Genomic DNA, 65139 nt, shown 5'->3' with positions numbered 1-65139 from the left:
TCGGTCTTTTCTGCTGCTTGGCACTATTTACGGTTTCTAGACTCCAAGTAACCACCAATTCCAAGCTACGACTATAATTTCGAATACTTGAGGCCCATTATGTGTCTTCTGGATAGCAGCCTGCTTGACACTTGTAAGCAGCAATATCAGTAATGCCCTAGTAGATGATCAATGAAGTCCAAATTAAATTGATAGATTTTTTTCTTCGTCAGCTCTTTCCAAGGAAGCAATGGTGCTTACAAAGCATAAGTTTTGATTAGGAGAGTTGAAGAGGAGTTATGTCCCTTCTATAAGTGAGCCATCTTCTTATGTGCTGGTTTGTCAGGGTGCATAGCCCAAGAATTGGTCTCTTATTCGTCCTCAGTGAATACAACTATCAGTCTTAGGTAAGGATATCGTTCATAAATAAACCAAATTGTGCAGAAATCAGTCGAATGACAGATACATGGCTATGTAAATCAGGACACGATTAGGCCTACTACTTTTTCGATACGAATGTAATTCTGTGCATGATAAAATCTTTTTTCGTTGACATTCGGTCATTTTTGGTATAGGCCTACAGGTCCATGTTTGTTAGGAAAATAATGAAAATAATCTAAATTCTGGGCAGGTATGAGTTTTACTGATGAAAGGTAACAATTCTTGGCAAAATGACATAGTATAAGGTGTCATCTAACAAATAAATTTTATATTTACATGAACACTTTTACATAAAATTTTTGTTTTATTTACATGAAACCCTGACTGAGGTAAACTGGCAAGATGCCTTATTTACCGGGTTGGTGTGACCATTTGCCAGCTATCACACTGTCGTCGATGTTCTGGTTTACTCTCTATGTTGTACGTCTTTAATTATATTGTATTCCTGCATGAACCATGATTCTGCTGGTATTTAGCATGTATTCTATGCTAAATGTGATGACAACACAGAATTTTGAGTATTTCTAGATAAATGACGTCTGATGAATTGCAGTTAACATCACAGCATTTTTAACCTAATCCCGCTTAAGCCATGGTGCTAGGCGGCGTGTATATTGCTACTATTTTTGCATTTCATTTACACGAACAGCTAGATTAAACCGTGACTAAGATAAACAAGAGGCTGTATTTCACGGGTTGCGTATGACCGTTTGCCAGCTAACCGACTGTCATCGCTGTTCTGGTTTTTACTTTCTTTGCTGTACGCCTTTGGTTATATTTAAAATAACAGCATTTGTTTTTACTCCTGCTAGGGGCGTGTAAGTTGCTCGTTTTTAAGCATTTAATTGAATTTTAGAATGAAACCCTACCTGAAGGTACTTGGAGAGAGGGATGGGTTTCACCGGTTATACGTGATCTTGTTCTTCTTACACCATGCATAAAACGTAGGATCTTACTCTAAGACAATGTAAATATGTCCTAAATTGTTATTTCACAACTGAGATCTGCCGTAATTCTTCACCTTTTCATCCGCTCCTGAAACCAATATCTTGAAACATTCTGCGAAAACCACAGGGTGGTGGGGGGGGGGGGGGGGGATGGGGTAGAGAAATAAGTTGCAGGATTCATGATTTATTTATTTGCTTGGTATTTTACCCCGTACTCAGATTTATAAAGGTTACATCTTCAATGACATAGACAAAAAATTTTTTAGCAGCATTTTCACAATATTGTATGCATTAATTCCACTGAAAACAGTGCTTTAGTGGTTGAAAAGTTGTAGAGGAAGATGTACAATACGTAATATAATCAGTTGTATGTTTTGAGTTTCAAGAGTTACACCACTTTTGACTGAGAGACAATATCTAGCTCTTTACTGTCAGCTTCATGAATTCCACCCTCGGAGTTTTTCCTGCAAACGTGACAAAAATTCGGAAAATAATAATTGTTAATGTTATATTGTATGTTTCTACGGGCAAAGGTTTGTAATTTATTTATTTATTTGGTTGGTGTTTTACGCCGTACTCAAGAATATAGCTCTACATGATGAAGATAGTGTCAACTGCTAAAAACAATATCCAAAGTCAAATTTCCATTGACTACTTTCATTAATAACATTAACTAATGCAACCTATGACCATTTGACGCTGCCGTCACCTCTCTGGTTACCACTATTTAAGCATTCACAAGAACAGTTAAAATAAACCATAACTGAAGTAAACTGACAGGATCTATGCATCGAAACAGAGATTCTTTTACCAGCCGTCATCCAAGACGGACGTCCCAGGTCAATAATCGCAAGGCCAATTCTCCAAAAGACGTTTAACACAAACTACAAAAGATTAAGAAAGTAAACGAAAATATGACGGAATCATGCCAAGATAAGCAGTCAACAGTTTTCAATGATGCTGCAAAGACGCAAGATGTATTATGGGCGAATGAGTGAAATCAGTATTCAAACCGTGTATCATGCTAGTATATAAGTTGTCGATCATGATTTATGTAACACAGCGGCGCCTAGTTCACCGTTTACGTGTGACCATTTGCCAACTATCACATTGTCGTCTCTGTTCTGTTTTACTCTCTATGCTGCAATTATGTTTTGGTGATAGTGCGTGTATCACAGAATGGGTACTGAGACACATTTGTGACCACTGTGCCCTGCTTCCGCGTGAATTCGATGTATCTCTACACTCGTTATGTTCTGGTGGTCATCTTGTTTAATACAATTTATATTCATACCCATGTAAGGGCATATATAATATATCATATGAATGTTCTTTCATTCATAACAATTTAGTAATATCATGGCGTAGAAAAGGAGGAATCATCGATAACGGAAAATCAAGACGTCTGATTCATTGGATAAGATAATCACAGGAATCATAATATATTTGAAACTTGAAATGTTTGAACACATGATGTAAATCTCTCCCAAAACACCCTGTTAAACATGAATATACATGAATTACATCGTCAGCATTCAGTGGAGGCGTATAAGTTTCAGCATGTTAAAAAGATACTAAAAATCTGCTACCATAATGTGATTGAGCCTGTTCAATATGGCCGAAGACGTTCACCGTAGAACCTCAGTTTTTTTTTTTTAGCATTTTCGTCACTGTAAAAATGAAAATATCCGGAAAACTATATTTGGAATCTGCACGAAATGGCCTTCAGATGATGCCTTCTTTATTTACGGGTCATCTTCTCCTATAACTAGAATAATATACCTTCGCCTATATCATAAACTACCAGACATCTAAATCGTGCTGAAGTCGTTTTTGAATCACCTTTGCTATCTGCATTCTCTGACTCATTTTAAGCTTCCTTCTCCTAGATACAGAACTTTTTGACTTTCAGTTTTATATATTTGTTAACTTTGCAAACCTGTTAAACCTTAAATATGCATAATTATCTTCCAAAATAGAGACATTACTGAATGAATTGTCATATTTATATATATACCTCTCAAAATTAATGAAGTAACATGAAATGATAATCCGATTCGTTTCCAGGACAAGTGTCCAAGCATCATCACAGAGCACAAACAAACACGGACAGGGTCATGTAAAAGGTAAGCAGTCGTTAGTTCTCTATAATGTTGTCTGAAATGTATTCTAGGCACGAAAACTGAGTCAAAATCGTAGTCAAAACTACTTGCCTCCTAAAATCATGGTGTTCATTTATTACATATAAAGTGGCTGCTCATGCATAACCAGTTAACATAACGACAGTTTAAGGTCATTTCATATACGTGATCAGACATTAAAATCACAGAACTTCTTTCATTTTTATTCGGGGACGCTAAGGTAGGCATCAGGTCAGTACTAGTATAACAAGGATCACAGTATAACGTGCATTACTATTCTAGCCAAATGTGCAAAGGACTTGATCTTAATACTGTCTTTATCGATTAAGAAGGCATTCAGTGAAGCATACGTCAACTTCACGGCCCGTATACAGTATACACGTATGTACAACCTTATTGCTTTTAACCCTTCAATATACGCCCTTTACGCTAGTACGCGAGAAAACAGGAAAGGAAAAACCCGTTTAAATAACTTCTCCGCCTTAACTTGATCATCCAGGTGAAAAGAAGATAATGATGGTGTTGAATCGACACAAAGTCGGGCATAAATAGCAGATGTGGGAATTTGTCATTTTGCTTGCAATGAATTCACCATATATAAACTTGTAGTCATACTTTTAAAAAATCGTCAGTTCCCAAAAACTTTTGATCTTATTGGTAAACATGTATTCTTGAATTATTGTTTTCGCAATGCACGTTCCCTCTATCCCGCATGAGTCGTCAAAATGCCAGCCGCAAATGTGTTAAAGGGCACAAAACAAATTTGTCTTGGTTAATTCATGCACCAAGTTTTATTTTACAATACCCACGCGTTTGGGAAAAAGTCGTAAAATCGCCAAAGTCTGAAACAGATCAAAAACGCTCATAAGTTTTTTGTTAAATGGACGACTCGAAGCCCAAACTAAATCTGTAAGTTGTCCTGTCTAAGACTAAGTGACAGACGAGGTTAAACTTACAGTCCCTTATAGTACCGATTGGGGACTACTAACAGAAAACAAGAGTAAAAGGTAGGATATGCAAACACAACTTTGGAAGGTATACTTCTACAAAAAGATAAAATATTTCGGGACAGAATACTAAACAATTCAAAGACACTGACAGAAGAAATAAATTTTAAAAGTCCAATGCAGTATAATCATGTATCCTACCATAGGAATTCTCAATTCTCTACACAATAATACTATATAAGGATTTAATCCCGCTCCTAAGTAAAATAATTGTTTTGGTGTTTCAAGAGAAAGGCCAACAGTTCATAAATGATAGAGGGCATTTTTTATTTCGAAACCCTATTCAGGTTACCATTCTTGGGGTGTCACACCGTTTATAGAATTGTATGAATTTTTATTAATAACATCTACGTAGAATTCAGCAACGCGATATATCAGCAGCATATAAGTATCCCCATGAAAATTAAATGATCTCCCCGATTAGTAATCCCTCGAAAAAGACATTCGTATGCAAGCCGTAAAATTCTAATTATTCACATACGAATACAGATTTGCAAAATTTGAATACTTCATGAAGCGTGTTTTTCACAGTCACCCAACATTATGTACACGATAAATCCCTATAAATACGAAGTACTGAAGGAGATATATATGAGTTCACTGGAATTAAATCTTGGGGTATTTTTTTTCTGAATTTTTATAAAACCTTGTTGACTGACACGAGTAAGTCTATATACATATAGACATTAGTTGTTCAGATTCATTGCCTTCTTTCATATTATTATTTCGAACCCATATTTATGTTTAAAGACGAACACCTACATAGGCAGTTCTGGATTTCAAACGGATTCTGGAATTATCTGTTGATTGTAAGGGACGGTAAAAGTGAGGGTTCGAATTTGCTGGACACAGCCTGACGCCGACTTTACCGTGCACATATCCGACTTCTGTGTTTTCATGCAAGTCTGCTGTCCAACGATGGACAGCCTTGATAGGGTAAGTAAGCTAGTAGTAATAATCAGACTGCCAATATTACTATGGTATAAATAGCATAGATGATATAAAAGATATACACAAAGTTTCAGGGAAATTGGAACAATGAGCAAAAACTGTGTACATGAAAATCTGTGAGATGCATGAACAAAATCCGTGTACATGAAAATCTGTTATTGCACTAAGTACCTGTAATTATGAAAATAATTATCTGATTGTAAATTGACTTAAGCATGCAGAGGTTTAGATGACAGGGAAGATGTATGGTAAGTTTCTTCAAAATTGGCGGAGTATTTTTGGAGGGGATGCATGGACAAAATCTTATGTGCAAACATACAAACATTCAGACTGACAAACAGGGTGATTCCAATATACTCCCCTAATTTCGTTGAAGGTTTATAACACTCGGCTACCTAAGCATGCGAAGAAACCATGTTAACTTGGCCACGGTGGAAATAATTCTTTCTTTTGTTTGATGAATATAGACAGAGGCAATCAGTGTACAGGTAGTTTAAAGGTTGTATGTCTCCCTGCAAACATAAGATATGTTTCAAATACTGACCATGTGATTATCGTGTTTTATATTTTGTAAAGTTTTCTTCGTTGCTTCCAAAAACCTCAACTGTCTACTGCAGTGAAACAGAAATAGATCACAACGGAGAGGTAAAGGACAATGGCCCACAACACATTGCGGCGGAGGTGAAAACGAACCCCTCCGCTCAACTGCTTCTTTATAACATAACAGATAACCCTCCTTTACTCCTGACCGCAGTCTGTGCTGTACAGGTGAGTCTCCATTTGTCAGCTATCAGACTGTCCTCGCAGCTCCGGTTTAACAATGAGTGCTCAACGTCTTTAATTATATCTCGAAGCTGTAATAAAACATTGTGCAAATGCGCACAACATGCTATCTTTGTTTATCTCTGTTAATGTAGTAAAATTACTGGATGTAGAATTGTGCGATAAAATAGAGCGGGAAAATATTTTTACATATTTAAACAGCATTTTGGTCATTTTAGTCATTTTATATGAACGGTCAGAATAAAACTCTAACTGAGGTAAATCGACAGGAGGCCGTATTTTACAGGTTACATCACACCATTTATCAGCTATCACACCCTCGTTCACCCTGTGTTTTTCTCTCTGTGCTGTCCATCTTAATTATATTCTGTAAGATCCGTGTCGTCTCATTTTCTTTCCCATAAACTAATTATGAAAGAATATAATGCAAATTTATTTGCGCCCATCTTTCATCTTGTTTTAATACATCTCCATCATCTCATCGGAAAATGTTTTGTCCAAGGCATGCATACAGGTTGTGTCCCTGAGTTTGACTTTAGCCATTCTGGTGAGCGAAGCCGTTTGTGGGACCCCTCATTTGACAGCTAAACTCATGAGTTCCAGCATGTTTCTTGCGGGATTTACCACATTTCTACAGACATCAGTGGGTGTAAGGTGTGTGTTTGGAATTGAACACAACATACGAGTAGATTGTTAAAATGACGCGGACCTGTGATTGTGTTTACGTTAGCTCATGTGACTCCCAGACGCGTTCCCTATATTGTTTCCCCGGCCCGTGCGTTGACCTGTATGATTTTACTAGTCCATCAAACTATCCCATCAATAAATCATCCGGTGCGTTAAAAATGGGACATTTTTCATTCAATACCACTCTATATATATGTATATATAGTTTTGCACACAAATATAAATATTCAATTGTTTAAAGTGTATGGCAGATTTTATAGACATCCGCCATACAACGCGGAAATAGCTCTATATGTCACGAGAACATGTCAGACAAATGAGATTCTTCTCTGCAGATATACATTTTCCTTCATTTGTGGGCAGGCTTCCTGTTTTCCAAGGGCCGACGTTTCACTGGATCGTCCGCGTACTTGCCAGGGCCGAACTCTCAGATTCGTCATGCCCTCAAGACGGCTTTGAGAACAACACATTAGCGAATCCAGGGGGAATAACTCAGAGCAACTCAACCATCATTAACTACGACTGGCAATTCGAACTTTCCGAGGTCGGTGAATTAAAATGGCAAATAAATCTATCTTGAGGTTAACAACAAGCAAAAGGCGACATATTTCACTGTAATCATCGATATCGATATTACATTGTTTTTTACCTCTTATATAAATGAAACTTTATTAAAATGGCCAACACACACTTTAGCGTAAAACTTCTAAGGTGTGATATTGGCATCGAGATCAGTCAAGAATTCCCAGTCAGTGTGTGCCTCCTTTAGTGCCATCATTAGCTAGGTCTATCTACAGATAATAGAACAATAATAGATAATAGATAATCCTTAGAAATTTATCACTTGTAGGGTCTGAAGTATCACCCCCGGCCTCACCCGGATCTACACGCCTTTAGGCAAATGCTACGAAGTTCAGTAGATAAGAAAACATTTTTGGTGGCGAGAGTCGTTAATTATCACTGATTTTCGAATGTTTTGTAGTTGGGTCAGTATCTACACGTCAATTAAATCCATCAATTTCATATGCAACTCGTGAACCTTACAGGGGCATTGCAAAACCCATTTGCAAAACAACCTAAAAGACCAATTTCCAAAGCTATGTGAAATCTTTGCGTCGAAACAGACATTCGTATACCAGCCGTCAACCAATAAGGACGTTAAAGATCAATAATCGCAAGGCGAATTCCCAAAACAACGTGAAACAGAAACCACCAAAGAACTTAAAAGGATGGAATCATGCAGAAAGAAGTAGTCAACAGTTTCCAATGACGTTGGAATGACACAAGGCATATTCTGGGCGAATGAGTGAAATCAGTATTCAAATCGTTTACCACTCTAGAATATAACCTGTCGACAACAAAATAGGTATCTCAGTGGCGCTGCGATTGCAACTATGCATAAAAGCATACTACTGATGTAATAAAATCACGAATGCTTACACTTCCCCTTTCCTCGGGTGAAGGGGAATTAGTCACAACTATGATATAGCTTCCTGATCACATGCTATAATTAGAACATATATCTTACCACAATTATTTTCAGTGAGTCCGCCAAGTACGTGTAATTAATACAGCTGGGCGATTACTCTAGGTACCTGGCAGCTAACACTTAAGCTGACATGCCTACCGATAGATATTAATTAAAAGCGAGTGACCTGTCACTCACTGCTCATTGTAGGCCTACATGTATACTGTCACACTTAAAGTTATGCTTTACACTTAAAAAAAATCAAGACGTATACTCTTCTTCGTACATAATAGCACACAAACAGTTATTAAATCAACACATACTCCTTACAGAGCATCTGCTGCATTTTACGTTCGCTTTACATCACTACCACCACTTGACAAGCTTGACCTCGAAGCTAGTGGGAATTTTCCATTGGCTCAGTTGGTTGCACTGGATTTCAGCTGTGTAGAAATGAGCACAAAACTCGGGTGTGGCCCACAGAGCAAACCATTACACTGGTGTTGTGACCAAACAGGTTCCACCTATCACTCTATCAGTGATTTACTATCAGCCATAGTAAATGTGACTCGAAACAGACAGGAGTAATTCCACAGCATCGACGTCTAATAATTTGCAACTAGCATCGCTTTATTTTTTTATGCCTAATTCTGTTTAACCCATGTTAATAGGGATCGTGTAGGTTTTACTTATTAAGCATATACATGAACAGTTAAAACAAAATAGAGGTAAATTAGAGGTAAATTGACAATAGGCCAGATATCACCGGCAGTATGTGTGACAAGTATCACATTGTCGTCGCGGCTCTGGAGTTTACTTTCTATGTGCTGTATTTTTTAAAATATTATATCATGTCAGGGAAATTTAAGCGTGGACGAATGTATACTGGGTGCAACTTTCCTGTAATTATATTATTACTAGCTAGGTGAAATTTCCTCAATTGATAAAGTGATGGATTTCGGATGTCAAAATCCGAGTTCAAATCTCGGCGTCAACCACAGAGTAAATGTATCTACCATCACAGTTGATGCGATTTGTAGTACCAACTTGTAGCAATCGACTTGTAGTGTTCGACAAAAATCACATGTAATACGCTCGCATGCGACATGTCTCGGATATCGCTTTTTTCGTTCAGTTAAGGTCTGGCGATTTTGTTGGCACGTTTGTTATGATGAGTTGTTTACTGTAATTTACTGTAATGTGTAAATTCATAGTACTCGTTGACAGAGATAGTAAGCCAAAAATTGCTCGGTTTCAGTGAGCGGTACACTATTCTGCTTTTTTCGGCACAAGCACGGTTGTTGACCAGCTTTGATAGCTAACACAAAGTGTAACTTATAGTGGAAAAATTGAAGCGATTTAAATGGCCAGCGCATAGATAGATCTTTTTCTAATTCTTTCGAACAGCTCACAATTCTCGGTTGTATGCTAGAAGTCCGTACTACAAATCGCACAGTGAGAACGGGCCTTCAGAACAATCTTCCGACTCGACTCTGCCGTGTCGTCTAAGTGTTTTCATAGGTAACATGTAGCTCGTTTAAAGGCAATCTCTCAGTCAAGGGCGGCGGTTGTTGCAGTTTCATATTTTCCAGCGTCCATCTCCCATTGTGCCCATGTTCCATCTGTATAAACATGCGACGAAAATAAGTACACTCAGACTGACTGCAAGAAAAAAACCCATTTTCGTAAAAACATGCATAGGATATAGTCGTCTCTGCTGCAGTCATACTTTCTGTGTTGTACTCTTTTATAATTAATGTTAAATTCTTGACTTTTAGTTTACAGCAGTAACTTCCTGAAAAGTTTGAATCTCATTTGAAACCGCAATAAAACAATCAGTGTAATTTATAAACAAATTTATAATGATAACAATTATTATTATTATTACTTTTTAGTTCTTAGGTTATTTGTGTTAAACGTCGTTTTAAGAATTGGCATTGCGATTATTGACCTGGAACGTCTATTTTACTAACACAGGATCATAGCTGACACAGATCAGCCAATCATGGAAGTCCAAAGAACAGACCAAAATAATCTTTCAGAATAAGAATGACACCATTTGTTTTAACGTTTGGTTTTCAACAGTGGATAACTCAATTAATACAATGGAAAGAACGCTTACAAAGGATATCTTGCCAAGACTTTTGAAACAAGTCGGGCCGTAAACATACAAGTACATGAGGATTGCGTAATGCACTCTATACATAATTTACATATACATACACGAATGTGTTACAACATTGTTTTATGATGTGTATGCGTATGTCCTAATATCTTCCTTTATAAAAGAAAGCAAAAGTGATATTTAAAAGTAAAGAACGAAGAAAGAGTCTTTGAAAATAAAGTTCACTGCCATGATTTTACAACCTAAGTGTTAATGTTATCTGTCCATGACGTGAATCATTGTACTGTAGAATTCACTTAATATCAAACAAAATCGTTCAGAATAACATTTAAGCAGTCGCTTCCAATAGGGCGAAATATTCTTCGCACATAGTCCTTCAAATGGGCAGGTGGCCTAAATGTTCAACCACCTCGAGTTGTTACGAATTGTTTTTCCCAGACCGGTTTTGCTGGCAGGAGCTTTGGTGGAAAAGCGGTGGATCCAGTTCAGCTGGAAAATCAGGTAAATCTTGCAGTCTAAGGGGATGGAAATTACGCCGTGGAAGGAAGATGGGATCTGTTTCTTCTCAGGATCTTACCGTTGTTGAGTTGGATCTGATAAGAGCGGACATTGACTTTCTTCAACACAGTTCCTTTCTTCCACTTTTTGTCAGAGGACGAGAACGTCCCTATTCGAACTAATTCGCCATCTTTAAGCGGCACAACATACTTGACATGAGAACTGAAGAGACGTTTTTGCTTTTCCGTCTGCTTTCTTTACTGTTTTAAGACAGAAGAAGGTATGCACGGAACTAACAGAGGACATGTAATTGGCAGTGGTGTTTTAGTCCATCGATTAAACATTCGTTACACAGAAGTAGTGGAACCCTCAATGGTGTATTCCTGACTTCCAGTAATGCTAAGAAAGTATCGGCATTGGAGAATATCGCTTTCTTGATAATTCGCTTTGCGATTTTCACAGTGACTTCGGCCTTACCATTTCAACGGGTGAAGAGGTGATGTGTGAAAAACATACTGGTCTGCAAAAGTTGCAAAGTCTTTGATGTTGAATGGTGGACATTGTCAGACATAGGCAAATCAGGGATATCATGGCGAGCAAGGTGTGCTTTCAGTTTGAGGATGACTTCCTTTGATGTTTCTGTTGACAGAATGTAGCCTGTCAACTTCAAAAAAGTCGCTGCAATAGTCGGTGACTGCTAGGAAATCTTCTGACGGTGATCATACCCGTAGCAAACTTGGCCCATTGTCGGATAGGCCAGTCATGTGGCATGAGTCTATTTTTGTTGCTTGGCTTGGCAGGTACAACATGTTTTTCATTTGAAGAGAAAGTCACGAATTTCACTTTTCATGGTGGCCAATTAACACATTCCCTGCTCGACGGCGGCTGGATTCAATTCTGGTATGAGTACTGTGAAGACGTTCTCGGAGGGACTTCGGAATCACGGAACCTTGACCACGAAAGATGATTCCATTGTGAACAGACATTTCATCTCACATGTGGAAGTAGGTAAGTGCAGTTGATAGAACTTCTTCCTTGCGCAGTGGCCAACCTTGTAGAATCAGTTGTTTGAAGGCTTGGAGGCTTGCATCTTTCTGTGTTGCTGATTGAATTTCCTTCAACCGAGCTTCAGATATAGGTAGATAGTCTGTCATTTTTTCATGACTGATTTCTTCCTCAGCCACAAATATTTCATCACGGTCAATATGTCCTCGGCTCCTGTAGTTTGGAGGCATGCCCGAGACAGGATACCGTCCAGGTACATTTCTAAACCCTTTTATAGGTGATGGTGAGGTCATACTTCTGAAGTGCCAAAACAATACGTTGAAGCCTTTTGGGACCTGCAGTCAGTGCTTTCTTCCAGAGGTTTGTGGTCACTCTCAGCTGTAACTGGGCGAATGTAGGTGTATTAGTGACATTTGGAGCAGTAAAAGGCAATGGCGAGAAGCTTTTTCTCAATTTGAGCCTAGTGTCTCTCCGCATGAGTCAGGGCACGGCTTGCATAAGCAATGGGTTGTCCCTTCTGAAGAAGTGTTGCTCCAAATCCAGTGTCAGAGGTGTCGCACTGTACTGTAACTTCCTCGTTACTGTTGAAGTAGCGAAGAAGAGGAGTCAGCATGACAGCAGCTTTGATGTCCTGGAAGGCCTTGTTCGTGCGTTCAACACCACCCTGTTTCCTTTTTGGTCAGTTGGCACAGAGGTTCGCACCTGGACAGGTAGTTGACAAGACCAGCCACTCCTTGCACACTCTGGACATCGGTGGGCACAGGCATCTACGCAATGGCGTCACTCTTCTTGAGGTAAGTAAATGTCCAATGCAGGGCACTTCTTCAGTCTTCAGCTCAAGTTTATCAGCATTGTGATTAATGTTCTTTTCCTTCTTTTCATCGTGGTAGGCAACAGCGTCCTCTATAGAGTCGCCTTCACCAGTAGTAAGTATGTCGTCAACAAAAAAGGAAAGTCCCAGGTAAGCTGTGAAGCGCTTCGTCCAGCCATCGTTGGAAGATTTCAGGGGATGGTGAAATTCCAAAAGAAAGTCTTAGCCAGCGGTAACGACCAAAGATAGTCCCGAAGGTGATAAAGTAGCTTGACTCTGTGCCTAGAGGAACATGCTAAAAGCCATGACGCACATCGCATTTTGAGAAAATTTTAGCATTAGAAAGTTCCGATGGTAGGTCTTCCATTACTGGTAAAGAACAGTGGCTACGTTTCAAGGCTTTGTCCAGTGGTTATGGGGCGATGCAGATTGTCAGTGGTCCATTGGTTTTTTTTAGCAATCACAAGACTTGAAACCCAGTCAGTAGGCTTGTCAAGAGAAGTGATGTTGCTTTGCTCTTCAAGTAGAGAAAGTTAAGGCTTGACAGATTTTCGAAGGGCAACACGCAACAGAGGGGTTGTCTACTGGAAAGCGCAGATTTATCAATTTCCAAGTGCTCCTCGCCTTCTAGAAGTCCATCTCCATCAGAAAAGACATAAGTGAAAGTTGAAAGAATAGTCCTTTGTCAGGGGTTTTGAGAGTAAGCCCACAACAGTTGAAGACGGGGTAGTGAACGAAAAGGCAATTTTCAGTAGTTGCATTTGTTAAGCAGCTCGCACGCCAAGAAGAGATGTTATAATTTGTTCAACAACAAAGTGCACTTTGTACTTCTTATTGTTCTTTGGATTTCTCAGTCTTAGTTTGGTTTTCCCTAAGGCTTCAAGGTTTGTTTTGTTGTTCATAGACAATTTGACTGGTACATTGAAAATTGATGCTTCTGTGGGAAGATGTGCACGTGAACGTACCACGAGAGGCTATTTGAAACTTAATTTTCTCAGATCCAAGGAGAAGAGTAGCAAAGACGTTGTCTTTCAGAGAGTTCACACTTTCCACGGTAAGAATACCCCCAGAGTGTGCATCATAATCATCTGGTGTGTCAACAGTGTGTACAGATTGCTTCTTTTTGTCTCTGGTAGTTTTTTTTCGACAGACACTTAGAGGCAAAGTGAGAGATTTGGCCACATTTTGAACATTCTTTTCCATAGGCTGGACATTTTGTCCTGTTCTGTTTATGTTTTCTCCCACACAACTTACAATTAAATTTGAAGGAAGGTGGAGTCGAAGTTGGTTTTGACATATGAATCTATGTGAAATGGTGTACAGCGTTAAAAGTTATAAACATTGCGTCCGTTGGCATAGCCCAGATCGTCATATTGCTATCACTGAACCTGCAGTTTGGTGTAAGCTGCACAGATAAAAATGCTAATTTTGATTACTTCAGCAGGGCCTAAGCAGTAGGGCCAAAATGAAAAATAAAACTGAAAGGTTTCAATTTGCAAACAGCTATATTAAGCTCATCGAAGAAGCTTCGAAGCCTGCAAAATGCTCCATATTTTTACAAATAACCAAATCTTTTGCAGCATTCAATTAGCATGTACTACAAAAGTCAAGGAAAGAAATCTGTTTCTGAAGGATTTGCTGTACATGTCAATTAACTTTTTGAAATCGGCCAACTTCACCTCTGCTGACGGCAAGTAATCTTGATTCCGACCGTCATGATGGAAACAAATACTACAAACTTCACTCTGCACAGTAATACTGGAACCTTGTAGTCTGCACTATAATGTGAGATATTCTGATTGATTAAGACAGGTGTGCTCCTGATGTATATGCCTTGCAGAATGCCACTCACCTGATAAAAAGTGATATATTCTTTTATAATAGGTATATAGACGTGTAGGCGTATCTTACCTCTCTTGACAAATGGACGGGTTAAATGTGCTGTCTACAGGTACATCAAAGCAACATAGATGGCAGACTAACAAACACTGTAGACAGAAAATCATTCGGTTGTCCGAGTTACACAAGGGATCATATTACCCCCGCTTTACCCTGAATAATATCATTTCTTTGTATTCTCACTATATAGATTAATTGTTCGCTTACTTAGGATTTGTTGTTAAACCACGATATAGGCCCCTCTGTGTTCATTAGCTAAACCTGTCATTAACGCATGGGCCTATATAGGGCCTATCCAAGTTATAGAGCTACGCCTGTATGTCAGGATGTCGCTGTGTGGGCCTATTTATATAGAATGCATTCAGTGTTCAATACCAATCTTTTCGAAATATCGATTCTTCCTCTCAGTGACTTTACCATTTTACATGTGCAGATATCCCGGGTTCTGATGGTAGTCTCGACGCTTCATTGCGTGATTGGTTCTCTGGGGCTTGGTGGCATTATAACCCGTGTGATTGGGCCACTGACGGTGGCCCCAGCCGTAACAGTCATGATCCTCCAACTCTCCAACAAACTGCTAAATTTCACCCTTATTCACCTCGGGATTTCAGCTTTGTGCGTATAATAGGTCGTACTGTATACTGTCTGTCCCATATAATTTAAAATTTTGAAATATGGAGAGTATCACTATGAATAAATTTCTGAATGATATAAACCGAAGACGTCGGATTTCACCAATTATATGCTGACTACCACACCGTCGCCACTATTCTCTGGTTTTACTTCCAATGCTCCAGTCACTTTTGTAATGAACTTAACTGCAGCATGACTCTCCCAAATGCATGCTTAGAATATTTGAAGTGATCTGACTGACAAATCGCACCGTGAGAACGGGGCTTAAGTCATGAGACAATTCTCATTCAGTAGATGGCTTATAGGTGCTACATGCATTATATGTTTTTACATTATGTTCACTATAACGCCTGAAGTGTAATTTGGTTGCGTATTGCTATATTTTAACTTGTCTATTAGTGACATCAAATCAGGGACCTGATCATTTCTCGTAGTTAAGAAGCGTTACTGACGAAGTTCACAATGCCCTTAAGGTTCAGCTTCCCTATATGGGTATTCGGGTGCCTGTATACGGACATCTCTTCAAAATGTACTTAAATATAAATATTTATCTTATTTCTCATATTCAGTAACTCTAAGGAACATGAATCTTAAAATTCAGATCTGTTTGTCTGAAGTTCTTCCGATTACTGTGCCGTTAAGACCTTTTTTGCTTCGTTTGCAGCACTATTTGCTTAATGGTTGTTTGCACTACGTACATGACAAACGTTCTCTTACCTGTGCCAAGCCGGAGACCAAACCATGGATGGCGGTTGCGCAAGTCTAGATTTATACGAACATATGCAGCAAGTATTTTAATTTTCATCAAATTAGACTAGTTTTTACTGTTTCCATGTGTCTGAAAGTCACGTCTTAACACACCTTTCGGTTTGCCACATTAATTTGAATTTTTTGGAAAAACAAATAAGCCACGAAGCCGATTATATTTTATTACACCGGTATTTGTCTTTTCAATTTTAAACTGCTGTCATTAATTGCATTTACTTATTTATATATTCGACTTTGGTTTAGCTCCATGCTCAAAAATTTATCACCCATATTTTCAGGGTGAGGGAATACGGAATGCCCGGATTAACCCATCAAACTTTGGCAAGTTACTCACAAACCGCATTATTTGCATGACATACCGGTGGAAGACAATATCGAATGCCCCCGCCAGGGTCGTTAACAGCTTTTTGTTACTAAAACTACCAACAAAAAGAGACGGGTGCATTTCATTTCTGGCATTAACTGTCAAAATCTTGGATTGAACCCACACCTCGAGTTCCAGCGGTTGGGACCCACCTACCATATACTGATCCACTACCCGATCACCTTAATCTCGCTGTGGTGAACAACACACACATATACATACAACCAATGTACCCCAAGCAATCTGAAATATGTCAATGAGAAATCCCATGACTTTGTTGCTGCAGGTAATTATCAGTCTGGCTACAGGTTGGTTGCTCTGCTACATCCCGACGTTAGCAAATGTGTTTTCAAACGACCCAAAAGCCATGGAATATCATGCAAGAACAAACAATAAATGGGACACTGTAGACATGGCGCAATGGTTCTACGTCCCCTACCCAGGTAAAGCAGTGATGTGATATGCACCATTGTGCACTGGAAATAAAACGCTGAGAACCCTAAGCCTCAAGTCGGTGATACGTATACCAGTTGTAAACCATGAAGGGCCCTTTGAAGTCGATAATCGCAAAACCCATTCCCAAAACAAACTAAAACACCAGTTCCCAAAGGAATATAAGGAAATAATATGTGAATGGTAAATAAAGCTGGTGGCTTGTAAAGGAGAAGGCATCAGTCTTCATTTATTCAGGGAAGACAGACGATATTCAAATTCACTCCCAGTCCGTCGATCGATTTCAGGGTGATATAGGTATCTCAATCGCCCTTTGATTGCAAGTGTTCATAAAAACAGTATGTTAATAAACATGGATGCTTTAACAGCCTCTAGCCTAGTGTTGAGTGGTATTATACCTTGGAGAAATTTCTTTCAGCGCATAGGGCACGTGAGAATTATTTGCTGCGAAACGGTCATCCTGCATGGACAATAACAGCTTGTCTTTGTTGACAGGTCAGTTTGGTCCCCCACGATTCAGCTTTGCTATGTTTTTCGGCCTACTGGTGGCCATGTTTAGTTCAGTTATCGACTCCGTGGCTGATTACAACATCGTCAGCCGACTCTGCCTGTTACCCAAAGTTCCGGCCCACGCTACCAACCTTCTGTAACGTGCTGGCTGGGATATATGGACTGGGCCATGCCATATCCACCTATGTGGCGGTCACCGGATCCCTGGCAATTACCGGCGTAAGTCAGATGTATGGATGTGGGGTCTCAGGAGAATTCTACACGAAATCTGTAAGACGCATGCCCTCTCATGTCCTACAGAGTCGAGTAGTACATGTATTACATTGATAAAAACCGGAGGGTGTTACCGATCCATCTCCTCAAATGCAACTGTCTCAACGAGTGCATGCATATTTATGAATTTTATCATATACATGGAATCATTACTGTACTGCAATTAAAAAAATGATGTATTGCTATTACTTTCTTTTTAGTTGAGCGAAAGTATGAGCGAAAAGTAGCTGTCCCTGTTACCATCATGGTAGGGAGAAATGGTATTTATCAGATTGGTGTTGGAGCCAGTTGAAGCTAATATACATATACACCCGAATAAACCTGTCAATCTCCACGAGATTTTCTTTCGAAATAGCAAATACATGGAAGAGTAGAAAATCTAGATGTTACATCACTGTTATTCAGCATTCTGAATAAGGTCCATAAGGCATTCTTGTTATGCGAGTATTTTATTGCATTTAATAAATCAGAAAGTTATTAAAGCTAGCGTGGTAACCCTTGATTTTGGGCTATCGCTAGGCCTTCATACGGTTTAAAATTTACGTTGATTTTCAAAAGGTCAGAGCGAGTTTATGATGGCTTAATATTAGGTTGCAGCGTATATTACCAGTCTGTTATGGTTAAATCTCAAAATATATTCGGATAACAGTATTTGTTACGTCATACTTGAGTATCGGCACAAGCAATTGGGTATACGACTAAAACGGGCCTCTTTTGAATCACAACAAATCTAACTCAAACATTGATCATCATGTGTAACCTTTTTGGAATGTTAAAGGCTAAAATTAACTATTATTTTTCTGCAGATAAGTAATGTATGATAGAATGTGATATGTAGTTGATATTCATACTGGATAATAAACGTTAAGTCTTTTATTACACTATATATAAACCCAACGTTATAAAGTCAGAATTATCAAACAGCAGAGCTGTTTTTCCTTTAGGTCACGAGCTTGCGAGTGTTCCAGGTCTCAGGCCTCTTACTTATGTTTGTGGGTGTTGTCGTCAAAGTGGGGAAATTTCTTGTCACCATCCCTGAGCCGGTGATTGGAGCAGTAATGATAGTTGTTTTGGCATCTGTAGTCGGAGTGCTTCTGGCCGATTTTAATGAAGTGGACATGAAGAGACCCAGGAATGGCATGACCATTGGCTTAGCAGTCCTCTTAGGAACTATGATACCCAAGCTTCTGACACAGAATCAGGACTTCGTGAACACAGGTAAATATATCCCTTCACAAGACAAAGAAACGGCACATTCTCATATGAATAGATATAACTCCATGTAATCATAACTCCATGTAAAATATGTTTACGTTTTCGATTGGCCCGTACAAAGGACGATGATGGGTCTTGTCGAGCATTATGCTTTGAATGGACAATTTCCGCGGGCTAAGTAAATATACTATACATATATACCCTAAATGCCTTCCACAGGCGTCACTGAGTTAGACCAAGCCATAAAGCAATTTACTGCACGCCTCTTTTCGTTGCTGGTGTTGTGGGCTGTTTTCTAGACAACACTCTCCCAGGTAATTTTCCCTGGTACGTTGCTTCATAACTGTGTCTAATTTCGCCTCGGGCTGATATTCTTCGCGTAGAATATGAAAACCAAGTTAGAGATATGAACAGTTGCAATTATAGCTCAACTGAGATACATGTTTATATTATAACGACAGAATGTGAAATAGCATGCTACATGATTCGGACGGTGATTAAATTTATTCGCCTAGATTTTTTATTGCACGTGTGAAAACTGTTGATTTTACTTCCTTATTCTTCTTAAATGAACCCATACTTCTTTTTACACATTCTTATCACATACATTAGGTTAGGTTTCGAAACTAATCTTGCTATTATTGACCGAGAACGCCCACCAAGGGTGATGACTGCACAGTGTACGAATGTGTGTTTCGAAGCCTACATATTCTAATTTCAAAATATGTTACTGTTGAATAAAAACAAGCACGCTTAAAACTAAAGTGTAACATTAACACGGTAAAGATCACTAGGAGTGACTGCACTTATATAAAGTGTTAATGGATTAACTCTCCCCAAATTGTTCACATTCCAACAATATACAAAAGTTGGTATATCAACATCTTAACGAACACTTGAAATGGAGTTTTAATGGAGTTGGGATATGAACACCTTTGGAGGTGTTTTTAACACTTAATAAAAACATGATGTCAGATATCTGATACACGTGACTCTTTTAAGTGAAGTCACCTCTACTGATATTTACAGTGCTAAAGGTAGTACTTTTCCCAGATGTCTCGAATGCTTATATACAATTACATACACGCTGTGCAGTAAAGGTTGCTGGAAACAACAGTCCCCAAATCCTATCCAGTTACTTAAAACTAGCGTTGCCTATGTACATGATAACTTATCTACATGGCATGACCTTATTTGGACACGCACTTAAGCGTTTTGTCATCATATCAATTTACTTTGAAGCAAAAAGTTTTTATCATATTATATCACCAGGCATACTTCACCCACTTATACGACCAAGATTTCCAGTAGAGATCTGCACCACAGCCCATGAAAATTTTTTTCATATTTATTTCATTTAGACCTGTGTATGATATTCTTAAATATTATTGCACTTCCCGAGTGATATTTTAGAAGTGTTCATTTCTTCCTTTTAGCTTCACCTGCATTTTCAGTCACTGTCATTATATATACGTGTGAATAAATTTTATCAGTTTGTGGGATGCCACGAGAGAAGGTGATTTGAGTGATAGTACTGCCGCAATTTTTATGTTTCTCTGATTCTGGGATTGATGGTTAGAAACCCTGAACGGTTCATTTTATTTTATAATAATTTGTTACAGAAGATGCTGGTGGGAAAAAACACGAAGGAAACACAATGAGCTCTATAGGGGGTGGCCACGTGGCCTACAGACTGCCCTATGTCCATGACTACTTAGCTAACCCTAGATGGACAAGATATTGTCCATTCTTACCAGGATTCCGAGCTAAAAGTAAACAAATGGATAATGAAAATCGTTATAAAGTTATCTGTGAAGTTATCGTAGTAAATAGTGTCTATGAGTGAATTTTTGCTCTGTAAGCCATAGAGATAATTTTGAATGTAATGAATTCATGAATTCATTTCACTCCTCAGAGCTTACAAGGATAGGAAATACGAATATCAACAAGTAACGATCTAGTTTAATGCAGTCTTAGTATTCAGAAACTCCTGCTTCATATTGTAACTTATTACTAAAACAAAAAGGCGTATGTAAATCGCTGTTTATTGCATGCATGTATGTAAACGTAGTGCTTAAGTGTGAAAAGTCCAAATTCAAGAGTGACCAAGGAATATTTTCTTTCCTTTTTCTTGTCAATCCTCCTACCATTGTAAAAATTAACAGTGAGGACCATTCTTCTATCAAAAGAATCAAACTTTGGAGAAAAAATTTTTGTTTAGTTACACCATAGGCAGAACTGTATATTGTAGGTTCAATTGCGAACTGACACAATTCTTTGCATTATTGCAACACTATAAACCTATTGTCTGACGTGGGAAGGTCTCGCAGTAACCTGCGAATGATCGTGGGTTTCCGACCGTAACACTGATCGCCGTCGTATAAGTGAAATATTCTTGAGAACGGCGTTAAAGACGAATCAGTTAAATAAATATACACGTATTAACGTCGAATGTAATCCACAGAAATATGACAATTTAAGTTTTCAGAGCGCAATGAATTGATTAATGAAGATATAAATAGCAGTTGTGGTCGTAAGATACAATATGATAGGAGCAACTTTGTATTGTCTTGTATATGTTCAGACAGTGAACAAGACGATGTACTGGACTGAAGCCATATGTTTAATATATAAACCGGGACATGTATTACATATACACCCGCACAGTTTAGGGAACATGATTTGTGTGCACTAGTTATTGGCTTTTAAAACTCAAATATGCTTTAAAGACCCAAAATATAAAATACAACTGCACTGACAGGAAAACCAGAGCAGCGACGATATGCAAAAGGTCACATGTAAGGGATTGACCTCAGTTAAGATTTTTCTCCGTTTATGTAAATGCTTTAAAGGTAATAATTTACAGGTCCCAAACCCCGATTACCCCATCCACCCACCCACAACACCATTGCTCAAGGAGAATTAGATAAAAAATGCAGTGATGTTAAGCCCTGCTTTCTGTGGAAGATTTTGAGATTGCATATCGGTTATTAGGAAATGTGTGGTGGCTGAATAACAAGGTTTTTCAATAAAGCATTTTGTATATAGCCTTGTTTTTACGTGACAGGAGTAAAACCTTCGTCTCAAGTCACCAATATCCTGAATATTCTATCGTTCAATATCCGAGGAAGGCTACGGGGAGCCCAAACAACTTCTTGTAGCCAAATGCGGACGCGAGATCAACAGAACGCAGCGCTATTGACCAGCCACTGGGCCCATAAAGCCTGAATTTTGCTCTGCGGAAGACAACGTCTGAGATGAATTATGCGTGTGCATAACGCCTTGGCTAACGAACGGTTGGGAGCAAGGGCTGCCTTCAGGATCCACGCCGGACGTATAATTGAGGTCAGGAGTTGGGGTGGGAAGCTGACACAGAAATAACGGTCTCATATGCCAGTCTAGCCACAAAGGTCTAAGCTTTTCCGGGAGAAAATGCTCAGAAACTGGAATGTTCCATCCCCCAATAAAACGATCAATTGATTTTCAAAACCCTAGACACATTCATACAATTGGTTCTGTCAAGGAAAGCACTTCTGTTGACAGCAGCCGCTTAGTACATGTTCACATCACGTATTGTTCTATTCTCAGTCTTCGGTACTGCATTGTTTTTTACAGATTGAATTGCTGGCGAAGATGATGAAGGATGAAATGCCATAACGCAATAGCTGGATCGTTGATTTATGAAAAGAGAAAAAAAGGATACCCACTGAATAGGTACAAGCAAGCAGTATAACACACATTGAAAAATAACTTCATTGCACAAACTTTTGCTTCATTATTGCGTATTGAAGTTACTGTGTATTATTAACTGCTATTAATTTATTTGTTTATTTAAGTCTTGTTCAAGAAACGATACTAAAGCGCAGACTAAAAGTTGGGGAACATGCAAAATCTCATCTTTTTGCTGGATTGCATGGGCTTAGGGGATCATTCCAAGAAGCATGGTTACCGACATAATTGGTTGTAGATAATTCAGCTGTCTCCCTGGACTGCAAAGCGACAGGTAACGTGTCCTGGAGACTGCTACGATCCAGACCATCTACAACACTTAAGTCGTCTTTCTTTCTTTTTTTTTACAACGCCTACTTGCTAGAAGTCTTGATCAACTCTTGGATGTAATAAATTAACCATCTCGCCATCTGCCACCATGGGCTGGAAGAGATTTTTTTTTCGCTTAACTTCCTACAGTTGATCACCTGCGTCACACGTTACTTGCGATTCAGAGACATTTTTGTTTGCCTGGAAACCTTGCTGACTGGCATCATTTCATTGATTTTGACGATTTCAAAGGAATGACCTATTTTATACCAAGCAAATTTAGGGACATGGAAAAATGGAGAAAATTTGGCGTAAAGGACTGATCCACCAGAGGATGTGTTTGGCACAAAATGCGGCTTATACGAAACAGTTCCATTTGCTTTGGGGCTATCGTGCATTTATGAATTGATATATTCTGTTGCATGGAATAATCTCGTTTTACGGCAGTCCCATCTACATTTTCAAATCTAACCGTTTCGTATTGCAAAAACAAAATTGCCTGAGGTCTATTAGAACTGAATACAAAATAATAAATCTAAGTGCAAAATTCCATATTCTCATAAAAGCCGTTAATGCATGTTTGAATTAATACTAATTTTGACTTTTTTAAAGAATATGTACTTATTAACTCTGATTGGTTCATTAGGTAGTTGAATCACATGCTTTTCCGATCATTTCAATGTGCACAGTGAGAGGAGTGGAGGGTGTTATTAACCTTGGGCTCACCTGATGGGCAGCGTCCAAGATAAAATAACTAATCATTACTTGGGCCAATTATAGTTCTAATATTCTTATTCACCACAGACAGGTGTTGTATCCTAAATGGTAGATGAAAGTAATGAACATTAACATTAATGTATGCATTGGAGAAATTGCGATTCAGTAACCTGTGCCAATGCAGAATTTTTTTTTGTCATCCTTAGAAAGGTTGCACAGAAAGTCTGAAATTAATGTATTTACTAAACAAAGGTTTGTCAAAATATTACAATGAGTAGAGGTGGTTACCAATAAATCCCACTTCATTTAATTATATGTTAATTTCGCATTCAAAACATTCCACATGTAATGCTTTCTTGTACCAAATATTTTTAAAAAATCATGAGCATTTAAAAAAAACACAAGAAGAACGGCCATCACTGTCTTGTATTGTGTGGCAGACATGTAGTTCAGACCGAAGCAATATGGGCTTCCAGCAATCCATTTTCTGCAAAGACACAAGCACACCGCAGAAAGACAAGCACACCACATAATGACAAGTACAACAATCATGTTATTGTGGAAATGTCGTGTCCTGACAATATTCTACAAGAATTCACCAACTTACGAGGAAATATTGGTCACCACCGCAAAGATATACCGCAACAGCGAATGAAAATTAAGCGACACAACACAATGTCTTCCAATTAGCGCAGGACCGACCCTTTCGCTGCATGTTATGCGTCTTCAAAAATAATGGCCTCTATGATTTCCATTCAGTGTTTTTCTTTTTTTGATTCACTAGAATGCCAATTTATCTTTTATACGTGTGTGGTCGTACAGTAAACCATTTGAACCGAACTGTATGGCGTGCTACAAATCTTGCGGCAAGCTCACATGAAACATGATCACACAATCGTGTTATTCAAGTTAGGGTTTTACCTAGTACCGTGCTGGTAATCATAAAATTATGATGAAAAAAAAAACAAACTTAAATTCAAATCAGTTCTATTTGATTTAAATACTTTCGTTTTGTAACAAATTCAATAGCTTACAATCAACTATTGGCTTAAGACGCATTGCGTTATCGGAAATTAATAAATATTGTTTGTGAGAGTTGTCTGAATGTAAAATGCTATAATTCATCAATTCAAACTGTGAATTATTGAAGCTTGTGGAAAATATAAAATAGACATTGTCATAAACAGTTAACAAATGGCCTAATTTCACTTCACTAAGTGCAGAAAATAATAAATATATTACAAAGTAGTGGATCAGCTTATAACACTTATGTTGAAAACGTTAGTTCATAACTGTCAGTTATTAAAACAACGTTTGTGCATAGAACACACTAGATTTGCATGAGCTAACGACCCAGTACGTAAAACAGGGGTATAAGCATGTGTGTGTTATCAAGATGACATGGAGGATGACACTGCAGGATCAGAGATTTGTAAGGCACAGTCAGCGATATGGATCTTGTGAACTAAAAGATAACAAGCACGAAATGACGAACAGAAATAAACATCGACATAATTCATCACGCTAGACTGTAATCTCAGTGGTAAGTGATTTGAATTTTTTTTATTTTCTTTGCCCTCGCTTCGATTTAATCGCCCTTTAAAAGATATTGCAATATAGCTGTATAGTCTGTTGCCGCACGGTATTATGCGGACCTTGCCTCATGATAATGTTCTAGGAGATGCTCACATACCCTGTCGTACCAAATTAGCGCATTCCAGAAGGGCAACGTTCATTATTCCCTGGCGCTGGGGAACGTGTGAATGACTCACTCGGATTTTGATTTAGTCCTCAGTGTCTGTCAGCCTTTTTGACAGCAGAGACTGCTGGAGACCAATATCTTGTCCATACAGGCATAAACATGGGATGTTTTTTCTGTTTAACCCTCTGGATCTGATGAAGTAATTATGGGTTCTCAAGCAGATTCTGGTCGGAATCGCCTTGGCTCATTATTACTTCATATAATCTGATCGAGAAGATAGCGTCCATTGTTCAACGGAAGACTGTTACGTTACTTCTACTTGATCTGCAGCTAACCGCCTGAGGACTCAAAACATCGAAATACGATCGAATTTGGTCACTCCTGTTTTAAAGCTTGTTTTAACGGAAAGAGATTGCGTTTGTGGTATTTTAAGAACCTCTTAGTTGTGCAATAATATAATGGAGACAGAAATGGGCTATTTCTAAATGAGAAGCCAATTTGTTTCACACGAGTATTGTGTTGAGTATTAGCCAGCCATTCCTTTGTTCCGTACTCTTTAAGTTCTATCTCGAACTACATCCACATGAACATTCTCTCGATGTCAGCGAAAATTTCTTGTTAACCTTAAAAAGAAACTTACCCCAATATCACAAAGGGGTATAAATTCTGCATGACCTCACAACAATTGTACCGTAGTTCATGCACGCAGCAGTTGCTAACTTCGCCAGTATTGCCCAGCAATACAGTCATTAAGAAAACAACAGCCGAGTAAAAGAAACTAAGGTCCGACTTGCATCGTGTCAAAACTGATTTCATGTGGATGAACGTTTATTCACATATTCTTGAAGTTATTTATATGATCATCCATGCATAAAAATGACTGCATGAGATGAATCATGCAGTTATTCAAGGTTAAATGAACATGTAGATATGGTGAACGAGGACGTCATATATCTGACTTCACAACACAAAAAGTCGTGTACAATACAGGAGCAACTTCGCCGTTCATGTCAAAGTTTTATATTTAGTAATTCATAATATGCACCAAATATCAAATCACAGTTGTTTCTTATTAGTACACGTGGCATTTGGAACTTTATATTTCATAATATAACCTTATATTATTACTTTCAATTACATGATGAATTATTGTAGACTGGCATTGAAATGCCTGAAGACAATGGCATATGAACCACTTTCCCAGTACTCTGAAGTCAAGTTTTTCAAAATATAAACTCAGCTGTTACCGTTTTTACCGTGACGAAAGAGTACCATGTCACTGGAAGTAAGTGGTCCATAAAACCCACTTTAGTATTCAAACATTTGAATGCATTGAATTCAATTTTAATTTTCTATAAATAAGAATACTCTTACATATAGTTTTCAGCGGTCTAACAAACGATGCTTGTTTCAATTTTTTTTCCTGAAACGCTGGGTTTATGAAGTATCTTGTATATGCACAATGTATCTGTTTAAAAAACAAGCGTTATTCAGTTAGGGAATTTGGCCTATGGTAGGCGTTCACAGTAGCCCTCATTGCCTTTCGGAATGAACTTTTGCAGCACATGTAAGCTATAGGATTCAGGGCCACCTGGAGGTAACTGGACCAGGTGGCCAGTATAACAAATAACGGTGGTGGGCTTCGATTCCAGTCAAATGTTTGCCAAAACGATAGAAGTAGGTAAGGACACCATAATAGATCAAATACAACTGTTACCACAAAAAACAACCTTGTCAAATGCTCGTTGCGTATAATCCTTAGATTTACGACGCGCCCGAACGTTCTTGGTTGATTCTGCAGTGCCATCACAAAAGGGTTTGGAGGGCCTCCCATGAAACCATTAAGCCAGTTGATAACAGCCTGTCCATTTGCTCCAGGCCCTACAAAAGTCCAGTTGCTGCTGCGGGCAGGTTGATGGACAAGTGGTCGTAACTTTCGGTGAGTCCGCATAAAAAGAAAAATCCTGGTGTATATAAATACCACGGCAAACATTATAAGGGCAAACACAACAATGAAGCCCAGAGTGTCGTTATCCCTGTAATATCTGTGATCAAAAGTACATTGAGCCTCTAATGGCTTAAAAGTATAAGTTCCCAAGCCTACAACAGGCGAGAATGAGATAACGAATGAAACACCCCACATAACAATTATCACCGCCAAACAGACTAGCCCGCGGGACTTCTTTCTGTGGAATTTGGCATATACCACAGCCAAGTGTCTGTCAACAGATATGGTAAACAGAGCAAACATGGAGCTGTAGACAAAGAATGAGTTTGTGAAGGCAAGTAAAGTGCACACGGAGTGGCCATGTGTCCAGGTGGAGCCATGGATGACGGTTGATAAAACAAAGGGAAGACAAAACACAGTTCGAGCTAGGTCAGCCACAGACAGACTCATTAGGTAGTAAAACGGCGGTCGATGTAACTTTCTCTCTCGTAACACTGTGTAGATCACCACACTATTTCCTAGAATTCCAACAAATATAATTAGAGCCAGAGATATGATCTTCAAAGCCACAACGTAATGTTCTTCCTGTAGTTGTCCTTTGGGGGCCGGCGTAGTCCCCATGATGACAAATCTAACACTGTGGTATCCAATCACATTTACTAAAGATTTCCAGGAAACGGTCACATCCTGTAAGTCCTCTTTTACACAGTGAGCTCACTTCTTAGCACCTGGTGCAATTTGGTGAGAAGAGAAATATCCAGTAAACAAGAAAATAATGCACTCGATCGCAATTAAGGTGATAGGTGGTTTCAGAGGAAACATGTCATTCCCGGGAACATTACTGAACACAGAGAGGCGTAAAGGCTTAGCACCACGAAACAGTAGGTGTATAAACGCTGTAAAGGTACAAGCCCAAGATTTAAATCGTTTCGGATCGATACCGTGGAGAAAATTCCAGTATTGGTACGAAAAGGGGTAGTCGGCCTCTCCAGTCTAATACAGTCTTGTGTTCCACCCACTGAAAAACATCACACACAAAGCAGCCCCTTCTTCAAACTGTCGTTTGTGGCATTGGTCTCTCCAAAGTATCTCCGTCCAGGGTTTGTGTCTTGGAAGACCCTCGGCTGTTGACTTATTTCACAGTATTAAGATACGTAAATTGGGTTTGGGCCAAAGCGTCTCGAAATAGGAGCTCGGCAAATAATCGCTATCTTGGTACGTCCTGGAGTGCGCTCTAGACTCCCTGGCGTCGTTCCACACCTCCCAACAACTCTGGCCGAGGAACTCTGAGAAAGCCCGGCTCAGTCATGCAACCATTGTGCTGTGGGACAGGAGAAGAGCGCTGGGCATTCTCAATGGACCACGGCGATTTAACAAGTCAATGTGGTCGGGAGATAAATGCATTGTACGAGGCTCCTCAAGCTATGGTCTAACTGGCCTCCCGTTCAGAGATCGATACACGTATCTTCCGTCTCGACCTCGCCAACTTTATATCGCTGGAGTATATCTTGCGTTGAAGAAGACGACGTCTATGTGGCCTTAATGTCCTTCACAACTTCAATGGCGGCGGAAATAGAGCAATTACCGCGTCAATAGGTAAGCTGTATGGTTTGTTTACCTCCAGATCACGAGAGGTCAAGAGCAGGATATTGAAGCCTGCGGTCACAAACCATTCCAAGGATGCACACATATGCAAGGTCGATAAATCGACAGGTTTACAGTTAGCAGTAAGTCCAGCACACACACCATGACCCTTTGTCAAACCCCAAAGCTCCTCAATGTATCTGTTGGGCCAGGTTTCTTTTGGGTTTGAGATGCAAAACTGTTCTCGATTTCCCACGACATTAAGTCATTAGTTTAAAAGATAGTTTTACGCCCGGTTTCAGTCGATTCGAATTATTGGTTTTCGTTGTGAAGCAGTGCAGATTACAGTATAACTATCGTATGCCTTGGTGCCTAAGTCGAAGTTCTGGGAACTTGATTTGAAGCGTAATGTATCGAGTACAGGAAGACTGCGTCGGAGCACTATCCAGTATAACAAAATTATAAACTTCCCATGTGAAGGGCGTGTAGGCGGATCAGGGTTTAGTGTGTCTTCTGTTCCGTGAATGTTGATGGAATAGAGTGCAATCTTAGTTTAGCAGACTTCGACGAGAAGGAATTATCTTCTCGTTTCATAAATGATGCACTGCTTCCCGGCGGTCTCTTAACACCTTAATGTATGGCTAAGGTACCTTATCGACAGACGCGGGTTATCCGCTAAGAGCTAATTTGCCTGATTGCTACCGTAACATGGTCAGGCCTGACCTCTGAGCAATTCTTTCTACTAACTTAATATCCATCGGTGACAACCCAATTTTGAAAATTACGAAACTCTGCGGCGAGCCTTTTAAATAGAAGACTGAGGAATGCAATGTGTTCTTCACTCTTCACCAAAAGCGAACGTAGACAAATCATGTCTCAGCAGTCTCGGAAGGATAACATGAATAGAAAGGCACAAAAATGTTCTCATATGCGTCTTCCTCCTGTAAGAATGTGCCAATAAAATAGTATAAAAAGAACCTTGCGCAGTCTCCGCCAACAACCATCCAAGCTCTTGTTGTCACAGCCCAACGCCTTAGAACACAACAGAACAGAAGTGGAATTGACACTTTTTACAGTCCTTCACTATCGACGGAACAAGATTCAATAGACAGTCAATAAATGTTCTTAGAACTTGTCCAATTTCGATGTTCCTCCTTCTGGTTTGTCGCAGTCTCGTGTTAACTGTTCAATCTGTGGCAGTAATCGTTGTCCGACTTGAATGTATAGAGATTGATTCAACCGATTGCATCCTGTGCTACATTCCCACAGAACTATGGGAGCGCATTGGCAAATCAGAAGCGAGAACTTCTACCAATAAACCTCTAGCCAGGGCTTGTAACAGTCTTCTCTCGTAGAATTCCACTGATGGGGTGCTATGAATACTGAAATCCTGGTATTTAGAGCCCGATGCTTATCGATCGTCCACTCCACCCGGAATAACTAACTCGATATTGAAGCGGCCAATGTCAAACATGCCGCAATTAGTCCGAGCCACGGCAGTAAAGCTACATGTGTGGGGAGTTTCTTCACAAGTGCCTAGAGAAAAGAAAAACACGGATGTGGTTCGAATGAAATATTCCAGAAAAAAAACAGAAACTCATTCAGTATTGCTGAGAATCGTAATTTCTTGTCAAATCGTCATTAATTAACTTGAAAAGCATCTTTCTTAAGAAGATTTGTAAGATCTTACTATTTTAAGCAAGATGCCAAAGACCACATTGATCATTATCAGATTGTAAAAACCAATATGTTTTAGAAATGCCAAGCAAGAAGCTAGAGGGTTTGAAAAAAAAGCTTGAAATGAAAGTTGTCACTAGTAATGGTCAGTACAGGCAGTTGTTGGTTTGTCCATTTATACCTTTAATTCAGGAATTTCAATGGGTTTTGCAGTCCACATATGGCAGAAAAAACTGTATGACACATAATAACCCAATGAAAGAACCAAAGCATGCACAATGCAAGATAATATCATTTATGTTTTCCGATTGAGTGAAGAATGATAATTGATGAAATTTGATAGTGATTCGTTATGTTACTACAAGTTTTGTGCAACGGCTTTCCCTTTGGCACTGTTTCTCTATTTGTGACCCGATAGGCATATTTTCCTCCGTGGCGCCGCATTGGTATTGCCAACCAGGCCAATTGAATCCAAGCCAATCAGTTTGGATTTAACATGTGAATCTGGACCCGTCAGTCCGCGGAAGTAAACGTCATTCAATGTAATGGCCACCGAGGCGTTCGGCAACATGACCTGCTCGGACGTAGTTCTCTCAGCAAGGTTTTCTAAATGAAGACTTCAGACAGTGAATACCGTAGGGAGCTTTGGCAGAAATAAGGCACATGAGCCGTGTGCCGCGAGAATGATGCTGCCCTGATCGGATGCGTTCTTCCGAGGCCAGATTCAAGGCACTTGGCTCAGGAATGTTGAAAAATCGGATAGGCGCACGCCACGATAACAAGACAAGTGACTGATACAAGTTTCGTTTGGTTTTCACTCTACCCACACTTTCTTAATTTATATGGTTACAGTCGAGAACCTTTAACAGGGTGTTGCGTTTATAAACGCAGATGGCACCGAATAGTGATCATCAGTAATGTTCTAATATATTTACCGTGCACATAATTTATGCCGTCGGGGTAGATAAAGATATAAAAAAAAATTCCAATATTAGATAAATATGCTAAAGTATTAATCCAAACCACGGCTGTGTACATCTCAGCAGGTCATTTCCGCGTGAACCTGATCTAAATTTGTGACGTAAATGTGAATGCAAACACTTTAACGATGATTTCAAAAATGTACTTTCAAAAGCCAATACCTACGGTTCTTGGTTGTGACCCAGATATAGACACACTCATAAACAAAAATGTCATAACGAGAAGTCATCGAGACGTTCTATTCGACAGAAAATTAGCCCAAGGCGGAATATAGAGAGAGATTGATCGTTATCGTTGCCGTATAAAGAATGCCCATTTGGTCAAAATTTGGATTTATCAGTTGGTCAAGATGTAAAATCTTGTTTTTTTATATTTATTTGATTCGAGCTTTACTCAAGAAAAACTGTACTCAAGAATACCTATCTATAATAACTTGTCCCTGTTTTATATCTGTCTTCTCTTTCAGTATAAATTTCCTTCAAAACTTTCCTCCAGTGGCCAAGGAATTGCCTGTGTTGAAATTTGCAATTTGTGTAGTATTAGGTGCTTAAAATAATGAGAATTTGTGATATGTTAGAATGGAACACAAACAATGTCATGCTATGTTATATTTTTGTACATTTCAGTGCCGCCCATCCTACCATGTCATGTTTACTAAAATATAGCATGCAAAAAAGCATTTCTTCTTAAGTCCCCGATCGGTATATCCCTATGATCAGCTCGTCCATTTTTGACACATTTGTATCATGGTATAAAGAGCGTGCACTCTGAGCGTTTATACTGCCTCTAATCTGTGCGAAAACAATAATTATGGAAGTACTGATTTCGCAATACATGTCTCTAAAATTTTGACCTGTCAGAATAACAGCTACATGTATGTCACCATAGATCAACAACGGCTGCTACTTTAATAGTGGAAACAACTTGTCATGTTGAAGATATGCACCGAATTTCAATTCAATCTGATGAACGGTTTGAAAATAGTCCGGAAAAATAAAAACCAGACAGAAAAAAAGAAAGAAACTCACGTAATTTTGTCCTAGCAGGAATTAATTAAGCGTTTCAAAACTTTATTGCCAAAGAAAAAAATTAAAAACAACGTATGGTACGCGGGATGTGGGTTTAATTCTGGTGTACACCATAGAGAGGGAATTTCTAAATTCCGAAATGCTCATTGCCCACACGGCGCTTGTGGAGCTTTCGTTTCTGCTGTCAGTGCAACGTTCGATGCCCGCTGGTCTTTCACCAATGTGCAGGCCTGTATGTCCTTAGTAACTTGCCATTTGGTTCGGGGTGTACTCTGGTTTCCGCCATCGTATTCTTCAGTATGGAGTTAAACAACAATCAAATAAATAAATAAAATTTGGGAAATTCAATTTCCAAAAGCGTGTTTTAGGATCATTGAATTTCATTCAATAATTTCTATCCAAAATGAAATATATCGCTACTGACATATAGAGCCATTTGTTGACGACTGCCGATCAATCACATAAAAACATTGGAAGTGGCAAATTTGGCAATGCTTTACGATAGCAAATTTTGGATATATTCACTACACATTTTATTTATTTATTTGATTGGTGTTTTACGCCGTACTCAAGAATATTTAATTAAGACGCTGGACTTGGGCGACCGCATTGGTTAGGCTCCTGGGTCATTGCGCCGTTCAGCATATGCTAAAATTAAATAAATATATAGCGCTACTAAGCAGCGTGACAATACGAGAGGATGCTGAAATTTTATTGTTTGTGCCAAAAATAAAAAATCCAAGCTTTTTCAGCTTGTCTAACTAAACTTAATTTGGGAAGTGTATAGATCCAGCCTTGGCCAACGGCGTTGGTTATAAGCTATACATTGAAGGAGATGATACAGTTAGAACTGAAGCGACAGCGCCTTAGAGCTCTATGACCATCTTTAATCATTTTTTTTCTCCTCAGTTATCTGGTGTTTACTCAGCTAAGACAGGCTGACTATAAGCCGTCAGTCTCTAAGCTGAAATTCAACATGTCGTCGGGGAGTCTGTCTCGCAGATCTGGTTTGTTCCCATTGATTTCATGTTAGTTTAATCCTGGCAGATTGATATTGGGTTCATAGTTCTGTCTGAAAAGAGAAAAGCATATCATCATGGCTGTAATTTGGTACACACACATAAAGAGCCGCGCAACACGGCAAGCTGTATGCTTAGCTAATTGAAAGACGGTCGGTCAACGTGTGCCCAAACTGTATGAACAAATTTTCACTGATAGAGAGTTCGATCTTGATGTTCGTATTTTGCAATTCCAATCCACGCTTTTCATAAATTAATTAAGAATTAAGGCATTTGTAATTTGCACGGCTACATGGCACATATTTTTGCTCTTTTTCATGTCTAATGCAACTGAATACGAGACTGTAAATTTAGCGGTTACGTCAATGCCGTTGATATCACGAACGTAAAGCTGGTGTGGCCGACAGCTTCTGCATCCAGCACCGACCTCTATATCAGGACCCGTTGTGAGTTGCTGGTATTGATTAGCCCTACTACATAATGAAATATTCGGTTTATCGTCAAAACCGTGCTACATTGTATGATGGAATTTCGTAGGGTGACCTCATATAGAGGGAACATCTGACCAGCTGGAAAATTCTTTTGACCATATTCAGAACATTTCACACTCATCACTTGGATTCTTGATTTTTCTCACTGCATGGCCTACGGAACGGACTGTTAAATGGGTCATGGATTTTATGTTATAAAGTAAAGCTGCTTCGTAGCCATCCAGATTCCCCACCTCCATATATATACTGAGTTTTCTATGTCTAGCACATGCGTCAATGTCACCAAGACTCAGCATCTAATGGCAGGGCCAAGGTCGACTCCGGACTCTATGATAGCTTACAGAGCTATAAAAACGTACAGGGGCCTACATTCTGGCTGCATATCACGTCCTCAAATTTTATTATGCAAGACTTTACTAAAAGTGCCAATTAATCCAAAACAAATCTATACTAACGCCTTAAACTATTCAGAAGATCTAATCTGTTATATGAACCGATCAAAAACTCGTCTGTTACGAGAAATTTGATATTTGAGAGACAGCACTCTCTTTACCGCTCGGAGGCGAATAACCTGTTAAGCACAGGCTGCATGAGTATACCGTCTATCCGACAATCGATAGTGAGCGCCGCCAACTCCGGCGGTGTTAAGAAGCTAATGGCAACGGTTGCAGACAACAATTTCCGGTACTGACAACAAAACAGCGAGAAATGGCATGAGCTCAATTCATGCGCGGTTTGTTTTGGCGGTTGCGACTCGTTGACTGATGGAACTGTTTAAAGACAGTAATCACATATAGTTTTTATATTAATCAATTAATAATGGAAAATGAAATATTATACAGTGCTGTAGTTTGATGACAACTTGCGTTGTATATGAATACGACAGTGTAGAAACTTGACAAAATAAAGCTATAAATGTCAACATTATATTTTAGATGCGGACTGGAATCGTTCTTTCGTTGATTCATTCATGTCAAAGGAGACAAAATGTAGAACGGACCTGATGCTTCGATTGTTGCCTGTGAAGAAAATCGAATGCCCCAGAAGCCTCTCAAGAATGCGATCGCTGTGATTTCGTTCAGCTCATGCGGGCTTCCTTTATACGATCGTATGTGGGAAGGTCGGCCAGCAGCGTGAGGATGTTCGCTGGTTTCCCTCAAGCTCAAGCTGGCTTCCTCTACGGTCGTACGTTGGAAGGTCCGCCAGCAACCTGCGGATGTTCCTGGGTTTCCCCTGGGCTCTGCCTGGTTTCTTCCTATCGTAATGCTGGCGTATAAGTGAATTTATATTTGTCTCGTATATATGATAAGCCATCTTTTCGTATATCTATACCTTCCTCAATCTTAATGAACGTTTAGCACTTAAGGTACACCGCTCTGTTATTTTTATCATGTGGTGAGCAGATACATGGTCAGCAGGAAAGTATAGGCCTACATACATGTAACGCATGATAATTCCATTCCAACGGATATGATCCAAAGCTTATCGGAAATTGCATCGTCTTATATCGAGAACAATTAATGGACGGCATGAAGATGGGATTCCAGGAAAGGTCCTGACTCCAATCTGTCGCTAGCAAGCACGCCTGCCACATAAGCTGACGGTCATGTATATGCCATGCATATAAACCGTATATGTGGAATATAATTACAATCTGGCTTACAAGACTTGTAAGTTATATAATCTTTAGCCAAATCATTTAATAGACGAGGCTGGGGCAGGATGACCCAATGGATCAACTTGAGAATATAAAATCTATATGTGTATGCCTCTGGGTTAGGGATTGAATAAATTTACCTTTCAAATTAACCATCATGCACGTTCGTGAATATGTGGCTATCCTTGCATATAGTTATCATCGCTAGCGGTTTCCGCCACCCATAAAACTGCCATCGTATAAGTGAAAAATTCGTTATGAGTATGACGTTAAGCAACATTCAAATAATAAAAAAATCAACACTACAAAAAACGCCTGAACACAGTTCTGTTTTAGCTTTGCTGAGTTATTGACGATTGAATGAGATCATATCTTGGCCTATACAGGTTCCACATTCAAATTTTAAAATAACAAAAATCTTTAAAATAGCAGCAATTTATTGTATTCAGCGTTATGTGAAGATATTTAGAATTGTTATTTTTAGACCAGCTTTATATACCTGTAGAACAGGTCGTCAGGCCGACAAAAAACACCGTCAATAAAATACATATAGCCTCCATTTAACCCGTAAAAGGGGGGAACCCAGCAGGCCAGTATATATACGGACCGTAAAGTTAGGCCTAATACCAATATAAATAATAAAAAAAGTATTTATTCTTAATTTAACTCTCTTAATGCATATATTGGTACGGTAACTAAATTAAGAATGAATACTTTTTTTATTCTTAATCAACAGAGTTCTCGTGAATTTTTCACATATATACGATGAATGGCAGTCAGTAGAGGGTGGAGGGAACCGGAGTGTCGTGATTAGCCAAGCGCTTTTGACGAGTCATTGACGAACACACGTAAGTTATGTCATATTAATGGAATCCAAGTGGTTCAGGGAACATCATGCAAGGTCACTGGAGAGTAATGGTGATCACCAAGCATCTTAAGTGCCCTGGAATAAAGGCGGGAGAAAATGTAATGTTCCCTGTGCAAGAATGGTAGTCAGCTCACTTCCCTGGTGAAGAAGTGACTGAATGACAAACACATATATATAGCCCAAAAGGCACAAGGGATTTTCTAGTTCGAACTCTTTTATCGCTAAAGGTATATCAATATCAATATGTAGTTATATCAATAAAGTTGCCTAATATTTTTGACAAGTCGCCTGATAGATTGATAGATTTGATTTAATTTTTATAAATGTATTAATCTTAAAAGACTTACTCGACAAGGGCGAACGGGATTTTGTTTAAAAGCCTATACTGAATGGAATGATAACACAACACATTAATTAATTTATTCACTTATGAGAAATGACTACAGTACCGGTATCTAGAATTAATTATTTAAAATTACTAATTCTATATCCACTTGCTTTGGACCCATAAACCTAACTACCATTATAAAGTGTTATAAACCTATTGAGCACAACAAAAACATCATTCAAATAAATAAATAAGTCAAAGAAAAAAAATGCACTGGCAGCACGAGGACAATGATATGGACAAGTAAGGGAGGTAATGCGAATAAGTTTCTAGTTCGTAGAGTACCGTCCCCTACCACAGATACATTCGTAGCGATTAAAGTATGTTTCCAATGGCTTTCAGCTTTGTTCTGTTCCATTATTAAATTAACAGCTTATAATTTAATCGAGCGTATCCAACGAGTCACCTTTTTGAGCTCACCTTGGAGATGTTCAAGCCGTGTTGAAATGAACATCCCAAACGTTCTCATTACCGGAAGTTGTGATGTGGCACTTGCGCATGCGTAGAACACCGATCGACGTGGAGCGGACACGGGAAGGAAACTAACGTGACACCTAACTGTCATCAGAAGTCTTCAGTTTGTGACAACGTGGTGTCCAAAATGCACATGTTGAAGAGGGAAAAGAAGGAAGAAGAGGATGGTGAGTTAGGAAACGCTAACAATTTGGGTCGCCTTAAAGTAAATCCGTTAAAATGTCACTGGGAGGTTCTACTTAATAAAACCTGTGCCGGCTAGTACAACAACAACAACATACCTTGCAGATTTCCTGACTCTCAAAACATATTTAATGCTTGCCAGTTTGGTATGCATGTGTTCTGTCGCGTAGCATATCTCAGTAACTTTACATTGGTAATTAAATAGCTAAAACTTTTGGGATGCACCGGTAGCAAATCCAACACCTCTTACGGCCTAGTTGCGGAGCAATGGAAAGGAATATCCCAAAATGTGTCGGATTGACGGTAAGAGAAACATCTACCGGTGTTCACACGGGCATTAAATCTTCCACTCTCGCGACTGCTTTGTTTGGTAAAAGTTACCCAACTCTGCAACTACGTTGTGTTACCATGTCTACTAAAGTCACCATTGAGAACTCGATAATTAAATGTCAATTTGATACTTACTCTCTGTGTCATTCGGGATATATATGAAAATTTAATTTAACATGTAAGACTGTATTACTGAATGTGTGCAATAAATGGCTCTGCTGAATAACACTGATAGCTTCAAATAAATGAATAGAAATACTGTTAGCTGTAGTACATCGAAATGTGTGGTATTTTAAAATTATTGGCATTCATCCTAACTTCGTAAATCGTCCATCCCCACCTCTCCAAAAACATGAACCAGATTTCAAACTCATATCTTCTTCTCACACTTGTCAACCACACTCAGCTCTCTGCTCATTTCTCCTGGCCCAATGAAACTAATTTCTTTGCTGCGTTGTGGTAAGCCAGAGATAAAAATATCACTAACTGCTCCCATGTCCACCTTGTCATATTCACAAATCTCCAAAATTCCATGAGATAGTAGAGCTTATCTCTTGTGCTGTTGGTGCATCTGGTACTGTGAATAGAAGTGAAAGACCAACTTTCAGTGCAATGTATGCACATTTTTTAATTTGATTTTGGAAACAAAGCTACTTGGGTTGGATTGGCCAATTTCAGAACTTCACAGAAAGTATAATTTTATCAGTCTACACACAATAATGCTTTCAGGATATGCTGGAATAAACATCTGGTAAACATAAGCAATAGGTTGAAGAATTACAGTAGACTGTTTTCAGGTTAGGTGTTATATCTCTATCCATTATTTATTTATTTGTTTTTTGATTGGTGTTTTACGCCTACCTAAGAATATTTCGCTTATACGATGGCACCCAGCATTATGGTAGGAGGAAACTAGGCAGAGCGTGGGGGAAACCCACGACCATCTGCAGATTGTTGAGAGGCTCCTGGGTCATTACGCTGTGCAAGCGCGCTAACCAACTGAGCCTTGGAGGCCCCCTATCTATTATGATTGGTTTTAAACTTTTTGAGGTAAAAGTTTACACAGGTCGAGTGACTGGAATAAATCAACAAAAATATTATTCTTGTGCCAAATTCTACCATTTTTATTGTACCAGTCTGTGTGATAGTATGGTATGTAAACAAGTAAGATGTAAAAGATCTATCTGTAGATAAATAAGGACCTGTATAAAATATGATATTGTTATTGTTTCTATGTGGAGGTTTTGTCATATATTCACCAACTTGTTGCCGCTCTTTACAGGGGGTGGAAATCCATTTAGTAATTTGGAGAAGAGCACTGTCTTGCAAGAGGTAAATGCATTAAGAGTTGTCATAAATAATCTATAATTGTGGCATATATCTAAATTGTTGTATTGCTGATTTTATATTTTCATCTAGCTTTTTTAACTATAAGCTGCTTTTACTGTCTGTTCAATAAATATAAAGCCAACAAATTGTTGCTTATTCACACACATGATCATATTCATATTTATTCAGACAATTGATCTGTATATTTTATATTGATAAGTGATGTTTTTGTACCAAAAAAAAATGAAAACATTGTTTTCTTCTATTTACCTAGGCACGGACCTTCAATGAAACCCCCATCAACCCCAGAAAATGCAGTCTTATTCTCACAAAAATTCTCTATCTGATTAACCAGGTAATACAAGCAATGCTTCATATACCTTCCATTTAGTGGAGAGTTAATACTTTGGAAGATAGCATTCTTGATATTTTGCAAATTCTGTTCTATGTTGTTTTGCTTCTAGTATGTTACCTAATTGTGAAAACAACAGAATTATTCAGGCCTGTTCAAGAGATTTCAGAATGAAATATTATTTGCATGTCGCATGGTGCAGTACATTCTTTGCATACTAGTTTTCCATACCATGAGATTTAGAGAGCACTTTGACAGCTCCTACCCTTTTGGGTTGTTTGGTAAATGCAAAATCATCTTCCACTTTACAGAAGGTTGTGGTTAGACGTATAATTTTGTTAAGAAGTGCCTTTAAGTGTTAAAATATATCTGTTGTTGCACAACTAGTGCATGGTTAATCCAAGCAATAATAAAGCTGATTTGTTATACTACCAGTATTTGAAGATAATTTATGGAAAGACCTTTCAAAATCGAAGTAGGCATCACTAAATAGACCACTTAATACTAGGCTTAATATACTTTCATTTATGTTTTTTTATTTTTGTGAAAGGCACACAAACATTTAAATTCTATGGTGGGCTTTATATACCATATTATCAGAAGTTATGAACTCTGATATCAAAGGAAATTTATCCAACTCTAATCACGACACTGAATGTTGGAATAACTCTTGTTTTATCTATGAGTGAAAGAGTACTCAAATAATGTTCCCAAAAATTCCTTCTTCCTAGTAAACATCGGGAAAAAAGGTGATGCGACGTCAGAGTTCCTGGGGGCCTCCGTGGCTCAGTCGGTTAGCGCGCTAGCACAGCGTAGTGACCCAGAAGCCTCTCACCAATGCGGTCGCTGTGAGTTCAAGCCCGGTTTCCACCCACCATAATGCTGGCCGCCGTCGTATAAGTGAAATATTCTTGAGTACGGCGTAAAACACCAATCAAAAAAAAAAAAAAAAAAAAAAATCAGAGTTCCTGGACACCCTCAGTATGGCTCATAAAGCCCACCATAGTAGTCAAATATTTGAATGCTTTTCAACACTCAAAAAATCTGAAAGAGTGAAAGTATCTTTTACACATAGTTTTCAGTACTGAACTGTACTTCATATTTTAGCTTTCTTTCACTTTAAATAAAGCTTGTGACAAGAATTGACATTAGTTCCAGTTGCCTGTGGAGTTCTCCACATATACAAACTTGGTGAAGACATTATGTTTTCATTTTGGGTAAAGGATAAATGTGTTGATAAGTACAACACCATTTCGGACTGGTCTGTAATATATTACACACATTTTATGTACATTTCTCCTGAGTAATCTTAAGGTGAGGATAAGACATGCTGACTTGACACGCCGGAGTTGAGAATGAGGGAGGTAAAGGACCACTCTCTAATAATGTGCTCATCACAAGGCCTGTTGACTTCACACAAGCTGATTTTTCAAGATGATATCCTTTGGATGACACTCTGTCTTGTGGAACTTGTAAAATGACATGCTTAATGGGTTTTTTTGTTTTCAGGGTGAGCATCTGGGATCGACAGAGGCAACTGAAGCCTTCTTTGCCATGACCAAGCTTTTCCAGTCCAAAGACGTAAGTGTATTATTTTAGCACTGCTTATCATTTGTGCAACTCTTTAACATAGGGATTGTGACAGAATACTTAGCCCACTGGTTTGAATTTTACTAATTTATAGCAAAATTCTTTAGTATGCCATTAAACAACAATAAAAAGAACTTTTTTATCATGTAATTTTCTCTTCTGCAGACCACCCTAAGAAGAATGGTTTACCTTGGTATTAAGGAAATGGCTAAAATTGCTCAGGATGTCATAATTGTGACCAGCAGGTAAGTAATGGAATTTTATTTATAAATGTTCAACAGAGTATCCACATATGGGGCTTGTTTATATAAAGTCTATTTCATGTAATAAGGTCTTGGTTTGGAGGCAATTTCTTGAGACTTGGTTATGTGCAGATTGTTCATTCATTGCATTGTGTTCATTGTGTGATGTGTGTACTGGCTTTGGTGACTTATTGTTTGTGATTGCAGCCTGATGAAGGATATGACTGGAAAGGAGGACCAGTTCAGAGGCCCAGCTATAAGAGCTTTGTGCACCATCACTGATGTAAGTGAAGTTACTCATAGTATAACAACACATGACGTATAATATTTAATGTGGTTAATGTTTCAACACCACTTGCCATTTTACATTTTTTTTTAAACGTGCAGACAGCCAGCTAACTTTGGGCAGGACTAAATAACAAGAATACTTTTTGTGTACAAATAAAAAAAAAGCTTTGGCATTAGTATACACTATCTTCAATTAAAGCTAGTATTATTGTAAGAAAGTGATATTTGAGAGTTTCCAGACACCTTTGGTTTCAGAATACCATGCTGCAGAGCATTGAGAGGTACATGAAGCAGGCTATTGTTGACAAAGTTCACGCTGTGTCCAGTGCTGCCCTAACCTCGTCTCTGGTAAGTTAACTCAAAACCCTTAGGGAACCTCTTGTGCCTTATTAGTCCTGTAGTAGTACAAGAGGCCAGTATAGGTTTACATCTAATCTGTAATTTTTGTCCTACTCTTCAAATGAGTTTTCCTGATGCTTTCTCAGAAATGTTCATCGTATTGAACTGAAACTTCATATGTGTCTAAACCATGATGAGTCACAGATAAGGTTCTATTTTCAACAAAATTATATCATTTTTTTGTTGTGTTGCCTGTTTTGACATTGCTAGTATTCTGATGGCTCAAGATCAGAAAATTGTGAATATGCATACTTCCATATTTCTGACTGCTTGTAGGTCTGTAGATGTAAATAAGATTATTTTTAATAAATATATTGAACTGTCTGAAATCAGACAGACACACAATTTTAAAAAATAGGGAAAACCTGGAGCTGTGAATTTTAACTACTGTACATGTATCACATCTGTTTGTTATTATACTTTTTTTTTTTTTTTCTTTGTTTTAGCACCTGAGTAAGGGAAGTCATGAAGTGGTCAAGCGTTGGGTGAATGAAGCACAAGAGGCTGTCAGCAGTGACAACATCATGGTGCAGGTAGGCCTGTTTTGACAGCGTACATTTGTGTATTAGAGCTCGGATAATGGAAAATTGTGGTTGTTCGATAGTACTGTGATACAGCACGAAAAATAAGTTAAGATGCGATCAATTTTTTTTACTATGCTATTGCAGTATGAATTATTTGTTTTTGATGTAATAACTAAAATGTGTTGTGACAGGATATGTGTATTTAAACAGAATCTCAAGTGAAACCCGCAGATCCAATCATTGCCATCCCTATATGTAATATGATGATTCGCATTTGTTTCAGTATCATGCCCTGGGTCTGTTGTACCACATAAGGAAAAGTGACAAACTGGCAGTGACTAAATTGGTCAGCAAGTTTAGCAAACATTCCCTAAAGTCGCCATATGCTTACTGCTTGCTGGTAAGTACATGAACTAGTGTTTTTAATCCTGTATAATTTACTTGTCGTCTTTTATATTAACTATCTTTTATCGGAATTTGGCCTATAACAAGTGTTTTAAGTTACCTGAGTATTACATCGCATTTCTTACGAGAACAATTTTCATATTGGGTTATTATTTTGGAGATGTAACTGTAACACATTTTTTTTATAATTGTTTGCTATTCTCCTGTCAGCTGTAGTTGTATTGTTGCAGAAAAGTAGCTGTTATAAACTTAGTATAGACATAAATGAAATAAAGATGTGAAAAACCTAAAATATAGAGCATGTTTTGGCTGGTTTGCTTACTGAGATTATTTGTATTGTTTTTTTTCCATAACAGATCCGTATAGCCAGCAAACTTCTGGAAGAAGAGGGTGGAGGGTGTGTACCAGTTTTAATTACCAATGTCCAGTTTCTATTATTTTCAGTAATACATGATTTCATGCATGAAATAATTCTAATAATAACAATAATTTTACTTAAGGAAGTAAAATGTAGATTGAATACATAAAGAGGAGGTGTTAGCCATTTTTCAAAGGTGAAAAAGCATGCTAAATGTGTTTAATCTAAAACCAATTTATCTTTTACGTTATGCAGATCCAGTAACCCACTGTTTGACTTCATCGAGGGCTGCCTGCGCCACAAGAGTGAGATGGTTATATATGAGGCTGCCCATGCTCTTGTCAACATGAAAAATGCTAAGGCAAAGGATATGAATGCAGCAGTGTCGGTCCTCCAGTTGTTCTGTGGCTCACCTAAACCCACACTGAGGTTTGCTGCTGTCAGAACCCTTAACAAGGTATCCAGACTTGTTTACTCTGACTGCAGATTTATGCTATATGTAGGGCACAAACTGAAATCAGGACTTCTGTACCCAAGGGAACGTTATAGTGAATAATACTTGTACATTGTATTTTATGTAATTACTTTATTAACATTTTTCTGCTTGAAGTTTGTTTTATCAGTTGTCATTATAAAGAAAATAATTTTTAAATAATAAACTCCTATTCTGTAATTTGACTAACTTTAGTACTATTGGTATCTCTACCCCTCGAAGGGACTGATTGAGCTACTGTCGTATTGTGGTCAATGTATAGATGATAGCTAAACATGTGGCTGTAACAAATGTTTAGTTTGTTTACAAGTAAAGAATACATGTAATTATAAGAAATGAGTACGGAATTGAAAGTCTTTCATTTGTCTTCAGGTGGCAATGAAGCACCCATCCGCAGTAACAGCCTGTAACCTTGACCTGGAAAATCTGATCACAGATGCTAACCGTAGTATCGCCACACTAGCCATCACCACCCTGCTCAAGGTATTTGAATATATTTTCTGACATTTTGAATTTGCAGCAGCATTCAGTGTTTGCCTATACTCCATATGTATTAAGGTTAAGATGTGAAAAAGATTTTTATCTCACAATTAAAATCAATGAAAAATAATCCAATCAAAAGAGAAGGGAATTTTTGGTCAGGTGTATACTAGACAATTCTTTAATGTTGACAGACTGGCAGTGAGAGCAGTGTAGATCGCCTGATGAAGCAGATTTCCTCCTTCATGTCTGAAATTTCGGATGAGTTCAAGATTGTTGTGGTTGAAGCCATCAGGTAAGAGTATTGCATCAACCGAAAGAAAACAGTGTATGAAAATTTATTGGGTTTGTATCTCAGAGAAAACATTCACAAGCCATTTCCAAGAAATTGAAGTACAAATATAATAGGGAAATATACATGGGTATCAGATAGAATCTTTACATATACCCAGCTTCAAAGCACACTTCGTGAGCATGCAGTTTTGAGTACCAAATGAATGCTCAAGTTCTGATTGCATATGATGTCCCAGCATCTCTTTTGAAACCACTTACAAACCTCCATATCCATGCCCTTTAACTTTAGGTATTTTGTTCTTATGGATCTTTGCAGATATGGGATTTATTATGAATGTTCTTTGAACTTTCAGGTCTCTGTGCATGAAGTTCCCACGAAAACACAGTGTCATGATGACCTTCCTCTCCACCATGTTAAGGGAAGAGGTAAGCTTTGAAATAAACCGTTTACAATTGCTGGTATTAATATACTTGGTTTTACTCATAAGTTTCTTACTCTATGAATTCCTCAAGCTTTTTGCATATAAAAGAGCAACTTTCAGCACAATTTATGTGACTTTATCATTTGATTTGGAGCCAAATCTGCATTGGTTGGGTTTGGCCGATCTAAGGGCTTCACAAAAAGTGTGATGTTATCAGTCTACACAAACATTGCCCTCAGAATGCAGTCAAAAAACACCTTGCAAACATGAGAAAAGGTTGAAGAATTATAGTTAACTGCCTCAAATGTTATTTTTGTCTCAGTTTTTAATGCGTTAATAATAACGTCATTGCTGGCTGAGGTCAGTTAAACAGTATTTTAATTCAGGATTCTTTTATTAGACTTAATCAATATAAATATTGTGTGTCGGTTATTTATTTTAGGGTGGTTTTGATTACAAGAGAGCCATTGTTGACAGCATTATCACCATCATTGAGGAGAACCCTGAAGCCAAGGAGGCTGGTATGTATCAAATCGGCTACAGCAGCAGAAATTGAAGAAACAAGCTGTATAACTTAAGCTTTTGATTTCTAGGCATTGACTGACTCCATTGATTCCTTGTAAATCTTAACGTAGTACTGTGTTGAACTGGTTTGTCTTAATAGTTAAATAATTTCTATTGTTGTGTTTTAGTATCAGGTAAATTGTGCATTTCTGCTGTTAAATTTGTTACATATATTATGTTTCACAAGCTGTGTGACCTTGCTTTCTGTACCTGGCAGGTCTGGCTCACCTGTGTGAGTTTATTGAAGATTGTGAGTTTACTGTGCTAGCCACGCGCATACTCCACCTTCTGGGCAGAGAGGGCCCACGGACCCTGTCCCCATCCAAATACATCCGCTACATCTACAACAGGGTTATCCTGGAAAATGCAGCAGTCCGTGCAGGTGGGATACTACTAAATGTCCATGTATTGAAAGATGCCTGTCATATTGTAGTATGTGATACTGTGAAATACTTAATTTTCACCAGTAAAGTAGGCTACTGATCAAAGGTGTGGAAATAAGTGACGTCTCTTTGAATGCTGCTAATGATAGGTGCAAAAGTAGATTAATCTTCTTACATAGTGATATTCTATCCCCTATTATTTTAATCTCAGATTCTGATGGGCAACAAATGAGGATTAAAGCCGTCTGTTTAACTTAATTTCAGTGATATTATAACAAGGAAAAGAGTTCATAAGATTTTTGTCAATATTCCTTTGATTAAATATGTGAAAATTTATTCCCATGAAATTTTTTGGAGTAAATCCTCAAAATAAATTCAAGCGAATAAAAAGTGCATTACAGTCTTGCACGTTCTTTTGTGACACTGGAGTAAGAGGTATGTCACTTTGAGTTGCATTGTTGCTCTGGTTTCCTCCACCCATAACTTGATTATCGTCATATAAATCCAGAAGTCTTAAACATTGCTTTAATCACCAATTGTAAAATATCTTCATGAAAATAACACAAAAAAAGTGCAGGTATAGCTTGAAATGGAATACATGTTGTAAGAACCCTTGCAGTTGTCAATGTATAATGTGTGATGTAGTGTTGGAATTGTTTATCTCTGAAGTAACATCGTGTTAATGGATATAGATATTGTTCTGTCTTCAGCTGCAGTAACAGCATTGGCCAAATTTGGGGCCCATTGTGAAGAGCTCCTGTACAGCTGTACTGTTCTGTTGGAAAGGTAAGTTGGTATCAATCTTCAAACTGTGGGGAATTACTTTGTGGCTTTTACATTTATTATAAGCTCTTTGCCAAAATTCATGTAAATGTAGTCCATGGTTTAGTACAAATGTAAAAATTCAGATAAGTGAAAGACTTTTTTATAAGAATGCAGCAATATATTCATCCAAAAGCCTCCCAGTAGTCGTGTGTTCAGGGCAGTTCACATCATTAAAAAAAGAGGTCAGCAAGGAAGATAATAAGTTTTATCCCTTAATAATCTTCATACATTTCGCATGTGTATTACTCTTGCAGTGTCTATATTTCAACAAACTAGATCATGTGAACTGTAAGTCATGTAACGCATGTTTGAAAGTTCTCCAATGATATATTGATGTGTATCTAGCTGTGGTGAGAATTTTCGTCTTTTCACGTTGCATGGCAGGTGCTTGTTGGACACTGATGATGAGGTGAGAGACAGAGCTACATTCTACTTAAGTGTTCTCCAAACAGCAGCAGAAGGCCCTCAACTCTGCATATATTCTGAATGGTATGTTCACTAACAGTGATGAAATTTTTCACTGATGTTCTTAAAATGGAAAATTGTGTTGTTCTGTATGTGAGTAATATTGCTTTATTGTGTAATTGAATAGGTTACATTATTAAATATGAGGGATCAGAGCATGACAGAGTTGTTAAGACGCTTGTGTTTGAATAACTAGGGCACACAAGGTGCTGGTTTAAACCTGGATGTGTGCAGGAATTTTGTACGTTCCTCCTACTCTTGCTGTTCATGGGGTCTTGGCCATTTCCATAGTCTTTGAACATGAAAGAGTTTTCAGTAACTTGTAAAGTCAGTGGTTTACCTTGGTCACCCCTGTTTTCTACTCATAGTGCATTCATTTAAAGTAGTGAAAAATGCCACATTGTGATATTCAACAATCAAGTAAGTAGTATATTTGTTACATGTACTTTATCTCTATTTTGCTTTGTGTGTTTTTAGGATTACAGGTATCTGTTCGCGGGCTGGAGCGTGCCCTTCATCAGTACACATTGGAGCCATCTGAGACACCATTTGATCTGAAGTCTGTGCCTCTTGCACTCAGCCATTGGTGGAACAAAAGGCCAGTGTGGGTAAGTATGGATCAGCATTGATGATACACTGCACTTCATCAGTTGTTTCCTCATTTGTGTTTAGTTACAGGTTATGTTTTGAATTTTTTTTCCAAGGTTATTTCCTGCCAACTCAAAGATTTTATTCCCTTGTTCACAGTTTCACAGCGATTCTGCTGATATTATTGCAACCAAGTCTGCAGACAAAGTGGCTGCCACAAGACAAGATGTTTATGCTGGTTTGTACAAACTACTCTATAACTGCTTGTTTTATGTTAAGCTGACAAAATTTTGCTGTTTGTTTAATATACTGACGAAATTCAATCCATTTTAATTTATCTTAAGATCTCATGTTTTTATGATTTTCATTGTTTTATGATTGAAACTTTAAATTTATCGTGTTCATGACTAAGAACTGAAAAGTTGGTACTAATTATATAAAAGTTTATTTCTTATTTTCATATTAATGTTGTGCATTGATAGAGGAAAATGCATCTCTAACATATTGCCACATTTTTTAGTTACATGTGACATTTGATTTTTTCAGAACAACTTGCAGCCATACCAGAGTTTGCTTCTATTGGAGCCCTTTTCAAGTCCTCACATCTGCCTGTAGAACTGACAGAATCAGAAACAGAATATATGGTTCAGTGTGTGAAGCACACATTTACAAACTATGTTGTTTTCCAGGTGAGTTCATTTTTCTTAGGTGTGGTGTTAATATACATGTTAAGATTTGAAAAGATCTGCATGTTTGTTTAAATTTGTTTTTAGTTTTGATAAACTGACAAAGTTTAACTGACAGACAGTTAAAATAAAGTGTAAGATGATCTACTTTTTTTTCTGCTTTCATTTGTCAAAGTACTTCCATAAGTTTGATAACTTCAAATGATTTCAAATATGAACAATAAAAATCTTTTCTTTCAGAAGAAATGAATCTCTTCTGCATTGTACCTTTAACATACAGTTCTGTGGTTATGTTTCAGTTTGATTGTACAAATACATTGAATGACCAAGTGCTGGAGCGAGTGACAGTACAGCTGGATCCTGCAGAAGGTTTTGAGGTGGTGAAGTATATTCCCTGTGCTACCCTGCCGTACAACAAACCCGGCACCACATACACGTTGGTGCGCTTACCCGAGGAGGCTACGCTAGGTAAATTAATCCCCCTTTCTGTATCAGTATGAGAACTCTATATCTTTTGGCTGCCAGCGTCCTTTACCTCTTTTCTACTTCTTGTCTATAGCGACATTAACCATGCCTTCACAAAGTTGAAAACTGCTGTTTTTCAAAAAGCTTAAACGTAATAATTTTTGTACTCTATAAACTATTTTTAGTTTATGACCTCCTAACGTCTATGAGTACAAATAAAGTTTTCCATTGATGTCTTCGGCAATAAAACTGGGGTCTTCAGCTCTTAGCAATCAGTCTGGCCAAGATAGTTAATGGGCTAAGCCAGTAAACATCCCAATTCACTTTTCAAAAATATGGCAGAAAATTTGCATGAATGGGCATTGTAATACTGAGGTGGCAAATGTGCCCTCCCCACTCCCCTCAAAAAATAATAAAGGAATGCCTTTTATTCTTATTTTTTATTTTTCATTAAACGCTCAACATTAATAATCACCATATAGGAGTTTTGTTTCATAGATCCTTTAACCTTACGAAATCTTATTCCTTGTTTTCACTTTCAGTCACAGGTAGTTTTAGCTGCACACTCAAGTTTATTGTGAAAGACTGTGACCCAAATACAGGAGAACCAGATGATGAAGGTTATGAAGATGAGTATGTGGTATGTATTGTGGACTATGAACAGATAAGGTCTCTTTTTTATTGTTGGATATTATATTGACCAATAAATTACCTTGTTGCTTGCGGGAGCCTCTGTGGCCAAGTGGTTAGAGTGCTTGTGCAGCACACTGACCGCGGAAGCTCTGACAAATGCAGTGGATTCAACTTTGGCTCATGCTTGCTTTTTCTCCTTTCATCTGTGAAGAGGCCTGCCAGCAACCTGCAGATCATCATGTTTTTCCCCTGTTCTCTGCCCAGTTTAATCCCAACATAATGCTTGCTGCCACTGTGCAAGTGAAATGTTCTCAAGTATGATGTAAAACTCAAATCAAGCACAGTGTAGATAAATATATTTTATTGTTTACAAATTCACTTGTTTTACAAAAAGAAAATGTTTTTTCAGATGTATTCATAATATTTTCTGCATGATTACAGCTGGAGGACCTAGAAGTGACGGTAGCAGACCATGTACAGAAAGTGGTGAAACCGAATTTCGGGGCATCGTGGGAGGAAGTGGGTCCTGAAAATGAGCTAGAGGAAACATACGCTTTGTCTACTATGAATTCACTAGAAGGTAAAGTGGCATTTTGTGATAACCTCAGATACTTAAAAGGTTTCAGTATGCTTTATGGCTGTAGCAGGTACTTTAATTGCAAGCTGTTCTGTATTATTATGGAGTGTTATTCATTAACAGACTTGATGACTTGATGAGATAAATATTTAACTTTACTCTTTTCTTGTTTGTAGAGGCTGTCAAAAATATAATCCAGTTTATGGGCATGCAGCCCTGTGAGCGGTCAGACAAGGTGACTGAAGGGAAAAGTTCACATACTTTGTTCTTGGCTGGAGTTTTCCGTGGAGGCCATGACTGTTTGGTGCGAGCCAAGCTAGCGCTGACTGATGCAGGCGTCACGATGCAGCTCACAGTGAGATCCACAGATCCAAACGTCTCAGAAGTGTTGGCGTCAGCTGTGTAATTCTCTTTTGTAGTTTACTTTCTTCAAATGAAGCTGTTAAACGTATCAGAATGAAAATTGAGGAAATGCTATATACAGTGTACTGAGTTTTCGATAGAATTGTCACGTTCCATTGTATGTTGTAGCTTTATTGCCTAAATACCTAGCATTTTGTCTTTTCTCCAGGTTACTTGATCTAACATTAACATTTCACGAATCATTTCAAGTCTACAGCAAAGAATAATTTGTCATATATAAACCCGGAAAAAAGTTGTCAGTAATAATAATTATTAAATAAAGCATCATTTAAATACAGAATGGCCATCGCCTTGGTAGTCTGCTTATGTACAGTATGATGGGAAGGTGACACTGAACTGAATTATTCGCTCATTTATAGTCTAAAAGCAGTGAGCATGCTTACTGATATACACATATCATGGGCCATACTTCAGAAGGTCTGCAAGCAACCTGTATATGGTCGTGGGTTTTCCCAGGGCTCTGTCGGGTTTCCTTCTACCATAATGCTGGCCGCCGTTGTAGTGAAATATTCTTGAGTACGGCGTAAAAGATCAATCAAATAAAATAAAATATGACACATTTAATAGTTATCATGGAATGACCATTTGATACACGTGCACCGACCGCATGCTGAAGAGGCTGTCGCTGGCTAATTTGTTAAAAGGTTCTCGCCTCAATCGATCGGCTGATAAATGATGTAAGTTTGAGTCCAGTTTATGCCTGCTCAGCTGCAGCTTTAAGTAAGGTGGATTGCTAGGTATCTAGCAGAGGGCGTTGATTAACTGCAGGAATCCTTTCTAGCTCGCCTGCACGAAATATAATCCAAAAGTACAGGCATATATAATGTGCTCAAAACTTCAACGTCCTCATCCAATAACCTTGAATCAATGTTAAGGTAAATGTTGGAATAGGTGGTATCTTAAAAAGTACTGCATGCATTGAGCGCAGGTTTTGCATACGTGTAGAGCACAGTAACTCGAAGAGGGGGGTTCCATCATTGATGCACTGTGTTGAATTAATTACCATGACTTACAAACTTCACCACTTAGTGTCTTTTGTGTTGGAATCATTGTTATGGTAAATGTTAGGGGTGTTATCTATAAGTTTTTCTTCACCCATAAAGCTGACCACCATGGGATAAATGAAAATTATTTAGTATATGTGGTTAAGTGAATAAATTATACTTTGAATAAGTGTAATGATATAGCCCTTTTGGTTGTACATAATTACACCAGTTTTCAACAGCATTGATAGATACAACACACTGACAACAGTTTCGCTCCCCTCCCATTCCGACATTGTTTGGACAGACGGATGAGCACTGTACATGCATGCCATTCGCTTATCTCCCTCAATGATCGGGAAATGTTTTATCCAGTCGTCATGTATAGTCCAGTCCCAGTTCAGGTCTAGTTCTTGTCTGAGCTGACGGGCACAAGATGTGTTGGTTCAATCACATACTAATTGGGCATCAATTTTTCGCGATTATGGAACCTCACCTGTTTGTGGCAATATGCGGTCTTTGAACCGTTGGTTTGTTACATTATGAATTCGTTGGGAAATCGCTTGTGCTGTGCGAGTGGAGGTCTGCCTTGTCATGTTTGAAAGTTTATTAGTTACTTGCTGAAGACCGGAGGTATATTAGAGATACTATACGGTGTCTTCCACTCGTGACACTGATATCCGTTCGTTTGAGTGAATACAGTGAGAGTATCGTTTAATACCAAGAATCAATCTAGAACGCCGTGACGAAGACAGACACGACACATCCCGCTCAGTCATAATTAATTTAAATACGCACAGGGAACCAATCTTTGCTATATATGCTTATCGTCAAGAGAAGAAACACCCAGTTGGACGATTTTAAAACCTGGAGCATGCCTTCTTCATGCAAAGCTGAACTGGTCGTTTTGGTGATCATCATACACCATTCAAGCTTCCCATAGCAAATCCTAACCCACTTCCCCACAGAAATGAGTATCGGGGGATCAGGTTAACCTCTTCGCACCACATATACCGGCCACGATAGCACCTTTAATAGAGCGTCCGCTTTGAAAGGCACGATATCCAGGGTCAATCTTGGGTCGGGTCACACCCAAGACCTTAAAAGAGGAAGTTGAAACTTCCTCGCTAGTCGTTTAGCGCAACGACTGGTTGACCCGTATCAGTATAATGGCTCGGGTAGGGCACATTACTTGCCTTCGGTAAGTCGTTTCAGTTAAGCAGCCAATAAAGAGAATTCGTGTGCCGAGGCTACAATTTTAAATTTTTAACTCACGATTCCTGTCTTTGCATTACTATTATGTCGCTTGTGACATGATTCTCTGTGGACTCCCGTGGATCCCCGACCATGGTCTAGGCCTATACATAGGTAGTTCCCCCCACCCCCTCCCATGAGCTGAACCCAGCCAAATTTGGCGTCTTTTTCCAACATAACTTGTATGGATTTTGAAGATTTTATTAAAAAGAAACTTATTATGATAAATTCCAATATTATACGAGATCCCAGTAAAAGCCTTTCTCGTGTAAATGGGACAATTTTAAGTGCAACCGTATAGTAGTTTTACGGTAACCACTTTTTCATTCCGCTCGCTGTTCCAATTGATGTAAAAGTATTCAGTAGATACATCCGGTAAAAACCCAACGTGCGGAATAATGGAGTTTTACACAAAAAAACTACTATAATGTCATATATATCGATGCATGTTACAATTATTCAAACGTTCAGCTTACGTCTAATATCAAGCTTTATCAAGCGTTGCTCGGTCGCACTTCAAATAAAACAACACGGTACTGAATATGCTCAAAACCATGGATTTAATAGCAAGACACAAAATATGGAATTTCTGAACGCTTCAAAGTCTTTCATGCCCATAAATGGAGCTTTTGGCTCATCTTAGAGATCCGTCCTCGCACACCTTGATATTCTCGTCTTTCATCTTCGTTATGTCGCTTATCTTTCTGATCTCGTTATTCTTGATCTAGGCTGGTGAATCCTTGACGACAGTAATATTGAAAACCGTAGGTCCTGATGTCGGTTAGCTCTGGTGTCCGTAGGTCCTAATGTCCGAAGGTCGCATTCCTGCGTCCATATTGCTGTTGGTACAACAAGACCTTTCCACGTTGAGAATGCAGATAGGTTTCATTCACCGGACATGGTACTCAGGGACGTTCTGCTTTACAGCCGCTGACACATGGCTTGTGAAAGAATCATTCGGTGTGACGCGAAATCTTTTAACAATCTTTTAACATTAACAGAAAAGAGTTTTCAATACTTATATCTTCTGTGCGATATATTATTCTAAGGAATAAATAGTAATGAATATTATTAGCACAGTCTGGTAACAACTACACACGTGTATTCTTAACAAAAAAAAATAAGGGTGTAGAAGGAAAGCTTTGATAAAAAAAACTGAGTGGCAGATCATATATACATTCCATAGCACATGCCTGTGGATGTCGATTTTGTGAAGATCCGCTACATTCACATCAGTAATTAGAACAATCAAACACAGCAATATATTCTTCGGTGAATAACACGTACACTATTCCATGTTGGCATAACTTCATACATAAAAGCCTTTATGCAATATAATTTATGGTTTTTAGATTACGGTCACGCACATATAGAAGGGTATATTATATGTTGAAATATATAGCAAGGCGAAAGACATGCAATCAATGGTCACATTAGAAATATCCCATTATTGATATAAAATGTTCGTCATCTACACAGGTTGTATTTTCCTATCACAGACGCAAAATATTCTCTCCGTGGTTATTAACAATGGAATATGCAACACGCTCACCACGTGCAAACTGACATTTTCTCCAGTCAAGCTACGACAACTCAGAAGGGTAATACAAGTGAGTCGAGCATCGTTTCTGTATCACTTGGCTGGTGAAGATGGCAAATCAACTCTCTTATGATTTGTCGCTGTTCACGTCTAGCGCTCTCTGAGAGTCGGAATTTCCGTTATCTAGAACAAAATATTCCGATGGAACAGAAGGAGTTGGTCGAGATGATGAGAATGCAGGAGAACTGGATCCTGAATTTCCTTGGCTCTCTGAAGGATTGGCGGAAGCGGAAGACATCTCATTAAGCAGCTCATACCGAGCGTCCTTGACTTTGGTGCGCAGGGTCGAGTACACATGCCCTGTACCATTTTCGATATAATCATAGCCTTCGTTGGAGACAGGATGCACGTTGCTGTCACTGTTGTTTGACGAAAGTTTTTCGTAATATGTCGTATTTGCGTCTCGCTCACTATCTAATACCGGGTCAGAATAGAAATCTCCAGGTGACGTCACACCTGAAGTGGAAGTGCTAATGGTGGACAGTTGTGGTGTCATTGGTTGCGGAAGTGAGCACATCGGCGGTAGGTGACGCTCCAGGCGGGCGCACATAGTCTTCCCTCTATCCCGACTTACCGTACTGGTCATAAGCGGCCCACGCTGGAATCAAAGGTGTATAAAGAGGTGAGTGTGAAATAATCCGTGCTCACATGTCATCAAAAAAAGTTATGTGACATTATGTTTTCAATCTAATACATGCCTTAACAGCACCAAATATAACTATAGGTATATATCGTTATAGCGCAGTAAAGGCATGGATATTATCTTTTTTATGTAATATTACGTTTTTAATTTAACCCATGCATTAACTGCGTCATATATGTGTATTGTCAATTACGATGGAGGCAATTTACAATGATTAGTATCATCGATAGAACTCTATCATTTAGGGGAGCCGTTTACGCACCGGATATGCCTATATCCATGTACTGTTTTGTGGCGAGCCCAAAAGGACCTGACATTATTTACAGGCCGCCTATATGGAATCGTCTATTCCGCTCTTGCGGATGGTCGTGGGTTTCCCCCGGGCTGTGCTGTCGCCGTCGTCGTATAAGTGAAATATTCTTAAGAGCTTCAAATATCAAATAATAATCAAATAAATCTATTCCGCTCCTGCGGTATATGTATGATTTCATGTATTGTAGTTCCAGAAGATCCATATTGCGTCAGTCCTTACCATTGTGTCATCGATCTCAGCATAAATGACCGAGTTTCTCCTGGAGTATTCTGGGTTTTCTATGCTTAATTGTTGGGGCTTCTGCTCAGCGTTTCTTGGCGGTGGAGGACTTTGTGTGCTGAGGGAGAAAACCACTTTCAGATTCATTTTCTCATTTGCTGTATATCATACAGGGTAAATAGGAAATAAACATTTACAGAATAGAACGTTACATTCCACAACAGTCTGTTTTGCCGTATGACCTAGCCCCTTACAGAGACCAAGTAAAACGTTTTAGTTTACACAATTTATATTTATAAAAAAAGTAAGAAGAATTGAACAGTAAGTGCATGATTATATAAGAATAAAAACTTCAGGGGAAAGTGTTTTGAGGAAACTTCACAAGGGGACGGATTTCATCAGTGGCCTGTGCCCTAGCACACTGTTGTCACTGCTTTGCTTTTACTCGCTATCCTACAGATTTTATATTAATAGAAAGTTAGAAGTTATATGTGAACCACCAGTTTCTTGACCCTGTTTTGCACTTTTATGAGAATGGTTTATGCGAATCCCTTTGCTGGGTTTACCTCGTCTTTTCGTCGCGCCTCTTTCTCCATATTAACACTAGAATAATGGCTATGAGGGCGGCAAATATTAGTCCTCCAACTACAGCAATGACTATAACTTCTGCGTCGCTTTTCCCCAAGGTCCCACCTGGTGTGGCGTCCATTTCCCTTGGGGCAATTGTTGTGACTTTCGATTCTGAATGGAGAAAGACACCATATTTAAATAGGGTTAAAGCGAGTTCGAAACCCAGAAATTAAATTCAACTGGTCGCGCATTGAAAACGTCGATATCCAACGGACAAAGGAGTTGCTGTCTGTATGAATCAGGCTTCAGGATCACGAAGATGTCTGAGAGTGACTTAAGTTAACCTTAGTTTTACCTTCAAAAATAGTTTCCTTAGCTAAATTGTGATTTACGTTAAGAATATATACTTCAATACTGAGAGTTGTCTTAGTTCCTTATGACAAAATCGAAAATTAGTGTTTAAGTTCAAATCTTAAGTTGAGGGATAATATCACCACGTTAAGACTAAGTCTGGCAGGTGTAAGACAGCTTCTTGTTCCTGAGTACAGTTCTGAATCTCTCCATATCAAACAGCTAGAACAACAGACGTCACATGTGGCCATCAAAATTGACTCTCTTGAACGTTTTGCTTGTTCAATGTAAGTCTCGTTAGCCTGCTGCATTAGATATATAAAATTTCAAATACCCTTAAAGATAACCGCAATAGCTTGAAGGTATACGTTCTCCGTTAACACACACACGTGGGTTAAAATCATTACCTGTTCTAACCACATGTTTACAGGACAATCATTGTATATGTACAATGTATATGTAATGTGTGTGTTAACACTGTTTCGCATGCTTGAATCTCTATACTCTTATAGTGAGGCTATTGTTGGGGAAGTGGTTCAGGATTGACCTTCTTTGCTTTCACACCAACGTTAAATAATGTTCAAATTCATCAGGCTTGTATATGTGTCCCACAATTTCTGGCATATGGCAGAAATAACCATGAACTTACTGCTGTATATCCCACTCTTCTCTCCTGAGACGGAACGCGTAGCCGGCTGGGTGATCCCAAGGGAAACTGCATCACTAGAAACAGCGGGCTCTGACGCACTATACACGGGTTTTGGCCGCTGGGTGGTTCGTATGGATGGCAAGTCTGGGGAAAGGAAACAGTGTAGCTTAAATTAATGGCGAAATAATGTGTTGCCGGTAGTAGCATTGTATAATTACCGTTTACCAGCTCACAGTTGGCTTCCCTCAAAATAAAATTTGCCTGTGTTAGGAAAAATGTTTCGCAGAAATTTATAAATTACAGGAAAAGAAAACACTAACGTGAATATATGTCAGATGAAAGACCATGAAACACCATCCAAAATATTTCGACCCATTTTGTGGGATGTTTTCAACCTAGCAAAATGCATGACCATTTCTGGCCTCATTGGTACACTTGACAATCACGCCAAGTTTTTGCTCCTTACAATCCATAGAGAGGTATATATCATCATTGAAAAGGAAATATTTATGGACGTATGCATTCGCCGAATGGATCTGAAATTATTTCAAGCAAGCAACATGGATGTGACGTCACTGATACTAGTACTCTCTGGGTCCCTACAGGCCACCGTAGAATCTTAAAATGTGTTAAATACGGGTCCCAAATTTTAGAAGAAACAGGGTATGACCGACCAGACGTATAACCTCTGAACCAAAGCAGATATGTTTTCTTAGTGCCTCGTGGGATTCACTGACTGAGTTCCATTACCTGCTGTCAACAAATGTCTCCGGTAAATGTTTACCATTTTATTTATTTATTTACTGGTGTTTTACGCGGTACTCAAGAATACTAAGATATTCATTGCCTCCTGCTATACCATTTGTTTGTCAACTGTGCACCATTTCTTGTGCAGATCTCTACAGGCAGTGTGGGCCTAACATACACGAAATTTACGCTTTCATGTAGCAGTATAATGTTTAAAATTTTACAAAAGTAGATTGATCCATTCAGATGTTTTTATTAAACCCGGGATATTTCCTCATTACGTTTTGTTCATTTTGTCCCTTTTTGTTTTTGAGACAGTCATGTGTGGAAATACTTTGGAATTTGACACACATGTAGCCGAATACTTAAGCTACAACAGGTTTTCCCACATTGTTGATAACTTTTCTAATTTTAAGGATATTACTAAAAGTTTATTAAAGTTTCCAAAACTGTTGAATTTTTTTTTTAAATCTAAGACAAATATTAAAAATTTGAGAGGCTTTTTTCGCTTTAAACAGTGCTATGGACTTCAGCACTAAAAAAGAAATGTTAAAACTTTAACAAATGTAAGTATATTGAAAAATAGATTTTTTTACAATATTTGAAAGTATTATTGAACTCAATAATCTAAAAGTTTTCAGAATAAATACATATATGACTATAGTGGGCTACACAAGGCATTTTGCTTTAAAAAGAGGTTTTGATACCCTTAATCCTTCTTACTACAATACTCCAGAGAAAGGCTAACACACACGAGGCAGCGTGCAGTCGAATCCACTGAGCCCTTAATTCAACCAAACACACTTATTTCCGGGCTAGCAATTAAGACCTATACGAAATACGGCCTTGTAGATGGGGTTTATACAGAGGCCTTCCATTTGGACCGCAGACCTATCATGTTGGCAGCATCCTTCCTACACCGGTGTAGGGAAATGATCCTGTACGCTGGATCTGTGCCCCCTTCTCTTCTCAACGCCGATCTAATCCCCCGGAGCTAGAAGTATTCTCACATTGGGCCAAACGTGTCGTGGTTCGTTGACTGGGGCGAACACGCCAGAGCATGCTAAAATGAGTGCAGATTTATCGGCTCTAGATATTCATGGGTTCTAGTCTTCTGTTGAAACCTATAAATCCATCGCGTGCCATCAGGAATACGGACTTCCTTGTAAGGAAAACCTATACGTAGTGTAATGTGTTAACGCAACTTCTGCCTATATCAATCACTTCATATCAAACTAAACCCACGATTTACCAAGAACTTACCTTACAAGCACCAAACAAAGGTAGATATATAAATCGGGAGTAACATATGTAGGAAACTCATATTTGTTTTTTTTTTTTTTTGGCTCATATACTCATATACTGGGAACATTTCCCACCTGAAGTTATTCAGGCCCAAGCTGTGCAGTTCATTGTTTATTACTGTCTTTGCAATGACGCCTTGTGCGCAAACTGGTTAAATAGTATTCACGTATTACAATTATCACTCATGTTCGGACTCTAGTCGAAATTCTGCCGTATAGCAACATATCATTGTCGTCCTAGTATTTTTATCCATCTTTCATACTGTGAGTATTGCTCGTACTCCCTACGACATTATCACATTATTAAACATCTGCTATTGTGGTCTTACGCCCCTTACAGGCATACTTATCCATAATTTATATACACAGGAAGGTGGATTCAAAGGACAAAACCTTACTTTTACGCGTTGCGTTCCCATCTCTCGGGCACCTGCTGGAGGGATGGGTTTTATCACAGATTCCATTGTTGTAAACATTCCTGTCATCTACACACACCCTTGCGCGGTGGTGCCACGCGGTTCCGAGAGGACATGTCAGTCGTACAAGACGGTGGCGGCTAGCGCAGACGTAGTAACTCCGACAGTCACTTGGGTCAATATATCTCTGGCCATCTTCACACGGCAATGTGACATCTTCGCATGGTCCTGTCAACAAAAAAGATGACAAAAAAACGTTACAGATAACAGATAACCTGTTTATCGGCCTCGCCCAGCTGAACAACGCCACGAGAATAGGCAAGTGCTCGCAAGTATGTATAATACATTCCTCTGCTGCATCCCCTGGGTTCACTATTCAGCAGTTGATTTCAAAAATAAACACAAACATTCTCTTCATTATTGCTCGAATATAAAACAGCAGAACAAACCTCCCATTGAAATGATCTCGTAGAAATCGTAGATCACAAACACAAGTATAAGTTGATGCCTTGTTAAGTTTATAGAAAACAAAGCTAACGCCAGCCTGCAATGGTCGGATGGTCGCACTGTTATTTCTTGCGGTATGCACTATAATGGTAGTCCTGATGGATTGCATGATGCAGTAGATTTATTATTGTATATCTAATGAATAAAGCCCATAACCCCAATACCAATTACTAATTCGGTGCAAAAAACTTCTGCATACAGGATGTGAAATTATATGAAAAATAGTTTCCAAGTCACATTCCAGACTGCCAATTCAGCTAATAAAATGACTTGGGCAACACAAACTGTCAGCAAACAATGTAATTTCCACAGCATTGGGTGATTTAATCTGCATAGTTCTAAAGGATGAATGACACAAATTGAACTGCTTTTTAAAACTTATATTCATATTTGCTATGAATTTGTGCATAATTCTTTTAGATTTTTCACCAAGTTGCAATATGTCGAAAGTCATTGTTCAAATCACATATGCCATGCATGAACAGAAAATTCAGTTCTTATCTATGGATCAGGTTTAAAGGTATGTTTAACATCTGTCAAATAAAGAGCAGCAAGCATTTCCACATAAGCTATATACACGTATTTCATACTGTTACATTTCATTGGCTCTCTGCTCAGCAGCATTTCTATACATCATTACACCTCTTATATTTGACCTAAAATTTTGCCCATGACTACGTTGGTGCACAAATCTGAGAGTTCTATTGATATAAGAAACATCCTTGGAAGGCAGAAGGTGTTCTATTGGAAAAATGTAACTTTCACTACCAAAAGTACTATTTCAGGACCATAAAGGACATGACCAAGCACAGTGCCATACTGAATGAAGGTTTAAATCTGAGTAAATAGCATAATTACGATTATTACAGCCGATGATCTCTTCGTACAGCCAAACATATAATAAAATGTTTGTCTTTATCACCACAATAAAGAACATGACATGAACTGAGGTCGACTCGCTAGTCTCTAAGGACAGCAATACAGCCATTAACAAATATGTTTGTTCCATGAAATTGTTTTAAATTTAAATACTTCGTTATACAACAGGAGCATTCAAATTTGATCAGGAAGATCCTGAAGAGTTTAATCTTTAATCTAATATTATTCAAAATATTTCCAGACGACTTCCTTATTTTCTGTATTATACTTTGGATTGTCTTCTGGGACTTTTAGCGATCAGCTCCAGTTCAGTTTGCCAGAAGGTGATTAAGAACTTAAAAGGAGCAATCTGAAATATCAGGAAACCCTGGCAACAATGAAGGACTTTTATGGAATTTTGCATCACGGGTGAATCCTGGGAATAGTGCATCCTCTTTACATGCTCCTTTGACCTTCACAATATACCCTTGCATGTAACTCTGTTTGTCCGAAAGCCGCCCTGGTTTGCATTTCGGGTTTTGTTGTCATCGAGTATTACGGGCTAACGAAAATAAATATTTCCTATTGGTTCACCCCATTTTCTAAAGGTAGGCCTTAACTTTAGACGGATTAAACTTTGCACTGTCCCCGAACTCCACACACACAGAATGCACAAAATCTGACGTCTTTGTGCTTGCCTTGAGGGAACAGCGGTCAGCGTTGTTATAACGCTGCCTTGTCATTTCCATGTGAATCAACCGAAGAGGAATTGCCGATTTTCTAGCGCTCTTTGATCATATTCTATTACATTTCATCGTATGGGCTCAGTCACTTTATTATTAATATAAGTAGACCTATGTTGCCTAGCGGTTAGTGAGCTAACGCAGCACATTGCAACTCATGCTGGCTTCCTCACCTATTGTACATGGGAAGATCTTTCAGGATCCAGCGAATGGTCGTGCACGGGTTTCCCCGGGCTCAGCCCGGTTTCAGTTCACCATAATGATGGTCACTGTCGTATAAGGGAAATATTTTTGAATACGGTGTAAAAATGTAATCAAATAAATAAATTATTATTAATTATTAATTATTACTATTACTCTGGAATTTAACAGGTTTAATCACACTGCATTTCATTCGCCAATTCCCAGCCAAAGGAGTCCACTCGTTGAAGTAAATAAATTCTTTCTTTTTTAAATGGCAAGAATAGCTCTTTTACCTTTGACTGTAAACATTAGAATGAACAATAGCCAGAAATGTATGCAGCATGGCAGATTTTCCCAGCATCGTCACGTCTGCTGCAGCGCTAAAGAGGGTAAAGAAATCACAAAGCTTGTCAGTTTGTACCTTGCCTAATTACCTGCTGATCATGTCTCCTTACTCTTAACGAGTAGATTCGAATGAATGAAGGATCTTACACCTTCAGAGTAGCGGTCGGTGTTAGAACACACTCAACAAGAGCATGTTGATTAATTCAAGTAAAAACAAACATTAAAGGTTACTTCCGAATCAGCGCTGAATATCCTGAACAAAATCCCTGAAGGGCATGTTCACTTCTGAGACTACAGTTTATTTCCTCCGTCTTGAACACGTTGCCTCCCACGCTCAGCAATACAATGGGTGGAGTCAAGGTTATGCCCAGGTGGTTCATCAAGTGTAGTTATGACTTCCAAAGTAGGTAACGTTGAAACTCGACGACACAGAGGCATGCTTTGCTATATTGCAGTTGCTTGTGACATAAGTTAACCATGAACAGCATAAAGACAAATGTTAGAAAGTCCAAGCATATACATCGTCATCAATTTATACACAGATATCTCTGTTTATAGCAACTATCCATTTAATAATCTGTATCAGTTGTGAGGGAAAAGACATCATTATATATATTTATTTAATTGACTCATGTTTGCATCAATATATGTATGGTACAGTATATTAAGTGGATGAAAGATCAGAATGCCTAAATAAAGCACCGATCAGAATGATGACGTAAAATACCGACCAGAATGACGAAGTAAAGCGCCGACGAGAATGCATAAGTAAAGCACCGACCAGAATCACCAAGTACCGATCAGAATGAAGAAGTGAAAAATCGCTCTATGCCCTATACCCGGAACACATCCTGACTTAAAGGCACAGACGAATCAGACATCCAGATTCAAAAATGGGATAACTACGTGATGACAATGTACATTTTACACTATTGAGTCTAACCGGGGAGGACATTTCTCCAAAGTTACACAGCTGCAACTGTCGGCTCAAGGAATCTCTTGGCTTTTACTGAGTATACTCTAAGAGCTAAGAGGGGCACTTCTAGTGTTGATGACCACGGCGGATCTTCGAGGATCGAGGCCGAGGTTGAGATGTTGATCCGGGATCTGAGCGGATTTGGTGCGAGGAGACTCGTCCTGTTGGTGTAACCCAAGTTACTCTCTGGACACTAACTCTCTGCATTAAACTAGCATGGCATCATGGAATTTTCACACCATGTGTCAGGTGTTTTGGATTAAGGGCTGCGCAATGGCTGTCTACGTACTAGAGTTTCAAACCCCGCCGGCATATGGATGAGTAAAGGCTTGAGTATCATCGGTTCACACTATAGAGGTCAATAAATACGTGTGAAAACGTCTTTTTGTGTCCACTGTGTCTGTGTCTTTACTTACACGTTAATGAAATAAGCCAGAAAATGACGAACTAACTACATGTACATGTAGGTTATACGTAATATCGAGAGCATATATATAAAGCCCACTTTAAGTGAGCCATTTTTATATAAACGCGTGTCAAGCTAACCGAAGTAAAGTATGCAAACGCTTGAGCATATATATTGTCCAGGATGCCTTGTCAACCTTGAAGAGAAGAGTGCGGTGTACTTGGCAAGGTCCTGAAGTGTTGAAGGGTGATAATGGCACGTCCTGCAATCATACATTCTGCAGGTTGTTAACTGGCCTAACCCCGAATCGGCACGTTTACCTGACAGCATGTGTTGGTGAACCTATGCTGTTAACTAATGACTTGGAAGCTAAATTAATAACAGTGTCTCACTAATCCAATGAGATACACGTTGTACCAACAAAGCACACGAGGGTAGCAGATAAAACAAGATGACAGAATTTGCGACAAGGACAGCTGCAGATGTTCAAATGGTTGTCTTTGCACCTCACGCAAACTGCAAAACAAAATGCCCACTACATGTCCAAATTATACTTCTACAGCTGTGAACAGCTATTACAAATGGGATTGTATGCTCGAGGCGAAGGACACAAACCCTGCGTTTGGAATGTTTGATTGATGCGGAAAGTGTAACGATGACTTTGGAATTTTGGAACAGCGTCCAAAGCCGAACTGCCATCAGTTTGACTCCCCCATACTACAGGATAATCTTCACTGGGCAGAAAGATGAAAAGTAAGAAAATTGCGATAAAATCGTAAGCTATTAAGATAAATGTCCCTATAGGAATTGATTAATAAACGATGTGACGGAACGGTGGTTTTTTGTATTGCAGAATAGCTGTACACTATAGCAAACTATCTTTAAAAATAACGACTGGAAGAAGATGAATAATAATAACTTTGATCGCTGTGATATTCCTGAATTTTCTCAGAATATAAAGCAAATTTTGCTCGCACAATGAAGTCGATCTTTTTGAAGCTGCATATTTGCTTCCGCCAAATATTGGTTTTTCCATAAGCTCAGTGAGAACGAATAATCGTTTAGGGTACAACACTATTGTACCAATATTCTCCTTAACAAGATTACTTTATCAAAAGTTCAAAATCATTTAAAAAAAATTAAATTCTGACAGAATTCATCTTGACACTGACTGGCTAATGCCATTGTTTTATATTTGTATTGGCCTTTTGACCGTCTGGTTGGTTTGAATCCTTGTATATACG

The 65139-nt window shown here is 38.6% G+C and overlaps 3 protein-coding genes across 3 annotated transcripts in view; 1 reads left to right on the top strand and 2 right to left on the bottom strand.

The window, feature by feature from the left end:
* Positions 1–26824: 26824 nt before the first annotated feature.
* On the bottom strand, positions 26825–28126 carry LOC135471895 (probable G-protein coupled receptor 173). Its single transcript, XM_064751314.1, has one exon. It carries the CDS (start codon positions 27982–27984, stop codon positions 26902–26904), a length of 1083 nt encoding a protein of 360 aa, XP_064607384.1. The 5' UTR covers positions 27985–28126; the 3' UTR covers positions 26825–26901.
* A 9462-nt stretch (positions 28127–37588) lies between these two features.
* Positions 37589–51108, top strand: LOC135470333 (coatomer subunit gamma-2-like). The gene is given in 26 exon segments (XM_064749202.1): positions 37589–37697; positions 39326–39375; positions 39647–39727; positions 41234–41305; positions 41480–41559; positions 41764–41839; positions 42100–42192; positions 42690–42776; positions 43051–43167; positions 43529–43569; positions 43786–43987; positions 44396–44506; positions 44698–44798; positions 45151–45223; positions 45662–45740; positions 46001–46165; positions 46877–46952; positions 47376–47439; positions 47441–47480; positions 47934–48064; positions 48204–48282; positions 48591–48733; positions 49030–49198; positions 49738–49835; positions 50270–50408; positions 50582–51108. Coding segments are annotated over 26 exon segments (2637 nt in total). The 5' UTR covers positions 37589–37657; the 3' UTR covers positions 50812–51108.
* A 2466-nt stretch (positions 51109–53574) lies between these two features.
* LOC135471791 (uncharacterized) overlaps positions 53575–65139 on the bottom strand; it is a 17444-nt gene continuing 5879 nt past the window's right edge. Inside the window, exons 2-6 of the mRNA XM_064751132.1 lie at positions 59860–60105; positions 57411–57554; positions 56407–56581; positions 55841–55958; positions 53575–55263 (exon numbers count right to left, since the gene is read on the bottom strand). Of these exons, the coding sequence (XP_064607202.1) occupies positions 54733–55263; positions 55841–55958; positions 56407–56581; positions 57411–57554; positions 59860–60105 (1214 nt within the window). The 3' untranslated portion in view covers positions 53575–54732. The remainder of the gene's footprint in view (positions 55264–55840; positions 55959–56406; positions 56582–57410; positions 57555–59859; positions 60106–65139) is intronic.

This window comes from Liolophura sinensis, chromosome 7 (assembly GCF_032854445.1).
Source record: "Liolophura sinensis isolate JHLJ2023 chromosome 7, CUHK_Ljap_v2, whole genome shotgun sequence".
Classification (NCBI taxonomy): Eukaryota; Metazoa; Mollusca; class Polyplacophora; order Chitonida; family Chitonidae; genus Liolophura; species Liolophura sinensis.
This window is presented reverse-complemented; position numbering and strand designations above follow the sequence as displayed.

What these genes read in the sequence shown, in the direction of transcription:
- LOC135471895 (XM_064751314.1), bottom strand. Translation starts at nt 27,984, where the DNA reads ATGGGGACTACGCCGGCCCCCAAAGGACAACTACAGGAAGAACATTAC.